Below are 72,089 nucleotides of genomic sequence, written 5' to 3'. Positions count from 1 at the left end.
CTTACCTATGTTCTCATTCCACCTATTGGAAGGTGTACACATTGTTGTATATATTGTATGTATAAAAATATATATATATACATAAAGAATATGTATGTATATAAAGAAGTCTTTTTAATTTATATATTTAATACTACAATACATATATATATATATATATATATATATGCAAGCATTCGTTATTTTTGAACACTGAATATCGAAAATAAAACATAACACCTGTTATTTTATTCCCATATAAAATAAATATAAATCTATTTCCACAAACGGTTACGTAGTGTGCTACGCGCTACGACTTCGTAGCACTCTGCTTTATGAGAGCTTGTATAATATCTCGAACCATTATCTCCGCGGCTCGCCTTAAAGGCAACATGCAACAGCACAATAGTTGTCAGAGAGCAATAAATATAAATTTTCCAGCAATAAAATATTCTGAAGAGTTTAAACAAAAACGTCTAAAGCTTCTACGGAACCCACAGCGCTTGTATTCACAACAATACGAATACATTTTTTTTTAAGTATGCAGTTAGATTAATATGTTTTGTATTTTGTATATTTTATTTTTTTATTGCTCATGCAAATGATTGGGTCGAGAGGTTCTAGAGGAGCAACTACGAGACGGTTAATGCTTCGTAAGTAAGCCCCCGACAAGGTAGACCGATGATATAGTTAAGGTTGCGAGAAGTCGTTCAATGCAGCGCAAGACCAGACGTCGATGTGGTCTGTGGGGGAAGCCTTTGCCTTACAGCAGGGTTTTATTTTCAGAATAATGAAACCATAAACAAATGAAACAAAGATTTATTCTTTGAAATAAACACGATAATGTACATTTATATGTATGTATACATAGTATGCTTCCGGTGTTTCTTCAAATACAGTCTGGTTTTGGATCTTGATTCTTTCGATATGAACTGGACAAGAGAGTTAATTATTATTCTTTTAACACCAATTTTATAACTTTTTCTCTTTATAAATATTCTTTTTGTCAGGATAATACTAAAACCAAGACCTTTTAGATTCCTATTTAATTCTTAATGCAATAATATGTTTTATTCGTTAATCTTATATTAGGATAATCTTCGAGATTTTTGGCGGATAAATTTTGAATATATTATATTTCACTTTCAGCAAAAATAAACCTATAGTTTACAAAGAAAACTCAGGCGATTTTCCACTCACTTGGCTCTAAAAGGATCTGAAAAAGAGTGGCTTAGACTATAGAAAATCATGGAAGATGGACAGTGGAAAAGTAAGACAGCAAAAACCGAACCCAAACGACGAGAGAAAATACAGAGGAATTAGAATAAGGGGATAATGCTGTTTTACTCTCCTTCCAAACCTTTTTTTTAAATATTAAGCTCGAGGACAATCCCAACATTATTAATTACTTCATAGGATTACAGGTTACCTCGAAAGTGCTACGTCTTGGACTATTATACAAGTAAATAGTTCTTTGAAATCCTTGAATTCAGGCCATTACAGATCTTAAAGTGATCTTTAGGATGCCTTGCCTAAGCCGAATTGGATAATCGCTTAGCCTCCGGGAGAGAAGTAACGCTATTATTACAAATCAATATTTGTCTATGTACAAACGTCAACGCGATGTAAAAAACAATCAGCGCCATCTAGTGTAATAGATGTAATTCTTTATTACAAACGTACATTTAGTCTACAGAGATCATTTATAATGTCCGTAATTTATACTATGTAAAATCAGAAATTCACAAAATTTATTAGGATAGACGCCGAATTCGACAGATAAGTAAAAACTCCGTAATAGCACATTACGGGATTACTCGGTCGGGGCGACGAAACGGCGGTCATTATTTAAAACTTTTACAACCGATTTATATCAAGAGTCCTTTTGGCGGAGTCTTCGTGTTCAATTCAAAGATAATCGATATTGTAAAAAGTTTAATCGTCACATGTTACCTCAAAAGTTACTGGTTACGTTGTATTTCATATAATTTTCTTATTCTAATCTAATTTATATAATTGATTGCCTAAAAAAACATCTTACAGACGGTGGTAAGTTGGTCTTCAAAGTCCAAGAAGACAGACAAACAATTTTTGTGATATATATAATTAATTATTAGAACACGTATTACATGCATTAAGAGTATTTTTAAAGAGAAACGTAAACGTCGGTAAATCAGTACCACGTCTATGAGGCTTACTGGCTAGCGCCATCTAGTAGTTTTTTATAGAAATAAGATGGAATATTTATATGTATTTTCCCAAAACTTTCAAAAGTTATTTTTTTTCTTCTTTGCAGCCGTTAGACGTCTATTACGAGATAAAGGATCACTGTGATCACAGCGACTACTTGGAACCATAAATTTGTAGGAGTGGTCGTAGTACTGTAGCTTCTTGTACTTCTGTAGCTTCTTGTTCTTCTGTAGCTTCTTGTTCTTCCGTAGCTTCTTGTTAATGTTGACCGCACCGCGGAGATTCTCAACAGCGCGATGCAAACTTTTGTTGCGTCTACTGTGGCGCCATCTGACATTTATCCATTTCATTGCCGCCGCCGCCGCGATGCGATCGACGGACACGTGGGCTAGAGCTCATTGCTAGGCAACGCGTATTTGAGTGGCGCGCAATATGCACGCCACAACTATATCGTCGGTCCTCCTGATAGGCGATCTGCCCACGCTGGTTCTACCGGCCCGTCGTCATTACTAAAGAACCTTTCAGCCCGAACGGCCGTTGCCTGCATGTGCGATATGCCCCACCACTGCCACTTCAGAAAAGCATTTGTTCTTCTGTGAATCACCTCAGCTTTGATTCTATCACACAGCGAAATTTTGAGCATAGCCCCCTCCATTGCTCTCTGGGTCACTTTGAACTTTTTACGAGGTCCATCGTAATCGACCACGTCTCGAATCCGTATATCATCACTGGCTACACACTTTGGTCAAAGATCTTCATCTTCAGACTCTATGGTATTTTGGATTAGTTGTCTTGGAACTTCCTGAACTCTGCCTATCCATGCAGCGGTGAGCTCAGAAAAATATTTCACTGTCTAACACCATCAGCTTCGAATCATTTACAGTGATTACTTATGTGTTACAAATATCCATAAGGATATTGTAATAATACATTAATTAGTTTAAATTATTCCCAAGGTGTATTGTTACTGGAAAATCTTTTACAATGTTAAAAGTTTTTTTTAAGGGATGAACTTTATAATATTTCTTCAGCATTATTCATACAAGCAGTTGTTGCCTATATGTCCAGGACTGAGAATCGCGCTCGTAGATCGCTCGTTCGATTCCCGTGATACAATCTTATATAATTCACAATTTGTGAATATATTATCTAGCATTGACATAGCTCACAAATAAGTTGCCAGAAGATGGGCAGCAGGGTCTTCTGCGTACCATGATACTAAACAGTGATCGCCAACCCATGGTAAGTAATGCTATTAAAAGGAACAAAACTAAATAGAAGGACTGGAACTAAAAATGAAATAGATGCACATGTAAACGAACTTATCAAATAATAATAGAATATAAGACAAGTCAAGCAATGTATTAAAAAGTTCAAATCCTAACAAATCTGTGATATCAATAAATAAAGATAAAGATTGGAAAATAAAAATTTACCTAGCCACCTAAGAGTAAAAAGATGAGGAAAGGAAGATGATGATAGCAAGAAGGAATGAAAGAACAAAAATTGTAAGATACTGTGAAGGATATCGGAAGGAATAAAAGAAACGGAGAAGTATAAAAGTGAGTGTCGAATACAGATAAAACTCTGAAAAAATTACGTGTAAATAAAGTCCCTGCCCCAAACTAGATAGGAGGTACGAGAGGCTCCCAATAGCGAGGGCCATAAAAAAAACTCGACTGCCAAGCGTGGCAAATCTGGTATGCCCCCCCCTCTACATAAAATTAGGGGGAGGTCTATGCCATACCTATACAAGATATAAAAACGACCTTGTTTAGGTCGAAGGTACAGGCCGCTTTCAACAGGTTCTATTGAATATTATACTAGAGGTCTATGTCTAGCAATGAAGGTCCTAAATTCCTGAAACGATGATTATGATGATGAAAAACCATTGTCACTGTTATTTATTAGAATTACAATCCTTTTACCTTTATTGAGTGATTAACAACAATGTAAAGTCATTTTATTATACTTTACCGTCACATTCCGTTTCATAATTATATTTAGTTGTCAAGTATTCCATTTCATTACGACCGGCTGGTAGAGTTAGCGTGTCACCGCTAATGGAGGCGGTGGTATATCGGGACACGCGAATTTCAAATTAATATCCAACGCCTGAAATATATTCTAATGACTAATTTGATTACTTAAATGTCATTGAACTAAATTTTTACCAACGACTAATATATTTAATGTGGTCGAGTCGTTCAAATAAAAATAATTGTTATTTAATTTACGTAACATGAATTTCATACAGGGTGATTCACTATAGATGCAATAAATATACAGGATTGGATGTATATCTACTTCTGTCAATTAATGTAATGTACAGCGTATTCAAAATTCAACGGTTTCAGAATTAATCCGCCGCATTCTAATAGAGTTTCTCTGTGTTCACTTTATATAGCCTGATTGGAAGTAGTTGTACTAGCTATAAAGCTTGTATTCCTATAAACAAAAACTTTGTATATATATATATATATATATATTTCCATTTGTGAATGTATGAAGTAAGTAAAATGAAAATGAACAGTTTTCTTCTAGACCAACATGTAGTACTAATATAGATCTCGTCATCGTGTAAGATCAGGCGAGATATAGGTCAAATGATTTGACTATAAAAGATTTAAAAAATTGTCCTTTTACGTCATACATTCCTATAGCGAGGCGTAGAGCTTCGCCAAATGGTATGGGATGAGCTGAAATGGAGTATAATACACGTATTTATTTATATTTGTGTGTGTGTATGCGTGTGTGTATATAGCCGCCACACTTTCTTGTGGTTTTATTCCAAGGATTGATGTAATTAAGTGTACAAAGCGTGTTCGTAGAAGACATTGTAATATATTTAGTTATTCATAATATTAAGTAGAAATTCTTACACAGAAAATGAGTAAGTACATACTATAGAAAAATTTAAGGAAATAAAAATAAAAATGGTCAATTCGAAATGTATATTACTAAAATTTCAGAAAATGTGGCCAAGAATGTGAGGCGATAGAAAATGTAAATAATTAAAGGTGGAAGAAAGAGAGAAATAGTGAAGGATGAGAGAGAGAGAGATGATGAAAATAAAAAAGTTATTGAAAAAATGCACTGTAAAATATATCTCTGTCCCAAAAATAAGATAGGGGAACGAGAGGCCCTCCAAATTACAGTAAACAGAAAAGTACTACAAGAAGAAAGTGTGTTAGTAAAATACGTGCATTCGAACACTGACTAATTATTTGAATTTCGAACGCACTATAACGTTTTTAAACGGTTTTATTTAGTTCGACCCGTACGGAACTTATTTGTTTATTTATTTGTATCAAAATTAGAAATTGAAATTTAAGCACCTTCCCGTTGTCAGATTGATCTGAAATTTGGTACACACATTTAATTTAGATGACAATACAATATAATAAAATCAATAACATTCTATCTAAGATGGCCGCCGATACAAAATGGCGGATTACATATTTCCTTAACCCCCACAATATGGGTATCAAATGAAAGGGCTACACTAGTAAAACACGATGATTATGTCAAAATTTAAAATTCAAGATGGACGCCGTTCCAATATGGCGAACTAGGTACATATTTTTCCACAACGACCATAATATGGGTATCAAAAAATCGTTTAACTTAAAAGTTTTGTAAACGTATTTATCTTCTATACAGTCTTATAAAGTTGACAGGAAAGTATTGTAAAATTAAACTGATATAAATTGAATCACGTTAATGCCATCAAGTGATTATGTCTAACATTAATACGGCTCGTGTTCCGATAATCCCATACTAATTACCACTATCGGGCCATTTGGTTTCAAAGCCTCGTTAAAATCGTAAACAGCTGGTCGTATGTTATCCACTTAACAGCATAATCGCATGACGCGTTTTAAACAACCTGCGCTGTACAAAAATACACGGTATTAACATTTTATAAATGCTAAAATTATAATTTGTCGTCTTAACCCTTAGATAATCACTGCAAGGTGTAGGCTATAGGGCAAATAAATACATTAAGATGGATTTTATATATTTTTTTAATATTGTCAAAACTTTTAGATAAGAAAGAAAAGGACCAATATTTAGCCACTTCCGCACATGCAGTGGTAGTCGTGCAATAAAATGCACCGCCCGCCAGCCCGCTGATAAATGCGTATGCGGCAAACAATGCGAATCACACAACCGCCACCGACAAATCACTCAACACGTGTTTCACCCCTCCACGGGGCATCTTCAGGAGTTATGTTACACCGATTAATGCCAAACATAGAGTCTATGTTGCACTGCATGTGCGGAAGTGGCTAAATATTGGTCCTTTTCTTACTTAGGATGGACTTCCGCGAGGTAACGCCTGATTCCATTAAATATTTTAGATAAGGAGTTCAATATAAAGCTTGCTTATATGCCTATATCCATCTGCAATCTATCCCTTTTTTCGATTGTTATTTGAAATAAAATTCACAATGAAGTAAATTGAGTTGTATCTTTATTAAAAAAGTAACGAAGAGAAATATTTATGGAGTTGTTTTAGTTTTATTTCATTAAGTCATCGAATATAATATATTATTCGAGAGTGCAAGAAGATTCACTGTGGTGAGGGAAATGTATCTTGTCTCTTTCTGCTTTGGAATGGTACTTCTCGCGTCTAATACTGGCCAAGTGGTTCATGGAGCCATAAAGCCCAAAGATGGTAGAGCGTGTGGTGCGGAGAGTCACGAAGTAGTACGTTCTTGACCTCTTACTTTGGACCCCGATGCGGTTTCAGCACCGTCACTAATAATGATCCTACCAAAATGTCCGATAGCTGTGCGTGCGCAAGTAAAATGATCTCGTTACTTAGCAGTTTTAAGTCAGACGAGTTGAGTGTAAATACAGTACAGTCAAGATATTAATTAGATGTCTGCATTAACAAATTATTCGTCATTAATGTGTTACAACGTTACACCATTTGAACATCAGTGAGAGTCTAGTCTTGAATAGCATTGAGATCCCGATCCATTATAAATATCGGTTTCTGTAAAGGTCGTGCGGAAAGAAAGATCGTCAGTCCAATTTAACCCATATGCATCCACAACACGTGTCGAACAACCACGAATTTATTTGTCTCATCATCTCATTTCAGCTGCAGAATGGTCACTGTTCGATATACACCACCATCTGTGTCTCCTTTGTGAATATTGTAAGCACACGTTGAATACGAAATACTTTAAAATACAACCTTGCGTAGTTTTAATCATTAATTATACTGAGAGAATACTTTAATAATAATCATCATCACATCAGTCAATAGAAGCCTACTGTATAACATAGGCCTCTCCTGCGTCATGCGTTGCCCGCATCTACCGATGAACCTTTTGGCCCACTGCCTTTTGAGACGAGCAATTCTTCGAGCTAAGTCGGTGATCTTGGTTCTTCGAGCTAAGTCGGTGATCTTGGTTCTTCGAGCTAAGTCGGCCATCTTGATTTTTCGAGCTAAATCGGTGATCTTAGTTCTTCGAGATAAGTCGGTGATCTTGGTTCTTCGAGCTAAGTCGGCCATCTTGATTTTTCGAGCTAAATCGGTGATCTTGGTTCTTCGAGCTAAGTCGGTGATCTTGATTCTTCGAGCTAAGTCGGTGATCTTGGTTCTTCGAGCTAAGTCGGTGATCTTGGTTCTTCGAGCTAAGTCGGCCATCTTGATTTTTCGAGCTAAATCGGTGATCTTAGTTCTTCGAGATAAGTCGGTGATCTTGGTTCTTCGAGATAAATCAGTGATCTTAGTTCTTCGTGCTAAATCGGTGATCTTGGACATTAAATAATTAAACATAACAAAAATGTGGAAGTATTGTAGAGAATAATTTCAGAGCTACCGCGCAGATTTAGTAAGGGGTAGAGTTTAATTCGTTGTTTGTAAGGAATGTGACGTCATCGGATACGAGAGCGCTAATCAAGTTAGTTGAACAGTACAAACATTTGCCTCCAATCGAACATCGCGGCTGACAACTGTACGCGCGGGTGACTTGCAATTAATATTGTCGAACTATCCTCTTGTTTGTACTGGCTTTGTTTACTTTGTTAAATTTTTTTTTTTCTGGATGCTCTGAAATTTTCGTCTAAAATACCACAAGAAGACGAAAGCGTATAACCAGTGTGTCTAGGCAATTGTCACCTGAGATGTAGTCACTAACGAAGAGATTCATTAGAAGGCTCAAGGTCACCAGAAAATTATGGCGACAGCTATGCTCGGAGAAATGAGAAGTGATGAAGATAACTGATAAAGTCAGGGTCGTAGCTTAAAGAATTACTCGTCCTAAATAGTAGTGAACGTGGCTATTGGCGCCCAAAATTTCTCGAGAAACGACCACGAGTCAGCAGACGCGAAGAAGGCGTTCCACTAGGTGGGTCAAGGATATATACAAGGGCGTGGGAATCCACTTGATTCAAGACCGACAGCGACAGTGGGCGCTAACAGCTAACATTAATGAACGAATAAAAATTTTTACCAACCAAGACTCTCAATTAGTTTTCAATAAGTCCTGTAAAAAGAATAGAATGTTTAATACTATTTATTAAAGAAGAAAGATAGAGTTATTACAACATAATATTGTGCAATTGTCGGTAATATTTCTCGAGAAAATTACTTATACACAAACATAGTATGGAAACAGAAAGACAAGTAGCTAATAGAGAACATAGAATAGTATAAATTGTAAGAATATACTCGTACAACAAACTAAAATATAGGGAGGGTTACGACTACAAAAACTCTCTATCTAATTTATAATAAACGGAATCAGATTTTTTCAATAAAATGCTGCAAAACATTGGAATTTATTAATAAAATTCAAAACGAATGTTAAAAATCAATTGACGATACAAGCTAATTATTCAGTAAACGAATATTTAAATCTCAAGTATCCTTGACAGTGATATCGCCTGATCATTTTGATTGCATTCAGGCTATGTCTGATAAATTGTATAACTATAAATTTTTATTTGTTAAACTTTATTAAAAGATGTGTTGGTGTGAAGTTCCTTCCTGCTTCTTCTCCAAAACGTAATAAGATAATAAGTTGACGATCAATAAGACATCTGTTGAAAGTTTCTATGTTGAATAAACTTATTTTATGTTTATCTTATGTTTATATAATATACTTAAAAATGACAGAGCCGCATTCCGAAATAGATTTCAATTTATGTAATAATGCCCACAGAAGTCTGAGTGGGGAACACGAAGCGGGTCGAAGATCGCTGGTAAAAATATGTGTGTAATAATTAACAATAAATGAGCTACATTCATACCTTTAGTACTTTTACATCTATAACCTATTACCGTGGGTAATAAATATCGAGAAAATAAGTTAAAAAAAATAAAAATAAGTTTAATTTTCTACCGAATAAGACCTCACGGTTTTGCGATTTTAGATTTTTAATCTCACAACATACGCTACTTGTAGGAGATTACTTGAATTGTCTAAAATGTTATTGCGGAAATTCGCTTTAAAGTTTTCCGAAAGATGTCATCAGCATTTGGATATGTTCCAACTGGTGACACAATCGCATCTGATTGTGTCAATATTGTAGAAACAATAGCACTACATTGATCTTTATTTAAAGTTTAAGTGGAAATACCTTTCTTTGTTTAAAATTAAGTCAACGAAAATGTATTTAATTTAAAAATCGTTTCAACGTATTTATGAGTTGAATTTAATTTTTGCTTCAAATCGAAAGTTGAGAATAACGTAGTCTAGTTTTATATGGTGCAAACTTAAGTTTATTTTTCATGCCTTACGTCCAGAGTTATTCGAGATGAGCATTAACGACAAAATATACCACTAGTCCAAAAAAGCCCTATATATTATATAACTATGCACAAGTTAAATAATTAATCTTAATTGGTAAGGTTAGGTTAGGTTAATAAACCGTTGAATGGTGCTCCCCTACCATAAACGGGGCCTTCGGAGTCGCGGGAGTTTAGATTGGGGGCCCCAAACTCCCACTAGCTTCGGCGACTCTGAGGCGGACGATGGTTCGACGTGGTCTCGAATCATCGTGATAGCACCACGAGGGTTTTCGGGGGTAGCGTATCCACGCATACCCCGGGACAGGCTATCGAAAAATAGCACGGCGCGAAGGAAGACCGCGTGCCGATCCCTGACTGGGTGATACCGCGGTCCTCTGTTTAGCGCAGAGGGCGACCACCGGAGGGGGGGTTAGTGGGTAGGAATCCCACATACCCCTGTCCTCCCCCCAGAGGCAGGGCATCTTAAATACCGGAAGATTACCTCACCGAAAAAAAAATGACATCATTTCAGCCGATGGAAGCCTTATGCTAAGCATAGACCTCCCCCAAAGTTCACCACGATGACTGGACTAGCACTGCCTGCATCCAGCTACTGCTCGCAACGTTAACTGTGTCTTCGACCCAACTAGTAAAGGACCTGCCCGTGTCGCGTCTACCGGCTCGTGATCACAACACGAGAACCCTTCGGCCCCAACGACCATCGATTGCACGAAAGACGTGCTCCGCCCACTGCCACTTTAGATGCGTAATTCTTCGAGCTACGTCGGTGATCTTGATTCTTCTGCGTATCTCCTCATTTCTGATTCTATCTCGCAGCGAAACTCCATACTATACTATATATAAATCTAAAATGATTGTATTTCTCTAAAGTACGATGCGACGAGTTTTCAGAGTGGCTATGAAAAAAAATTTCTTATTGCAGTAATCTCTAGTGTCGAAATCTTGAAGCAGTAGGTCCTAAACAAGATTCTAAAATATCGTATTAATACTCCTTCAACAGATTCTTGTATGTATCGAATATCAATTTTAAAAAGTATTGATTTCAAAAATGATGCCGACACCTAGTTTCAGCAAGTTTATATGGGATGGCCACTATGCTTTTAGCTCGGTGCGCTTTGGATCATTATCATCATTTGAGTCATATGGCGTCCTCTGCTAGGCATAGGTGCTCTCTATTGATTTTTCTATTTTCTGCGTTTTCTAATAACCTAAATGAGGTAACCTGTACACCTGTCGCCGTACACGTTTGAAATCTCTTCCACCCACACTAAGCGTTTCAATACTACTTTTCTATGTGAGAACAACCTACAGGCGTTACTATTTTCAGTCAACAATAACTAGGGAATCTTTAAGACAAGACAACAATGAATAAGTTTCTTCTGGGCAAGCATGTACTATCATAGACATCGTTGTCGCTTAGCATCAGGCGTGACAGAAGTCAAATGCTTCGCCTTTAAACGATTAAAAAATAATTGTGGATTTGAAACGTATATTTTGTTTACATTGTTTATCAAAATAATTCAAAATGCAACTCAATATATACAATACAAGGTAGCGCAAAAATAATGTCATAAAGTGAACGCGTCATAATTTTTAAAAATGGAATAGAATGTCACTGTGCTCTGACATTTATGATGTAGAAATATAAAGAATTAGTTACCAATATGCGATATAGTATATCTAAAAAAGGCACGTTGATATTATGACATTACTTTTGCACCAACTAGTATAATAGTGTTATCCTCGATACGGCTTATAATACACCAGACGGCCCTAATAGAGATAAAAGCGGTTATTTGGTTTTAGCAGTTCATACTATTTTCCCAAAGCTAATAGTGATACAATCTATGTTTATAATAATAGGTTTTGTCGTCATTGAATGTTATGTTATTAGCCATGTTCAGTAGAGAAATCGTTTTTTAATAAGCCACACGGGACTATTACAATTTGGAGATTTTAACTTTGAACTCTTTATAGGCTTTTATAAATGGCTCCCTTGTTATTCTACAAAATGGTAATGCAATCAATTTAAAAAGTACATGAAATTGTATTGAAATTCCTACAGTGTAACTGTATATTTAAATGATAACATAACTTGAGAATGAATTTCTCTGACTATTGTACAGATTGTAGTGTGCGATATAAAATATTTTAGTGTTATATCCTGCGGCACACTTTTATTGCGACCTTAACAAGGTCCTCTGTTCTTCTTATGGAAGGTTTTACAATACACTTGCCAGTTCGTGGTCTCCGCTTCTGATAACTAAGTTTCAAATATTTTACAAAAGATGGCGTTACTTTATTTATATGATCAGTTAGCGCCGATAGATGGCGCTCGCTGTAGAATACCATACACAATTTGTAGCCAAGTGACAAATTCGCTTTCTGGGTTCGCTTGGGATCACTTTTATTTAAACCAGTGTCGACCAATGCAAGATGAATTAATTTCTTATCCGAAAATATCCTCAATTATCACGTTTTATTGCACTAAAATTTTTAGATATTTGTGTGGGTATGCTTTTGATATACTGAGCTATAGAGAATCAAGGAAAAGTTTCGTGATAATGAAACTAAGTCACAATACTTAGTCGATATGTTTATTTAGTCAATTTTTTCTGTTGGAATGCGGCAGGACAATGACTCCTGGAAGCACAAACTCTACAGGTGTAGATAACAAACAGCAAACGGTTGTATTCTTATTACGTCATTTATTATTTCTGAAAACATTGATATAAAGACTGGCACTAATCGGTGTAACATAACTCCTGAAGATGCCCCGTGGAGGGGTAAAACACGTGTTAAGTAATTTGGTGGTGGCGGTTGTGTGATTCGCATTGTTTGCCGCATACGCATTTATCAGCGGGCTGGCGGGCGGTGCATTTCATTGCTCGACTACCACTGCATGTGCGGAAGTGGCTAAATATTGGACTCTGTGTTTGGCACTAATCGGTGTAACATAACTCCTGAAGATGCCCCGTGGAGGGGTGAAACACGTGTTGAGTAATTTGGTGGTGGTGGTTGTGTGATTCGCATTGTTTGCCGCATACGCATTTATCAGCGGGCTGGCGGGCGGTGCATTTCATTGCACGACTACCACTGCATGTGCGGAAGTGGCTAAATATTGGTCCTTTTCTTACTTAGGATGGACTTCCGCGAGGTAACGCCTGATTCCATTAAATATAAAGATAGATTGCACCATATATTAGATAAAAGTGAATCTGATATATATTCACCCTTTTTAATATTTTACATCTATAACAAGTCATTGAAAGTGAAACAGATATAAGTAAATGATTAACATTGATTAACAAAGTAGCTATGTTTATGCAGGATTGCTAAAATCTGCGATTTTTATTAGATTTTCAAAATACGTTGGCAGATAATTCTGTCCTGTGCTGATTAATTTGCCTTCAGTGGATCTTCCAATCTGTGTCCACGGCGCAGTCGTCCGTCAAGTTTGACAAAAGGAGGGCCCGATAAGAACTTCGACTTGAATTAACTTTTACGGGCTGAACAATTTATCACGCCGCATTTTTCTTATTAATCGAACCGTTATTCAACGTTCGGAAATTTACATTCCTTAAAGAATTTCCTCTCCGGCATTTATTCGTCTACCCGTTGTCTTATAGATGGAATATCTTCCATCTCATCGAATAATTGTCGCTTTCTTGTGACTAAATTTAATAAATCTACTACTAATATATTCTTGTAATTTTTTAACGCTTTCCACTCCTCGTTTTACCACAGAATCGCTTGTTGAAAAATGGTCAGAAACGTACAATTAAAACGCTTGGTACGTCTTCAAGGAAACTCCACTGTTAAGTGTGGTAATGTGCCGATTTTCTATTCGTCCTATATATATATATATATATATATATATATATATATATATATATATATATATATATCACCTATTTAATATATATGTCTTGCCGTTGTCGAGTCTTCTTTATTAATGTCTATTCTACCGCGCGGTGCCCTTTTTATACGTTTACGCACACCTAGCGCCATCTGTCGACACTAGCCGATACTACAAGGTTCCGACATAATTAGCTTTGCAATTATTATAATTGAATTAGTATATGTATTACAACTGTAAGTTAAGTAAAAAAGGTTTTCATTTGGCGACCACGAATAGTAAAAAGGAGTAGGCTCCCCTATACGTGAACCGCTACAGACTTGATATCGCGGGTCATTGCTAGATGGAACAGGCTTGTATCTTGATTTGAGTCTATCTTCTGATTTGCTGACAATGATGATAATTTATTTTGTATTGACTTCAGTATATGGAAAGAAGTCACCTTAAGCAATGAAAATATGCCCTAAATCCACCACGTCTGGATCTAGCTACATATACCTGTTTCCTTACGAGGTTTCTTAAAAAAATACGAATATAATACTAAGTGTGCATTTGCTTGTGCAAGGGTCTAAGTTAAGAATCTGCAGAGTTTACCTACCATTACTTATTTTTTTAAAATTATTGTCTCTTGTTTTATATAGACATCGACAACGTTATAAAGATGTGTATGCATTGATACCAGAGAGAGCCCATCGACGTAACACTTTTTTTTTTATTCGTACCCCCTATCTGGTGTGGGACAGGGACTTTTTATTTACATTAATTTAATTTTTTCGCATACATTTTTTTATTTTCTTTCTCTTCTTTCTTACTTCATAATAACTTCCGTTCATCATATCTTTCTTTCCACAATTTCACTGTCTTTCCCTTTCGCTTTGTATCGCCTTTCATTCGTTCCACATTACTTTTACATTTTCTTATATTCTATATCCCATTTTTTACTTATGTTCTATTATTATTCTGTATCACATTTTTTACTTATATTGTATTATTATTCTATATCACTTTATTACTTTTATTTGTCAGTCTTGTTTGTACTTATTTTATTTTAAAACATTTTACAATTAGCATACAAGCGAAATAACAACGTTTTCGGCAACGTTGTATATATAAGGTGAGTAGGGAATGGCGCCGTAAAATGAAAAATGTTTCAGCTGTTTTAATGTACACAAGCACCCGTGGAATGGATGCGCTGCGCTGTGTTTAATGAGACACAAATATACAGCTCGTTCTCAATTATTTAAACACCGTAAGCGGGTCAGTAGGGCGAGGGCTTTCGATATAAAATAATAACAATTTTAACATTTACATTTATTTATTTATAAGACAATATATTAAGTCATAAATATTTTTAAGATTAACAGAAGAAAAGAAATATGTAGACAAGTCTTCACATAGTTTTGTTGTAGAGTAGTCGTAACCCAATGGTAGAGTAAAGAAGTTTGATTCCCGATGATACAATTTTTTGTCTCAAACCTCACCCAACTAAAAAAGTTACAACAGAGTTTACAGAAGTGCTAATAAATTCCAAAAATAATTTCGCTGAAAATTATATCAAACACAAAACCAGTACAAGGTTACAAAATTGATATGAAATACAATTAAACAAAAGAAATAAGAATCAAAATATTTCGAATTATTGTGTAATATTAGTGTGTGTTATAAAAAATATCAACACCACTATCGGAAATGGTCACGCACGTAGACACCCCATTGCAAGACATAGGTCTCCCCTAAGAATATATGTATAGGGATATACCACGGAAGGATGGAAGGCGCTTTGGCGATCGCAGTGTGGTTTTATGGTATATATTGATACTGCTGCCTATCCTCTGGAAACTTGTGTGTGGGCAGAAGTAATCCCATGTAATGAATTGACAAGGAGAATCTCATGCATCTGTGACCTGGAAGTGAACCAGACTGTGGTGCACCTTATCGCCGGCTGTCCAGTATTTGAAGAGCTCCGCCTTGATGTCAGAAGTATCGCCTCGTTCTTGGACGACGACAACCAGCGCCCGTAATTCTTACAATTAAAAAAAGGTAACGATCAGGTTTTTAGAAAAATGTAGTAACATGTCAAGTAACAAAAGAAATACAAAAAAATACAATTAATATAAAGAGTCTATGATTTAAAAATAATGTGTTATAATTAATGTAATAAACTGTGATCTGTGAATCTAGATCAGAGTACCCCAAACTTTTTTGTGTCGTAGGGCCCTTGCCATGTTTATCCGTGTTGGGTAGACCCCCTACATACCTGATATTGATTTCCTGTAAATTTCTAACTGTAGTGAAGTTTAGAGTTAAAAACTTAAAGAAAAAACACTTGTTAATTTATACATTTATTAATTGAATTTAAATTATAACTACTACAAATAAAATTTTGTATCTGTTATATAAAATATACGTAGCAAACCACAAAGCGAATGCCAACATCCTACAACTTACACAATTTTATAAACATAGATAATATTTTTTTTTACTTCATAGATACTTTAATAAATAATGTAAATGTTTTGATACTATAAGATAGTATGATGTAAGTAAATAGGTACTATCAGTGTAAGTGTTGAGATCCCCTATCGTGGACCCCCAATTTCATTTCATGGACCCCGAATTTTTTTTTCGCTGACGTAGACCCTTTGCAGGATGTCATAGACTCCTAGGGGTCGATATAGACCACTTTGGAAATCACTGATCTAGATGATCAAAGACCAAAAGAAAAGATGATCAAAGATCTGCGAGCGAAAATTGACCGATGTAGCGTAAAGGAATGAATACGAGATAATGTGAAGGACGCAAGAAAATGTAGAAGAACAATTTAAAATCTTACCTTAATTTGTGACGTCTTTGTCTAACAAATAAAAAAATTGAATGCACATACCTACGATTGCAAATCTTAACCCTCTACTTCTGGGCTACCACTTCTCGATGGTTACATTATATTTACATTACGTAATAACATCATTAAAAGTCCCCCAGCCGCCTCTTTGTTTTAAAACAATGACCGAAACGTCGCAGATCATGTCATTATTCCGTTACCGAAATTTAGGACAATAATTAAAAACCGGAGCAAGGAAGAATACTTTAATCACCCCTCCCCCTCAGTTTTCTCTCATTAGCCGTCTACCGCCATTATTTACAGGTTAAGAAAAATAAGATCAGATTTCAACTTGACTTTGTTCTTGAAAGAAAATATTGAAAGTGTCTCGATATTGAAAAAAGATCGAATTCGTTGACAATCTGGCTCTTTTGCTCGTGGATGGCCCGGATTGTTTCGTCGTGGATTAGCTTTCGTACTTCTATAAGTTTATCTATATTTCAATGTATTTGCCTTGATAAACAAAGTTGCGTAGCTTGATGAGATTCTATTTGGGTGAAGAAGTAATGCTTACGTTACATCAAAGAGTATATATAGCAATTTAAACATTATTTTGATTGATTTTTTAAAAAATAGATATGTTTAAATTCATATATTACTATATATACTATACTATACGTGATCTGTTTCTAAATATTATATAATATATTTAGTTGTAGGTATTAGTATATTTACATGAAGTGTTTTTATGCTAGTGATATTATTTTTTTAAACTACTATTCACTTGTTTCAACTACTTTTATTAATTTATCATATATTTACCAAACCTCTAACTGGTAAATAAAGCCTTCGGCATTAAGTTAGTTGATATACATAAATTGTATAAGAAGTGTTTAAATAAATAAATAGCAAAAAAAATCATCACCTTTTTACACCCATGAAATTATATTATCCCAATGATTAAAAGTCCAAAATATATGTTTATTAATTCAACACTTCCCGTATAAATTATTTATAATAATGAAATATATTTATGATAAAGATTTCGAAAGAGCCCAGTTTAAAAGAAACTAGATTTAAATCGAGCTCTCCTAAAATCCTGTGTAATATAATCTTTCGTCGACCGTCATAGTAGTTGTATCTCAGCAAAGCCCACTGTAGGGCAAACGCCCACCTCGCCCACACAAGATATCTACACTGGGGTATATTTTTTTTTGGCCCCGCTATTGGGAGCCTCTCGTACCCCCTATCTTGTGTGGGACAGGTACTAATTAACATTATTTTAATTTTTCACAACCTTTTTTATTTTCTTTCTCTTCATTTATGCATCTTATGATCTTTCATTCGGTATTCGTTCCACATTTCTTTTTTTATTCTCTTTCGCTCTATGACCTTCCATTCCTCTCTCGTTTACATTAGCATTTTAATTATTTTATTTCTGCTTATTTACATTCTTTTTATTTAACATTTATCTCACATTAGTTTTATAATTTTATTTATTTACAATTTACTTACAGTTATTACTGTTATTACATATTTTTTATTTACAATTTTTATTAATCCTATTTAGCTTTTGTTTTTGTAAATTGCTTTTGTAATTATTGCTCTACAAAATGAAAGGAAGTCATCCTTCATCATTTTTTCTCTTATTAGGGAGACTATTGTTTCCTCCCTGATTTTTACGCCAGACCGGCACTCGAAGACGAACACTGGGGTATATTACTATCGCCACGCTCTACCAGCGATTTAGCAATCGCAGAGGGATGTTATATTACGCGGAAGTTGCTGCTGCCCATCCTCTGGAAACTTGATTGTGGCTAGCAGCGGTAATCCTGTGACGAATGAACAGTGTGAATTACATAACATCGTACCTTGAGAATCAAACCCGTGACCCACGATCGCAAGTCTCAGTGAACCGCTGGGCCACCACTGCTCATTGACATTGTTAAATTTAAAATTAAATAACATGTATTATTAATGCAATATGATTAAAAAAAAAACCTACAGCCAACTTAGTCGAGTCTTTTTAATGAACCTTTACATATACGTCCTCAATGTTGAAATTAATTTCGAGTGCTATCTCATTACATCGCCATTCGAATCAATTAAAAATACTCTTTATTCACATAGGCTATTTACTTTTCAATTGTAATATAAAATGTGGGCATTGTTGTCCTTACAGGAAGCTACCACCAGCTCGGAAGACAGTTAAGAAGAGCCGGTGAAAAACTCAACAGTTGCTCTTTACAAATATAGTTTTATGAACAAAACAGTGCGCGACAATAATTAGCTTCTTTAGTGAGCATCAACAACATTTAATTCCACGCATTAACATCAGTATAGTATTCTTGGATAGTGTAATATACTTTTTTCAATAATATGTTATTAATATTTCTCACGTTGCATTTTTTATAGAATAACAGTCATAATCAAAAATATATGTTGTAGAATACCTTTAATGGAATCAGGCGTTACCTTGCGGAAGTCCATCCTAAGTAAGAAAAGGACTAATATTTAGCCACTTCCGCACATGCAGTAGTAGTCGTGCAACAAAGTGCACCGCCCGCCAGCCCGCTGATAAATGCGTATGCGGCAAACATTGCAAATCACACAGCGTAGAATACATTTATTTTAACATAAATTACATTTTCGTTTGTTAAAATAAATTATTTACCAATTTTCCTTGTTTCATTAAACCTTAAGATCGTGGAAAGGCGCATGTCCCATCCAACTGGTCTTATTGCATATGACTGACTAATAAATGAGGCCTGACTGACCTGACTGAGTTTGGCATGACTTCATCATCACCATTTTAACCGTAAAATGTTCACAGCTGGATCGGCTGGAAGCGACTTGCATTAATAAGTATATTTAAATTTAAATTTAAATTGAGCTAGTAAAAAATTTAAAACATCAAATTTATTTTCTTAGCTTAAAAAGATATTTTTATTACGAAACATCTTTTTCCAAATGAGCTGTGCACGCTTCGTTAAGAATTCCACTAAATTAGTAGAAAAAAAAAACAGCGAAATTGTTCTTCATTTTCGAATCTAGTTCACGTCCCGTCGGCTCTGTGACGTCATTTTCTCATTTTAAACCTTCTATGACGTCACGGTATGCTTTATTATAATGCATTGAAACGATGCAGCCAGTCACAATGAATACGCATACACACTTTTTATTTATTTATTCATGTTATTATCCGCTATGAGAGGAATACCATGAGAGCCTAGTTTGATAAAAACTAGAATCAAAATAAGCTTCTCTCTAATGGCAACATGGGTTGCAAATGCGTCTTTTATCAATTTATCAAAACCATGCGATTACTTCTTTTTTTACCGCAGTTTCAATGACCAATCGCTTCAACATCTGATGGATAAGCTGGAGCTCCCAACCCATCATCATAGATGATGGAAAGAAGGAATGAAAGAACAAAATGAAGGAAAAAAGGTAAGAACAAAACAAATTGAGGAGATTGAAAGTGAGTGAAGAATAAAGATAAAAATTTAAAAAACTTATTTGTAAACAAAGACCCTGATCCCAACAAATTAGTGGTAAGAGAGGTCTCCAATAGCGGGGACCATTAAAAAAACCCATCATCATAACGACACGAGCAGAATTTACTCGCCTGCCATCCACCGGAACATCATTAATCTTTAAATTAACACAACTAACAATTATTCTATAAGCTTCTAGAATTTATTTCTCGCTAGACATATTTACTGGAATATTTCAAGGTTTTATAAGAACGCTCTAGCCTTTTTTTTTCAAAGATTCTAGGCTACTTTGAAACAAAATGATGTTATGTAGTAATGTGGAAACTAAATTCTTTAAAAAGAGACTTTAATTGTATGTCAAATGAATAATTGCACAATACAGAATAATGAAGAAAAACGGAAGTAAAAACAGAAGACAAAAAAAATAAATATGTATACGCGATTCAATTCTGTGTTCGCTAAATCAGAACACATAGGCATTAATTTTAATGGTCTACGTATAAGATCAATATTACACTAACTTATATTTTACTTAGTTTTAACTCAAGCGTACTTTATGCTGTCTTTTTCTGTAAAAGAATCGAATCGAATAAGCGAATATTCTCTCTGCGTTTCTCTATAGCACGAGTAGGATATCGGCCTACTGGCATCTTTACACGATGGAATTCCCTTGTAGGCGTACTAAGATTTTCAATTTTACGTTTCTGATCCGTGCAAGGCCAGTTTGGAACAATGGTTCACCAATAAGATGATGATTTCTTCTTCTATTCTTTCCTGCAACTGGTATTCTGTTCTTACCGCGTCAAATACTGGACAGCCGGTGATCAGATGCACCAGGATCACTGGTGCACAAGGGACTCTTTTTAAGTTTAAACCTATGCAGGTACACCCCCCAAAAGGTGTACAAACTACTTAGTTAATGTCGTACGCCGTATCCAAGCAGTCCTATCTGAAAACTTGGCGAAGGCCTCTGTCCAGTAAGTAATAACATATTAAGGCTAAGATGATAAAAACCTTCACCTGGATCTTCGACGACAAGCATCGGTGACAATCAATGCTAAGCCCCTGGCACAGTGTACGAGAGACAGCGAGTATTCGCTGATGTTCAAATCCCTGACCAGCTTGATGAAAGAAAAGACTCAGTCACCCTGAAAAGGTGGAAGACCAGGATGAGAGACGGCAACAAGATACGCCACGTGACGCGGTAGGCGTGGCTTGTTCATTACAGCGGCGAGATGGGCAAATATATTGTTAAAAGTATCAAAGTTAACAAACAACAAATCTAGTTCACGGACCCTTCCGCTCCGTGAACTCAGTACCGATGAAGGTGTAAAAGCCTTAGGGATAACAGCATTAACATCGTAGAACAATAGATAGAAAACAACACTCCGATAGCATGGCCTCACACGAATGCTAAAATAATTAACAATACAAGCACATAATTAGAAATTTTGAAACGAAACGTTCGTATGATGAAATGGCTCTTAAATCATTTTATATGTGCTTCTCCTACTTCATGGCACACAGTATTATAAAACACTTAATTTTATTTAATTGTAGACACCAGAAATAAATAGTTCATACGGTATTAAACAAAGACTCTTTCACGTAATCAAACAGTATTAAGGCTTGTCCTTCTATATGGAAGCCTGTGTGAAGCAGAGAACGTTCTAGAGCCAGATATGATGATGCTAATAATGACATATATTATTGTATTGTTGCCCATGGAATATGCCGATGAAAAAGGGTGAATATTAAAATATGAACTTTTAGTATTTGTGATATTAAGATTGTGTATGAATTTTCACTGGGGATTAAACCTTTCTCTTTTACCTCTTAAAGTTAAAGTCAAAATGTATTTATTATATCATTATAATCTTTAATTGTCAACTTGAAATTAGTTTTATGTTAGTCTGTGAGGCGTCCTGAGAGGAAATAACAAGAGACTCAGTGAGATTTGTAATTGTTTATCGATGATTGTTTATACAAAAATTATTTAAAATTGGAACATTTGATGTTTGGACCATATTTATCGTGAACATCATACTCTCACAGTCAATTTTAAGCCCTTTGTTGATATTAATCAAATTAAATTAATTAATTATATTTAATTGTAGCTTTGTACCTCTAACTATTGAATTAATGTAAGGATTCTTGGTAGGAATCGACGAATCAATTATAATTGATTATAATTAAATATTCCTTTTGATGTCATGTTCACGAGGAGGCTTCATGTTAAGAACTCTTTGCGTGTATTGGTATAATATTAATAATATATACTTTATTTCACACTATGTCATATACTATATGTAGTTTAGTATATATATTCTAGTCAAAAAAGGTGTTTAATCATTCTATAGTACATCCTATCCAAAAAGTATTTATTTATATTATATGCTTGTGATAATATAGTTAAAAAGTTTTTTTCATGATTTTAATATACAATCTGTTCCTGTGGACTTTATACTGCCAAAAGCTATATACATGTGTATTGTAATAGAGTTTCAGAGTGGTCCCTTTAAATAGGTTTGTTAGAAATGAAAGCTTTGAAGATATTTACTGATATGTACATTTATACATATAATCACACATTTATAGTTTTTACACCTAAAAACAAACTTATATTAGAGTTAGTAATAATTAAGAATAAAGTCTAAAAATACCCATTACTGAAAGAAAATTATGAAAAAGTGATAAAAAAAATAAAAACGTAAATGTGAAATGTAAAATTGCGTAAAGTGTGACGAAGGATGTAAGATGAAGTATAAATAGACAATGTGAAGGAAGAAAGCGGAAAATATAAAAGAAATTGTGAATAATGAGAGAGTGAGAAGAATCCTTTGTAATAAATACACAAAGTGTAAATCATATTAGATTGTGGAACGGAATAGAACCTGCCACCTAGGATTGTAGTCTCAATTTTCTACCGCTGAGCTACCAATAACTTTGCGTTATTTGCTTATAGGTAAAAAAAAATCAGACATGACTTTTGTTATATTTTATTATAACATATTTCTTTAATCGTGACTATATATGTTTAGTTGTTAAAAAAAATTTACGAAGGCTACAATGTTATGACGTAACTTAACTACTATAATAAACCTCCTAAATACCAGATTTTTTAAAATATATTTAAAACCCCACAGAGTTGAACAGATTTTTCTATTATTAGGATCTATATTCACCAGACATTTGCGCCCACGACTTTGTTTTATGTTTACGTTTAACATTTACAATTTTTAGCTTACATTTTTACATGTCGCAAAGTTTATTAAACTAAGTTATTCTAGTCTCTTAAACTATTTCTTAACTTAAACATAAAAATATTTAAAAATATATTTTCGACACACCCTAACAATGTCTAAACTATTTCCTAACTTAAACTTGATTTTAAACTTTAATTTTTTTTTCAACAACCCCCTATGAATTTCCAGTTTTTAACATTACAATCGTGATCAAACTTAACAGCAACTGAAGTTGGTTAGATAGCATATTGAACAACAGCCTTTACGCGTTCCATTCGAAACGCAATACTTGAGGTGACAAGACAAAATGTGATAATTTACTCTTGGAAAAGAGATTCGCTTACTTTTAACTGTTCATATTAAATATGTTTTTGTAATTATTACAGTTAAACAAGCTGGAGTTAAAAAATATGATCGGAACAAGAAATTCGTTGTTCATTTGTCACCGAATTCATTTCAGTTAGGCGCGTAAAAGGTGCGGAGTACATTAATATTCATTTGCAGTAAAACACTTATTGCTTTTATGATTGATGCCTCCCAGGATTGCTTATCCCGGTTGAATCATTAATCAAACTCAATATTACCGTCTCCCAAGATCTTACTGATGGGGAAGTAAACATAGTTTATTGAACCTAAAAATGGTTCAAGCCTTAAGTCTGGTCAGTAGTGATTTACTAGTACGGTATTTATCCTAAGTAAAACCTTTTTGTATAATCTCCTCGTATTTTTGTATTTTAATTATATCTATATACTATTAAATTGATATATGTACTCATTGTTATCAAAGTTAAAAAGTAATAACAAGTCTAGCCATAAGTTCTGTTACAAAGAAAATATCTATATTATTTAGAGAGAAAAAAATATGTTAACGCACTAAACTAGTTATTCAAAGTATCTAGGGTATACAATACGATTTTTGTTCGGTATAAAAAATCGGTATTCTTGCAAAAATACCGGTAATTTGGTATTACATTAGTTGATAAAAATTGAAATTATGCACAATATAAATCTAATTTAATTCGTACGAAAATTCAGTCCTCGCTTGATAATGAAACGATTGATTTGTTATATTTTTTAAGAGCACACTTTAATAAACAAATTTCTAGTTATTGATATTATTTCATAGATACTTTCAATTTAATTATATTTTTTGGTTCTTTAATTATAAAATGCCATACGAGCCTATTATTTGTAAAATTTAACATACAATTTAATATGTACTTTTTTGTTACTTCCACGCTTTTTGTACCTGTCTACCTCCTTCTCTCTATGTAATAGAATAAATAATATCTACTCATTTCGGGGCAATATTTATTGTATTTAATATATTATTTGTTAACAAGTCAATATAACATCTGAAGTAAGTAAAAACATTACTAGTATTTTTTTTTAAATAAAACCGGTTTTCATAAAGATTTTCCGATATTACAAATTTCAAATACCGGTATTCAGATTTTAGTTCGGTATTGTAAGCCTTAAAAGTGTCCACCCTTAGCTTTAACGCAAGCTTTTAAACTGTCGGGACATGCGTCGATGGATTTACAAACGGTTCCATCGGAAACTCGGTCACTGCCGCCTTCAAAAATTTCTTGAGCGACTTAATATTTAAGATTTCGACATATTCTGGACTTGACAGCATTAAGGGCCTGGTTTGTCGTGGTCATCAACTGACATGGTTTCAGTTTTCCTTTTGGACGGTACGATACAGAAACATTCGGGTAATCCCTAGCTTTTTCAATGTATCAAAAATGTCGGCTTGCTCCTTACCTACTTAGTACAGTGCAATTACTGTATTCCACTTTAGCGCCCCAATCCATTTTCGAAAGTTTCTTAACAAAAAACATACAGTAATGGCGAAGAATACTATTTTTTAATTGTAGAGGCAAGTGTTCGAAATTCAAATTAAAGTTTTTTTTTATATGTATGTAAACAGACAGTAACAGAATTTAAGGCTAGACTAGGTACATTGAAAATGATTATTTTTCAGAAAAGAGAACAAGGGTTTATTTAATTTAAGCGTGTATAAATAGATCTTCACCCTTTAGTAAAGGCAGTCCATTTGTAACAGCATTATAGTTCAATCTCTGATCAGTCTTAGTTAGAATTTTACGCCTGAATCTTACTTCACAATAGATATCACATTTATTGCGACGCTGTACGGTTTTCATTTTCAGGACCTATTTCTGCCCTCCGAACATTTTACACTTACACTGTGGGTTTGAAGGTTCTGTTCTAACAGAGGGCATATAGCCTAGACCTCCATAGGTAACAAGGCTCGATGATTCCCTCGAGAGCCTTCGATGACACTGATCACGTGAGCGCTGTCTTCCTCATCAAATCGAACTTCATTCTAATCATCCTACTGCATGTGTAAGTCTTTGGATTCGCTTTGTTGTAATTATAAATGAACATAATATGTAGGAAGGATGTATTTTGTCTTCATCTAATTATTGCTTGAAACAATTGCAGGTGATCTATTAAAATATATTTTTTATATTGCGGTATGATAAACATAAATGTTTAAAATATATTATATTTAAAAAAAATCTTCTTTTCAGGTGATGGACGCCACCCGCGAGACATAGACCTGGTCCAAAGTTGAACACAATGACCGGTCTTCAGGTCCACGTTCAAGACCAGCGACTTCAGGCAACCAGAACTATGTCGTTAGTCTACCTAGTGGGGACTTACCCATGGTGCGTTCTTTAAGCGACAACCTTTTTGGCCTGAAAAGAAATCCGTTGCACGAGCGTACTGCCATAGACGAATAAATCTTCTAGCTACATTAGTAATCTTTGTTGAAGGTTAAAAAAAATTTTTTTTTTCAACATTGGAACTTAACAAAACTCCTATTGATCGTCAACTTTCTTTTATCTTCTTTATTTTTGGATCTACTCTGCTACAAGGGTTACAGTTGTGGTGAAGAAGCAAACAGAAACTCTACAACAACACATCCTTTAATAGTTTAACAATGCAGATGAATACATATGTACTTTATAAGATGTAACCTAAATGAAATTAATATAATCAGGCGACATGATTACCAAGGATTCTTGTGAATTAAATATTGGTTTATTGTATAATAAGCCTTTACTTTTACTATGCTTTTTGAATTTACAAATGGTATTCTAATAAAAGTTTGCGGAATTTATATAAATATAAATATCTATATACATATATATATATATATATATATATACATAGAGTTGTGTGTGTATAGTATTATATGCATCTATATGTATGTACATCCAAAGGTTGTCTGGTCGAGATCCCCTCGGGCGATAAAACCACCTCTTGTACCTTATAAATATATATTATTGTATCTAAGATGTTTAATGGAATCAGGCGCTATCTTGCGGAAGTCCATCCTAAGTAAGAAAACCCCTCCACGGGGCATCTTCATGAGTTATGCAGAGTCTGAACTCTGTGTTTGGTACTAGTCGGTGTAACATAGTTCCTGAAGATGCCCCGTGGAGGGGTGAAACATGTGTTGAGTGATTTGACGGTGGCAGTTGTGTAATTCGCATTGTTTGCAGCATATGCATTTATCAGCGGGCTGGCGGGCGGTGCACTTTGTTGCACGACTACCACTGCATGTACGGAAGTGGTTAAATATTGTTACTTTTCTTACTTATCTAAGATGTACAATAAAGTATAAAAACAAATAATCCATAAATTACAAAACTGAAAGCATGGAAATACGTATTAGTTAAACTAAGCATATATCTAGTTTCGTATCAACCGTTAACTAAGACAAACTAATGAAGATATTTTGTCAACTTAGTTTAATATAGTATATGATATACATATAACTTAATTAGATAACGGTTCCTATCCGCATTACGACCAATATTTAATAGGATATACCGCCTGAGCGCACATCAAAGCGAATTAAATTCACTAATCCGTGTAACAACCAAAGACCCATATGTTGTATTGATACGGATACATATGCACATTTTACAAGTGTATTTCATATATACACTCCCTAGGAAATTTCGTGAATAAAATGAAGGCTTACCTAGTGATACACGGGATAATTAAAAAAAACAATTAGAATTTTTTTAATTTCTTATAGGCTCTGTTAAGCACATTCGAAACATGAATCCCATTTTAAACTATACTACTCTCAAGTTGACTCTATCGAGTAGAACCTGTAGTAATTTAGTCCTGAGATAGAGTATATAAAGAGTGTATATATTGAAAATATAAAACCTGAAAAACTCATTTACCCGAAACGTAACATCGCTGCACCACACATAGTAGAGAGAACGTGAGAAAAAAAATATAGTCATGATCGTCGTCGTTGATTCTGTATGAGTAGTGGCAATCCTATAAAATTAATGCACGGGTGTGAATTATATATCACTGTATCTCAGGAACCGAACCCGCGTCCTATGATCGTAAGTAAAAGCTGGGCTAGCGTTGAAATATAGAAGAGTTTTATATATTGATTTTCAACGCAAAGAATACCCGTTTCGTATATAGTATTATTTTCTGGTATGTAAATGCGCAGGCAACGAAATTATTTGTTACTAAAAAAATTTGAGTATGGTGGCGCAAAAGTAATGTCATTATGTGAACGTGCTTTAATTTTTACAAATGGCGTCAAATGTCACCGTGTTTTGACATTTATGATGTAGATGTAAAAAATGAAACGAAACATATTTCAAGAACGTGTAATTGTTGTTACTGCTTACTTGCAAATCATCAGTCTATAGTTGTAAGGCAACGAGAATATCATCGTGTTCCATGTACTAGAATAGTCAAACATTTAGCCGAGCGCCCTTTTCCATACTGGGTCCACTAGATATGTCAACTTAAAAGCTCACATTAGGGAAGATATCGCCAATTTATTGTCAGATGTTTTGGGAGTAAAAATTTAAATTGCTGTAATACAATTCCATAAAGTAGACTCTGTGTTTGGCACTAATCGGTGTAACATAACTCCTGAAGATGCCCCGTGGAGGGGTGAAACACGTTGAGTAATTTGGCGGTGGCGGTTGTGTGATTTGCATTGTTTTCCGCATACGCATTTATCAGCGGGCTGGCGGGCGGTGCATTTTATTGCACGACTACGACTGCATGTGCGGAAGTGGCTAAATATTGGTCCTTTTCTTGCTTAGGATGAACTTCCGCGAGGTAACGCCTGATTGAACGCCCATTAAAAATTTCCATAAAGTAATTTGGAAGATGGCCACTTGAGCGATATAACGTCTTCAATTTTACTTTTTCAAATAAACTTTTTTCGACAGCAATCAACTATATGAAAAATTATAATATAAATAAATACTCTGTCCACCAATAATTGAGGTTGAACAAGAGGAATCAAAACGGGGCCATACAAAAAATACAGTATATCTAATCAACTATATATGAAGAAGTTCTAGAACAAAGAAGTAGAGAAGAATATAACATATTTAGAAAGATCCTCGGTAACACAGAATCTATTGCTAATTCTAATATCTACATTACTATACGAGCTGTATTGCACTGTTAAAGGCAAAATTTGTTCGCAGCGGCCAATTCAAAGATAGCGGCATGAAGTAATTTGCAGCTTGTAAATCGCACGTCAATCATTCAACAGCTAGGCTCTTTCCATTAGCGGACTACACACCAAAGTTATTAGCCGCCCGATAAATGGGCCGATAGCGGAAATAATGAGGAGATTGACTGACAGTTACATGAACGCATTTGGTTTTTTTTTTATTGAATATACTAAACACCTCGTATTTTTTTTGAAAGAATGCCGAAATTGAGACTTTAGTAGCACAGCCAAATATCATTGGCGAATATAAAGCTCAACGAATCCGCTGGCTTGGTCACTTGGAGCGAATGGGATCGGATCGGAGCGTGAAGGTAGCGTACCTGGAAAAACCGAGGGGTCGAAGACCAGTGGGTAGACCCAGGTATCGCTGGATCGATCGCGTTGAGGCAGACTTGCATGAATTGAATGTCAGCCAATGGCAGACGATGGCGCAAGATAGAGGAAAGTGGAAGTCTCTCGCTTCGGAGGCCAAGACCCACTTTGGGTCACTGAGCTAGCGGAGTAGTAAAAGTAGTAGTATACTAAACACCTCGCTTCTATATATCTATCCAGAGACCCATCATCCGTATTATTTCGTTAAAACATATTTATATATTTTATTTATGTATATCTTTACTCTTTGGTGTACATTAAAATGAAATGAAATAAAATACGAAAAAGTTGAAGTACATAGAACTTACTTATTGAAAAAGATGTTTTGTTTCAGACGATCACTAAAGCGAGTAAGGGATTGGAAATCAGATGTATATGATGTACTTAAATACAGATAAAATACAATTTACTAATGTTATAATAAGCCTATACTATGAGCTAGATACGGCGTGGACCGATGTCATAATTAAGGTTGCAGGAACTCACTGGATACAGGCAGCGCAAATCCGATCACGGTTGCAATTTTTTGAGGAAGCCGATGTTTTATTATGGGCGTCTATCCGCCGGTATGATAAGGAGGATATATATATATATATAGTCATTGGCTGTCAAGTATTGGACGCGAAAACAGCGGAGTACCAGTTTTGGTTCCGAAATAGGATTGAGGAGAAAACCATGTTACTAGTGAGCTACAAGGAAAGTTGTCAGATCTTTCTAGACTTCTATAAGAAGGTTATAGGACCTACAATAAGATCCAATAACAAAATAAGGAAAGAAAAAAGATAATAAACTGTGGTAATTTAAATGTCGACTAAAAATAAAGTGTGGTATATATAAAAAGGAAACAAAATTATATTAAAATGAAACTAAAGCAAATATGGCCGAAAGGTTCCCGAGCGGCAACTACTGGCCGGTAGACGCGAGGGTAGGCTTCGGGAGTCTAAATGGAGTGGTAAGCCTATGCCCAGCAGTGGGCATCGATCGACTGATAAGAAGAAGAATAACAACACAAATTAATGTAAAACACAAAAATTAACAGAAAAAGAAAATTTAAACGTGCAAAGAAAGCGATGTACAAAAGCAAAGGTAAGAAAAGGAATGCAAGATATTGTAAAGAGAAAAAAAGAGAAACGAAGGGAAGATATTAAGAAGGATGAGAACCATAATAATAATAATATATAATTAATAGAATCAGGTGTTACCTTGCGGAAGTCCATCCTAAGTAAGAAAAGTACCAATATTTAGCCACTTCCGCACACGCAGTGGTAGTCGTGCAATAAAGTGCACAGCCCGCCAGCCCGCTGATAAATGCGTATGCGGCAAACAATGCGAATCACATAACCGCCACCGCCAAATTACTCAACACGTGTTTCACTCCTCCACGGGGCATCTTCAGGAGTTATGTTACACCGATTAGTGTCAAACACTGAGTATAGTAGTAATGAAAAATTATTAATTTTATTAATAGTTCCTGCTTTACGGCGAATTAAAAAAATCAAAAAGTACGAAGTCTTTCGAAGCTGCTTACATCATAGATACATCTCTATCATTACTATCGTCTATGGTAGAGCTCCTGTATAGAGTTAGTGTCTGTAATGCCTGTAAGCAAGCGCTAAAGCCTCTTTAATTTCCACACACGAAGCATAGAAACTGTTAACTATGGAAGTAAAAAAAAATAACGTTTACATTAATATGTTAAAGGCAGCCGTGCTCGAGGACGCCTCGCGTTTGAAATGGCGGTGCTGTAACTCATTTAGGTTACGCGGCAAAGAATTCCTAATGAGCTTTCCGTGTAAGCTCATGGCTCGGCTTCGTTGCGGTTTCAATGCCGGAGCTTCTTTGTCGAGTTGTTCAGTGTCGTAGAGGACGAAAGTGCCTGTTAATGGTAGGAAAGAAAAGCATGCGATTCAGGCTCCTGGATTCAGTTCAACGAATTCGTATTGAAATAAAATGAGCTTTTATTTAAACTTAAGAGGTTTTAATTAACATGCGTTAGTGTACATTTATGGTTAATGTAGTTTGTAAAGACTGCATTTTTTATGAAAATGACATTTTAATGGAATTTCATATCAAAAGATTAGATGGTGAATTTAAAATTCGAATACTAGCCCTTAACGTTCTGCGACACATTAAATATCACAAGCCGTCCCAATATATATTCGATAAGACGGCCTTTACCGATGACCATCTGTCACAGGTCTGACCCAAGTCCGTCTATCTGTCTGTCCACCTCGTACGAAGATATCACACGCTGCCCTTTCCAGTCCGCGGTCTCGACTCCCTAACGACCATCTGTTCTGCGCGCTGTCATTTAAACCTACCAATCTGAACTATGTCGGTTACTTTCGTTCGTGTAAGGATATCCTCATTCCTAAATAGATTTCGTATACCCGGGTATAGTACATTGCTTAGGTCGTTGAGCTTGAAGCGGCCTCAATCAGCTACATTCGCTTAGTATCGACCTCGCTAGCTAACGTACGGTTTGGAGCGAATAAAAAAATTTCCCAAAACTGTTTGATCGGATAACAGCCGCACCCATAACGCCCGCTCACCGCACGAAAAAACGCGTGTGATGCTATCTAAACTAAAAGACCACTTTTCACAGTCCGCAACGCAAACGGCGTCGGCCGCCCGACACCGTTGTCGCTAGCAGCGTGTGCGATCTGAGGTAGGATCAGCATCCTTTCTTAGATTACCGAGTGGTCCATGCTGTCCTCCAACTATACTCTTCATTCATTACACCTTACATTGACACGATCAGGTAAGCATCGTTTCACCTCCGTCGGAGTATCATATGCAGGCTTTGTAACACGATGCCTTAATTTTTAAGTATATGTCACAGACCCTTCCGCTCTGTGAACTCTTGTCCGACGAAGATGTAAAGCTTTAGGATTAACAGCACTAACTTCTATCGAAACAATACAACAATACTGTTTGAAGAAGATTAACTCTGCTCTCGGATATAAAGAAGACTTCTCTGCTAAAGTGATGATCCCGACGTGATTTAGGGATTTGAACACCTTCCTTTATCTGTTTTAAATGGTAAAGCGAGGTCGATACCGAGAACGTAGCCGGCTGGTGTTGTTACAAGCTTATGCGACTTTGTCAGTGAGATGGGAAGTCAGATAAGCGCGTTTTTTGGATTATCATTGTTCAACTTGTGTTTGACGTCGACCATATACCTTCATTACCGCGGCAGCCTTATTACTATTACCTCGTACGTCATAAAGAAGCAGTTCAGTGTCCAATAAACCTTTAAGTTGATCAACTTCATTTATACTTATCATCTCAATTACAGTTCGTAGCTAAAACACAAGAAAGACTTTCCTCCTCGACCAATCGTCTGCTTAGATGCCCCTCCCATAGTACCGACTTCACTCACTTCTTCGCAATACAATCTATTCTTCTCTGGAACGCGATCCCCTTCGATATCAGGATGATCAGGAATCGTGCATTCAAAGCGAAGGTTCGAAAGCTATCGCTCGACAAGCTGAAGAATATCATCATCACAATTGGATTTTATTATTATATTTATTTTTCGTTATAGTAATTTTCCTTCTCATACACATCTACCTTTTCATCTTTTATGATATTTACTTATTTTATCTATCCTACATTTATTTATTTCTGCAACGCCTAAATGGTTGTCTGGCATAAAAATTCTTTAGAATTAAGTTCGTTGTTATATAGATACATACTCGTACATTGTACAAGAAAAGTTTAAAAAGAGTGATCACATGTGATTTCTTTTCAAAAACAGCTACTATACAAAATTGAACCCTAACAATGTTAACAGTAATTACAAATATCAGAGCAGTACTCTATTCTAGTATTACTAAACAAAAAAAGTAAAAAAATATTCCAATAAGAGCATTTATAACTATTACTAATATAACAAAACATTCAAAGCAAGACAACGCCTGTCTCGATAAGTACATTTTTTTTTATGGCTCTCACTATTGGGGTCTCTCGTGCCCCTAACTTTTTGGGATTAGGGACTTTATTGTTCAATAATTTTTTTTTCAGTCTTTTCTTTATTTATCACTCTCTTTCACACTACACAATGTCTTTCATTCTTTACTTTTGTCCTTCACAATATCTGTCGATTTGCTCTTTTATACCTTCTTTTTTTCCTTGCCTTTCTTCCATCATCTTCTTACTCTAAGGTGGCTAGGTACATTTTATTTATTTTTATTCTTAAATTTTATCTTACATTTAATTTATCTTTATTTACACATTTATTTTACTTTCTTAATTCTTTATTACACATTTCTTTTTCTATTTCTTATTATTAGTTAACAATTTATTTTGTGCAGAGTTTATTAAGTACCTTATTCTATACAGTTTTATTTCTTTCAACCGTATCACTCGCCACCCCACGAGCGAGCGAAAGATAGGAATGATGGGCGAAGGTTGTCGTCGCCCATCATAACGGCGATGCTCTCTATGTCTATCTTAACTTTGTTCCAGTCTCTAGGGCACTGCGCATCCGTGCATGTGCGGGACAGTAGGCCACAAGGTGGGCCACGGTATGCGATAAGTACATTACGTGTATATGAGTAGTATTTTATACAGGTTTGCTGAGTTAAATAATCAATCGATTAATTCTAATTCATAGAAATTATCAGGTGTCCCGTATTCTATCAAACGATTTCGTGCGAAAATATAAAAGAAATCATTTCGTTCTCACATCCGGAACGTGAACCGGATGCCGGTCACGAACACGTGTTACGGGCTATTTCTTTTAATACCCCCCACGAGTGTTCGAATACCCGCCTCCTTTTTGTACAACTTGTTACTTTATCTGAGAACTCTTGCCTTTTTGATAATATATATATATATATATATATGCGGTACTTGTTTTACACGTTTTCGCTTTTACACGGTTTTCCAAATAAGTTTTTTTTTTGTTGAGTGATGAAAGTGAATTCGAACCTTCGAATCCGAAGAAAATAATGAGAGTAATTTCTTTTTTGTTCTTCTCTTTAATGTATTGTAATTAAATAAAAAAAACAGTGTTTCCATTATATATATATATTAATTATTTTAACTTCTCAATGCATTTTTTCTTTTTTTTTAATATTGAAAAAAACATAACTGTTAAATACCAAAATCATGCGTTTTCTGCAAGTTTTTCGATTTACACGGTTTTGAGTTGAAAATTTTTAATTTTCGATTTACACGTTTTTCGTGTAAATCGGGGGATAGGTGTATATATATATATATATATATATATATATATATATATATATATATATATATATATATATATATATATGTATGTACATAAATCCACAGACATTAACGTCCGTGCCTTTGTTTTCACAATTATTTATTGCTCCAGTTTTCGCAAGTTACATTGTTTACTAAATCTCTTAAACTATTTCCTAACTTAAATCGCAAATTATTTAAAACTAAATTGTAGTTATTCGTTGGTGTTCTTCACGACTCCCTAACAATTCTAAGTATTTAAAATTACGTTTCGTGCGACCACTTTCATGTCCTTACTCCAATTTGGCATCCTCAGGTTGTGCGGCGGTTGCCGTATTCGCTACATCGATGATTCTTGTCATGTTAGTAATGTAAACTTTGCAATTTTCAATATTTGATAAATTTCACATAATCTCTTTAACAAAACAAAAATATCTTTGTTTGTACCATGAAATAATTTTGTTTTCAAAAATACATACTCGTATGATTAATTATACAACCTTTGTTAAAAGGTTTCTGCCGTTAAACATAAATTTTTAACTTAATGCACAAATGAATAAGTTTTTTTTTTGCCCCCGCTATTGGGGGCCTAACGTTTTGGGATTAGGGACTTTATTGTTCAATCATTTTTTCAGTCTTTTCTTTATTTATCTCTCTCTTTCACGCGTTACAATATCTTTCATTCTTTACTTTTGTCCTTCGCAATATCTTTCGTTTTGCTCTTTTATACCTTCTTTCTTTCCTCGCCTTTCTTCCATCATCTTCTTACTCTAAGGTGGCTAGGTACATTTAATTTATTTTTATTCTCTAATTTTATCTTACATTTAATTTATCTTTATTACACATTTCTTTTTCTATTTCTTATTATTAGTTAACAATTTATTTTGTGCAGAGTTTATTAAGTACCTTATTCTATACAGTTTTATTTCTTTCAACCGTGTCACTCGCCACCCCACGATTTTAGGGGAACAAAGATAGGAATTATGGGCGAAGGTTGTCGTCGCCCATCATAAGGGCGATGCTCTCTATGTCTATCTTTAGCTTTGTTTCAGTCTCTAGGGCACTGCGCATCTGTGCATGTGCGCAAATGGATAAGTTAGTTACGTAGTGCTGCAATAGAAACGACTACGGTATAACCTTCTCATATGGTTTTACAAATTCTGATGATGTTCACAGCTGGACAGACCTCTCGCATAGACCTCTAAGACCCATAGGAATTTTCTTGTTTCATAATGTACTCAGGTAATGTCTTTTAATGATCACGCAATACATCTTTGGAGTTAACACAACATTTTTTTTGATTTTATAGCTATGGACCTCTAGTTCAATCACAATCATGAATGGACAGGGTGTTTAATTACATTATATTTTTTTCATGTAATTTTATCACTTTCTATATTTATCTCTTGTCCTTCTCAACATTTTTCATTCTTCCCTCTAATTTCCATCCATACATCGCATCATTTCCCTCGCCGTTCCTCCAGGGTTCCAAGTTATACGTATTATGTATCATAAGTTTACCAATTTATTTACTAGTTTTGTCTTTACTATTATGCAATTATTTACATATTTTCTAGCGTGTACAATAAAGAATTTTAAATAGATAGGTAATTCTAAGAAGACGAAAGACTGAAAAACTTACTTAAGATGGAACTTTAAGAATAAGAAGAATTACTTTTTCTTACCATATTATTGTTTTTGGGTAGAATATATCAATTGTCAGCGAATAAGCTATATATTCCTCACTTAAAAGCTTTCACATCTATAACCAATCATCCTGTATGTGGTAACGTGAGTGATTCCGCTCAGCTGTGATGCGATTACCTGAATAAGCGGATTTGCAGTAAGCAAGTATAAGCGAGGCTTCCGTATCTAATTGGCTTGCTGCCGATTACCAGTTGATAATGTAGATCATATTGTATATATTAAAATGAGAAGCATTAATGACGATATGGAATATCTTCTTTTATTATTTTGTTGTTCTTAAGGGATTCGAAATTTAAAATTTGAACACGCTATTTTTAAAAGATAGGAATAATCTTTGTAAAATTCTTTAAGATATAAACATTTAGTTACTACTGAATCCCATCACACGAGCACTAGTACTAATTGACGAATGTCATACTACTAAACCTTTTGTTATAGACATATTTCAATTTCAAGACTCGATCGCACTACTATACTACTGTATTTATTCGGTACACAAATTTCTTGTATATTATAAATTAATAAAAGTAAATCTGTATTCATAAAGAAATCGTCCCTTTATATAATAAAAACTTAAAATCGGCTTTATCAATTCTAAATATTTAATGAAATCAGACGTTACCTTGCGGAAGTCCATCCTAAGTAAGAAAAGGACCAATATTTAGCCACTTCCGCACATGCAGTGGTAGTCGTGCGACAAAGTGCACCGCCCGCCAGCCCGCTGATAAATGCGTATGCGGAAAACAATGCGAATTATACAATCGCCACCGCCAAACCGCGGTGCGGAAGTGGCTAAATATTGGAACTTTTCTTACTTATCAATTCTATTTTTTTATATTCTAGTTAAAGCAAGAGACGGATTAATATATACCATTTGGGCGGTGCAGTAGTAAGTTAATGAAGGTTGTTGAAAAAGTATATACCAAAGAGGAAATAAATAAATACATTTAAAAAACTTTTAAGTTAAACGGTTTTTTGATACCTATATTGTGGTGGTTGTGGAAAAATATGTACCTAGTCCGCCATATTGGAACGGCGTCCATCTTGAATTATAAATTTTGACATCATCATCGTATTTTACTAGTGTAGCCCTTTTCATTTGATACCCATATTGTTGAGGTTAAGGAAAAATACGTAATCCGCCATTTTGTATCGGCGGCCATCTTAGATTTATAATGTTATTGATTTTATTATATTGTATTGTCATCTAAATTAAATGTGTGTACCAAATTTCAGATCAATCTGACAACGGGAAGGTGCTTAAATTTCAATTTCTAATTTTGATCCCAATAAATTCCGTACGAGTCAAACTAAATAAAACCGTTTAAAAATAGGCAAAAAATATCTGAAATAGTTAATTGCACTTCACTTCTTTTTTTTCTTCTTTATCTGTTTCAATCAGCAAGTGTCCACTGCGGAGCATAGGTCTCCCGTACAGATCGCTACGATGACAGATCCTACCCTGCCCGCCTCCAGCGACATCCCGTGAACTTAACTATGTCGTCGATCCATTTTAGGGTGTTTCCCACGCCATATCTACCTGCTCGTGATCGACATCCAAGAACCTTCAGCTCCAACAGCCATCGGTTTCACGAGCGAGGTGCCCCGCCTACTGTCATTTCACACGAGCGATTCTTTGAGCTACGTCGGTGATCTTGGTTTTTTTGCGGAACCCCTTATTTCTGATTCTATCTCGCAGAACTCTATTTCAGCAGAAATCTATTTATAGTATACTATTTCTATCATTCCTATTTATATAACACTAACTTACTCAACGACGTCTGATGATATGGCATCGGCCGACACCGTGGTTCCGCTAGGTAAACGAAACCTCGTGGTAAAGTCCCAGGTCAGTACATCCTTCACTACTTGTACTACAAAAACTAGAAGAGGCGGTATGAGGCTTTTGTCGTTAATTATCAAGGATATTTTGTTATTGATAAATAAAGTAATTAGTTTGAAAACGTTTGGTTTATATATATTTTCTTAATTAGACTGCGACGCAGCAGTCACTTTTGACAATAAAGTCTGCGGGGCTAAGTCACTTGCCGTCCAAAGATAAAACATAACTCGGTGATCGGATAAAACAGTCCGCCGGAGAAACATTAATTATGATTTGGTGTAAAATATTTATTGCTTCCATGATTGATGTCTCCACAGATTTCTTGTTCGTGGATCTTTATTTCGCATCAATCATAATGACTTATATTAAATTGTGAAACAGACTTTGTTACGGGTGTAATATATTTTTAAATGTATTATAAAAAATTTACATTCTTTATAGCATTTTGTTATTGTTTCAATAAGTTTTTAAAAGTGAATATATCTTTCATACAGAGTGATCAGTGATAAAGTAAATAATTTCTTTTTAATAAATAATAGCTCGGAACGCGAAATAGTGATAGAAAAGAAGATAAAGAAAGACTCGAAGGTGGAGTTGAACGTGCCAAATGTTTGTGAAACCAGATGTGTCAGTAACTGTTTTTTTTTAATTAATGCAATACATCGTCGCAAACATAAAATGCCACCAATGATTGATTGATGGTCGGTTGAGACGGCAGCAAAGAGAAACAAACAACTTGAGAAGTTAGTTTATTTGGAAGTATCAAAAATCTTTAGAATAAATATACAATCTTACAATTGTAGTTGTTTAAATCTTTAAAGGTAGAATGTATAGTTCAATTGCTGAAAATATTTATGGTACAAGCTTTTTTAAAAAGGTAGTTGTTTCAGCCAGGTATAAGCCTTCCAGATCTATTTTTCCTGATGAGTTGAACTCTGGAGCCTTTAAGAGTAGAGTGAACAGGTTTCTTTTGGATGGTCGTGTACCACCTTCGTCTTCATCTACACTTTACATCTGGTAAAATGAAAGACAAACGTCTATTCCATTACAACTATATAAAAAAGTGTTTTCAACATTTTGACCTTTAGTTATTAAAGTTATTGTTAACTACTTGTAGCATTATATTTATACAGGTTTATTGAAAAAGTGTTTGATTGTTTATTTTTATGCTGACTGGTAGCTTTTAAGCCTGTGTCTGTATATAATTGATTTTAGAGAAATTCTTGTTGAAAATAAATCATATAATTGATGTCTTAACAATATAACGAATGCAACATCGACAAATGAAGCGACGACAAAGTTATAAAGTGACGGAGCTGAAATGATGAAATCATTCAAGCAATTACAAACAGTTAGTCAAGGGGAGGGTCCACGAACTTCAGCGATGGAAGCTATTAGGGGGGCGTAACGTAATAAAGAATTTTGGGAAGTTATTAAAGAACTTTGTAATAAAGCCATTGATAAGTTTTCCCATCGAGCCCTCGAATTTATTTTTTCATAAAGTGTACGAACAGAATGGACATCTTATAAAAACTTTTATTATATAAATATGATATGAGATACATTATAATATAAACTTTAAATAGTAATTTAACTTTTTTTTTACAATGGTCCCCGCTGTTGGGGACCTCTCGTTCCCCTATCTCGTGTGGGACAGGCACTTTTTAATTCTAGTAATTTATTCATATTTTTATTATTATCATTCTTCTCTTTCATGTATCATCTTATCTGTCGTACTGTTTCTTTCATTCTACAATTTTCCCAGTCTTTCTCTTTCATTCCATTAGCCATACATCCATCCCCAACCACTACATTCTAGGTTTCCTTACTATTTTATTTTGCAGCATTACATTTTTTGTTCAAATATTTAACACGTATTTTCTTTATAATTATCATCTTATATTATTCTGTTTCTTACATTATTTTTGGTACTACTATATTTCTTTATTTTATTGTTTGTTTTATTTTTACCTATTGCATTTGTCACCACCTTCCTGCAGTAGCTGAGGAAGCACTTTCGACTTTCCTCTATCTTTTTGCCCATCCGGCATTCGGAATCTGGGCGCAGTCTTCCGAACGCCGGACAGTGGGCCACAAGGTGGACCACGGTCTGGCCCACGCCCGGTTCACAGAAGCACAAGGGGGTCCTCTTTGAGCTTGAACCTGTGAAGGTACTCAGAGAACCCCCCGTGACCCGTGAAGAGCTGGGCCAAGACCGTATCCATCTCGACGAGTAATTTAACTTTAAATTATATACCGATAACTTGTCCGTTGAAATTATATTTTATTTATAATAATATTTTCTATATTTACAATGACGTCTGTGGTGTTTTTACAAGGCACCGGAAAAAACTGACTGTACCTGACTGCAAAAAGTCTCTAAATAACCAACTCAAACAGCAGTTATAAACCTATTTCCATTATTTCACACCTTTAATAAATATCAAGCACATCATCATGTGTTCTTTCCAACTATTGTTATTTATTATCTTGAGTAGATTGTAAAAAATACTTACCGCATTATAATTTTGACCGATAAAAAGTGCGTAGGTCAAAGTTTAGTTTTTATATGAACACATGATTTAAATCAAAGACATAACAATGTTGATAACTTATCATGGTATTGTCGATGTATGTAATTACTTGGATTCATTTATTTGATCACATCATATATTAAATAAAAATATGTTCTTTTGTTTGATTTCGTAAATGTGATCATTCAGAATTCCAGAATCCAGAAGACATCGTAAAAACTACTAATGATTTAGAATTATTATGTGATTATATAGCTTAAGAATGAATTGCTCTATTTACGTTATTAAAGGAAATTTATGAAGGGGATCATAAAAATAAACTAGACCGAGATTGTTGTGATGAAATACGGACCTAAGACTTGGTCACTTAAGACGGGCCTCCTAAGAAGGATCTAGGTAACGCACAGAGCAATGGAGAAGGCTATGCTCGAATCAGAAATGAGAAGATCCATAGAAGAACCAAAATCACCGAAGTTTGTCCAAAGAATTGCTCATCTGAATTGGCAGTGGGTGGGGAACAGCACTCGTGCAAGCGATGGCCACTGGGGCCATGAGTCCTTGAGAGCTGGTGGACGCGGCGGTGAGCCCCACGCTAGGTGGATCGACGGCATCGTTGAGATCGCGGGAAGCTGGCAGTGCAAGACCGGTCAACGTGACAATCTCTGACAACGACAAAACAAAAAATGAAGGTCAATGCCTTGCAGTGGGCGTTCATTGGCTAAAAAGAAGAAGAGATTGACAAAGACGCGTTTTGAATTCGTCCATTCAATTTATAATTAAGTCCTTCTTAATTCAAATTGGTTTGTTATAAAATTCTTCTCGTGAAATACAGAAGTGATATAGATACCCCCCCAGTAGAGGACTGATATTTACGATCTAAGATTACAAGTTCGATTCCCGTGATATAATCTTATGTAACTTTGTACATTAATTATGAAGGATACTGGCCACTGGTCCTAAAAAAGATTCCAGATGATGAACAGCGGGGTCCTTTGCGTATCATACTACCAGACTGCAATGGTCAACCCGCCTGCCAGGCGTAGTGTTTATGGTATATCATAGATATCTATGTTGGAAGTAATAAATATTGAAACAATATTACAAAAATGTTTTAATTGGCCAGTTTGTTAAACATTTTAAATAAAAGAGAAACATTGTACACAGCTGTAGGCCAAAATAAAAAAAGAGAGACATTTTTGATTGTTCATATGAAAATATACGTCAAACGGTTTTAAAATTAAATAAATTTTGAATCTTTAAACATACGATATCGTTAGACGAAGGTAGATAAACTATAACACCTGTGAAATAGGTCTCGAACCTTCGATTAGCCACGCAGTGCCACTGTCCGCAATCTCGAACACGTCCACTGCCGCTTTACCAACTGCTTCCGTTTTCTGCCAAAGACATTGTTTCATGAATGACTCTACATCTTTTTCCATTTCCGGAACCCTCAACTTGACGTCAGCACATAGAGGTGTTTCGGTGAAGCCCGGACAAATAGCTACGACTCTCACACCGAATTTAGAATAGTTGTATTCATGCCCCAGAGATCGCGTGAAACCCATCACAGCGAACTTCGAAGTAAGATACGCCGGCGCGAATGGATTAACTCTAAAGCCGAAAATCGATGCCAGGTTCAAAATCGTGCCTCCTCTTCCGAAGCGGTCCTTTCTCATGTGATCCCAAAACTTCAAAGACCACTCTACTACTGCAGTTGCATTTACGTCGATCGTCCTCTTCGGCGTTATTTCATCGACCACACCTGCACTGTTAACTAAAACATCCACTGTCTTGAAATCATTCACAATTTTTTCATAAATCACGTCCAAATCTTTTGTTACGTCACACTTGTAAAAAATCACTTTGTTTTTACCATATTTAGCGTTTATTTTCTCTTCAACTTGTTTACCTGATGTCTCGTCAATATCCAAAATGATAATTGCTTTAACATTTTTTTGAAGAAAATTTTCAACGATGGAGAGGCCAATGCCAGAAACTCCTCCAGTGATCACCACAGTCTTGTTCTGTAGTTCTCTTTCCATGTTACAACTTGTAATGCGTGTGTGTTGGTGGTTATCGGTGATCGTACTGAATTTCGTCGATACACTATCGAAGCAAATTATCTGAAAGTATTTAGATAAAAATTAGTTAACAATAATCTTAGTCAATATCTTAACTTTTTATTTTCGCATAGTGTTCTCTGATGAAAGTTATGGTAACAGAACACTTTCAGTAAAAAGTAAAAATGTTATTATGAAATGAAGTGAAACCCTGCGTTAGCATTCTGTCCTTTCCGTTTCGTTATACCCAATCTTGAGATGTTGTAGAAATTTGATTACTAAATAATACATTGCTTTCTTAGGACAGAAAACTATGTCTAATCTAAATGTTATATTGTTAAAAATAGCTTAGGCAAACATTCAAAATTTGAAACATGGATGAACGAAAAAGTTTTCGTAATTTTTATTTTTTTGCTACGTTTTTACTGCTGAAAATCTCATGACTAGTTAAAACTCTGGATCGTTTTGAATTTGTGAATTAAAATATATCATTACGTATCACCTAAGAGAAGCAATAACCATTGCCAACAGCAAAAAAATCAATCAAGTTTTCTTTTGTTTAATGAATATATATCATCAACACTATCTCAATGGTTCAATGCATGTATATGTCTCCAGACAATTTTTTTGTAATTTTTTTTAACAATTTCGATACCAAGAAAGGGAATTGAATTAGAACTATATGAATATTTTTTATAACAATTTTATTATAAATTCTAAATAACAGAGTAATGTACAATGGCTGTTACCTTAAACAACAGTATGAAGAATTTGTAAACAGATTTGTTAGACGAAGATGGAATTCAATTAAACGTATATAGAACCTGGGAAATGGGTCTCGAATTTTCGATTTCCCACGCAGTGCCACTGTCCGCTGTCTCGAACACGTCCATTGCTGCTTTACCAACTGCTTCCGGTTTCTGCCAAGGATTTTGTCTCATGAATAACTGCAGATCTTTTTCCATTTCCGGAACTCTCAACTTCACGTCGGCACATAGTGGTGTTTCGGTGAAGCCCGGACAAATAGCTACGACCCTCACACCGAATTTAGAATAGTTGTATTCGTGGCCCAGTGATCGCGTGAAACCCATCACAGCGAACTTCGAAGCCTGGTACACTGGCGAAAAGGGGTTGATTTTGAAACCGGAGATCGATGCCAGGTTCATAATTGTCCCTCCTCTTCCGAATCGGTCCTTTCTCATGTGATCCCAAAACTTGAAAGACCACTCTACTACTGCAGTTACATTTAAGTCGATCGTCCTCTTTGGCGTTATTTCATCGGCCACACCTGCACTGTTAACCAGAACATCCACTGTCTTGAAATCGTTCATAATTTTTTCATAAATCACATCCAGGTCTTTTGTTACGTCACACTTGTAAAAAATTACTTTGTTTTTACCATATTCAGCGTTCATTTTCTCTTGAACTTGTTTACCCGATGTCTCGTCGATGTCCAAAATAATAATTGCTTTAACATTTTTTTCAAGAAAAGTTTCAACGATGGAGAGGCCAATGCCGGAAACTCCTCCAGTGATCACCACAGTCTTGTTCTGTAGATCTCTTTCCATGTTACAACTTGTAATACGTGTGTGTTGGTCGTTATAGGCGATTGTACTGAATTTGAATGAATAACAAATGCACAAGCTAGCGCGCTGAAAATTATCAAAAATATTTTGATAAAAATAATGTAAACAACAATTCTACTCAATTCTTAGGTAATTTAAAATTAAAATTACTCTTGATTTGCGCAAAGTGCTCTTTGATGAAGAAAAAAGAATATTCTCTATAAAAAGTGAGAATATAATTTAGAAAAAAGCGCAGTTACAATGCAGGACTCGGAATTACTAAAGGGAATATATTGTCCCGGTGAACCAGCTGCTCTGGACGTATCCAATAAAGGACCTTACGGAATCCTCTCTGAATCTGTGCGTGCGCGTGCCTCTATGGGTGAGAGATAGACAGAGAAGTGGGAGGAAATCTTACAGCGACTCGTATCATCGGAGCTGCTTATCCAGGGGCACGTTAGTAAGAGAAATAAATAGGATCTCCTGAGTACTGCATGTGCAGATCCTGTAACACGCTCAATTAAACTTCAATGTCAACCATTGCTGAAACGCAATCCGGGCGCATTGCCTCACCTGTCATTAAAGTTTTCTGTTTTCATTCGCCGACGCGTGCTGCCTTCACAAAAGCTTTCCAAAAGCGTCGATGACGGCCCCAGCGTGTGGTCCAAGCGGACAAAGTATTTACATCAAGTTTAATTTATGACCTAATTGATGATGCTAGAGAAATAATTTTAACCACTGGTACCATTTTTTAAATGTTGCAACCTTCTTAATTGTAAATTAGTTTTTTGCTAAATGACAGACACCCACTTTAAGGTGGGCGACTTCCCGTAACTTTACTATGTTTCCAGGAAACAAGGGAGGGGGGGGGGGTATTACAGTGTCGCGTCTACCAGTTCGTGGTCGCTTCTCAAAAACCTTTCGGCTCCAAAGATGGTCGGTCCACTTCAGATCAATAATTTTTCGAGTATTTCAGTAGGTACCTACATAGTACGAATGCGTAGGTACGATTCAGATATGAGGAGAACCGTAGAAGAACCTTCTTCTCCCCATTTCTGATTGGTTTTCTAGAGCGAAAGTGAAGCTCTGAGAATAGACCTCTCCATTGCTGTCTGGGTGACTTGGAGCCTTCTTATAAGGTCCACGGTACCACGTCCCTCACTTCTCAATGTTCTCCATCTAGACCACCAGATATTATAGCATTTTGATCAAGATGTTTTAGAGCTTCCCTGAAATCTACTCATCGGAGTTGAATTGGAGGTGTAGTCAAATATTATAAATAAATAATACAAAACTGAAAATAATATTTTAACATTTTTATTACTAAAAATACAAATAAAATGTATTATTCTTTAAAGAATATTAGGTGTATTTGCCGAAAAAATCCTGTTAATCAGATATTTGAATAAAGAAAAAAAGGTTTATATAACACGTGATATCACAAAACACTGTCTGTTTGTTTATTTATAGATCTGACGCAAGACTGACAATACGTCACATAGATAGTGTGCGACAGAGATAACGCTACACGAAGCCGAAATTAGCCGATTATCTCTTACCATAGGTCGATGTGAAATATTTATCGCTTATATATATACGTTTAAGTGGTATATTGCAGTTTTTCATCATTATGCATTTAAGGTTTAAAATATAATCAGAAGTTAGCAACTGTATACAGTAATACCCCGCTTTACGCGAGGGATACGTTCCAAAAATAATCGCGTTAACTTAAATTCGCGTATAACGAGGTTTATGATTAAACATAGTCAAAAATTATTACAAAAAAATACAAATCATTTTAATCAATCACTTTATTTCTAGGAACACTTTATGCAACACATACTCTTATTTTTTACGGAAAAATACATCTATTGTCTTTTGGGTAACGTTTTGTTTACGTTCTTGTAAAATACGTTCATAACACCCAACACTGTTTTTAATTGTTTGACAGATGGTCAAGACACCATAGAGAAGTTAATGACTACATTATATTTATACGCACTCTTTCGCTTAAGTCGAGGCATTTGAGCGCGAAATTTGCAATTCGCGTTATAGTGAAACCGCGTATAACGGGGTCGCGTAAAGCGGGGTATTACTGTACCGTACTTAAATTTATAAATGTTACATTTAACCAAATAAATATTTGTATTTTTCCACGATTAATACACTCTTAGAAGTCGTCATATTTATTTTTCTTTAAACTTGGGCCGCATATGATCGTCGACCGTCGTATTATGTGCATGCGCTTGTCAGTGGTGTTGCTATGTAATTAATAAACAAAAATGATCTCTTGTCAGCACACAAGAGGCTGCGACGTCGGAGCGCTTCAATGTTGCGCCGTGTGCACAACCGATACGATTTGATTGACATCTGGAAATTTTTAATAATGCCACTGTAACAAAAGAACAGACAGACTGATGTTTAGTCTGAAAATAGACATAGATTCATTAATTTACCCTCTAGAGGTAATAATATATACATATGTAAACGCACTTTACAGTTATTTTTTATTTATTTAAACTTTTTTCACACCATAGACAATTACTAAATAAAAGAAACAATTCCTATATAGGTACAAGAGGCGGTTTTATCACTTGAGGTGATCTCTACCAGACAACTTTTGCATAGAGCTAAGAGATATGAAGAAGGCGGTTTAGGGTGTACATACATACAAATACGTACATTATTAGACATACATACAAACAATCTTATGTAAATATAAACACAAAAACATACATACAGTTTTAAACAATTTGCGGTTTTGCGACAACATTTTAATATAGAAAATAGTATGAACTAATGATAATGTCATAGACAATTTTTTGGTAAGTAAGAAAAAGACCAATATTTAGCCACTTCCGCATATGCAGTGGTAGTCGTGCAACAAAGTGCACCGCCCGCCAGCCCGCTGATAAATGCGCATGTAATGTGACGTAATGCCTTTTAATTAATTATGAATGTAGTACTAAATACATTCAAGTTAACTATTTGGTTCCTTTTTCTACATTTTTCTGTTATTTCAACATAATATTTTATATACTTTTCACTTGTTTACTTATCTCTGATAAGTTCTTCAAACACGTTAGTTTTAACCTTTTTATCAATTTAATTCACCAGATCACTACTGTTGTGTAGTTTAATTTTAAATTTTTTTTTAAATCATCAGTGTTTTTCTTTTTTTACCACAACAAATAGCATTGACTTGCGTCTAAAGCGCTACGGAGAAATTCATAAAAAAGTCTGATATTGCGATGTAGCCCGAGGCATGTCCCACTAATAACATCTGATGTTCTTTCGATATTGCAAAAGTAATAGAGATGAGTTTTATCCTGCTTGCGACCGCGCAAATAATCGGAGCCGAAGCGAAACACAAGAGAAAGCAGCCTCTCAACTCGATGCGCTTCTTACGAAATCGACTCGCTTTGTCAGCGAAGTTATTTTCAATGTGACGAATTGAGACCGTCCAGTTCGCGGGGCAAGTGACGTCTGTACTTCCCTCTCGATTTGGTTCCCGCCTTCTCTCGGCTCAGTAGCCGAGGCCTGATGTCTAAACTAATTATAAACGGAAGTATTGCAGCAACTTTAACTTGTAAAGAATACGTTTAATATTTGATTCACTTCAATTCGGAACAGATTTGTCAGGGCTCTTGACCAAAATTATGATTTCTAATCACACGCACGACGCACTACATGTAATTCAAATAAAAGGTTTTTGCTTAATTTTAAAAAATAAAATAATAATGAGATAACATACAAAGGATATATAACTTGACACGGTGTTTTAGAAGAAAAAGCTCGTTATTCCGGTGGCAAATTGCTCTGAAAGCGTCTCTGAGCTTTGGAAACATGAGAGCAACATTCAAATTTATATTCAGTACTTTAATCATAACTTCGCACTTACCTCATAAAGAACCTTTGGGAGTCTCATTATGTTTATGCAAAAAGGTTGTATATAAGGAAGAAATGTAAAGATTCAGTGTCAGGTTCGATGGGTTTTAATTAATTTAGTTTTTATTATTTAGTAGTTAATTTTGGAACATGACAAATATATCGTGTCATGGTCAAATCTTCTTAATTGATGTCGATTTTACAGCGCGGTGCCCATTTTGTTTACGAACAACTAGCGCCATCTGTTGACGCCATCCGAAACTACAGAATTCTGCCACATATACGTCAGAGAAATAGCTTCGATAAATTTTAATAGAGTGATATTAGATATTATGACATAATTGTCTAATAATCTGTGTGCTAATATTTTGTTTTTCGGTTTAGAGGATGCCTTAGCCGACTATTGCTAGGACCACTGTTACAATAATTAGTTGTACATTGTATCATAATATAAACGTATACAGTGTGGAGGTGTGTATTTCTTGAGGTATTGGGTAACCGGCGCCCGTCGACCTGCGAACACTCGGAACCAAGTCGAGCGATTCTGAAATAATGACCCCGAAAGTCGGGCGCGTACAATGCGTCGCGAAGCGGAGAATTTTAGGCAGAAATAACAATTTCTTTAATATTTTCAATGTGTACTTATATTATATTTGTGTAAAATTATATTAATTAATCTGTTTCAATATACAGTTTAAATATTATCTTCATTACTTGTTACTTTAAATAATCTACAAAATACAAGTAATTCTTGTACACTAATAGTCAGTGTAAACTTTTTCTCTTTACTGATAATATTATTCCAAATGAACAATAGTCACCGATATTTAATGGAATCAGGCGGCGTTACCTTGCAGAAGTCCATCCTAAGTAATAAAAGGACCAATATTTAGCCACTTCCGCACATGCAGTGGTAGTCGTGCAACAAAGTGCACCGCCTGCCAGCCCGCTGATAAATGCGTATGCGGCAAACAATGCGAATTACACAACTGCCACCGTTAACTCACTGTTTCACCCCTCCACGGGACATCTTCAGGAGTTATGTTACACCGATTAGTGAAAAACATAGAGTGCTTATTAATAATATATAAATATTAATTAATAGCCAAGACCACGTCTAGTTCGCGGACCCTTCCGCTTCGTTACCTCAGAACCGATGAAAAAAAGCCTTAAGGCTAATAGCATTAACATCTTCAGAAACAATACAATACAGCGACCACGGCGAGGTTTGGTCCTCTCGGGCACTTTTGAACGCTAAGCGGATATTATCGACGAATGACAGCCTAAGCCGCGGTCCTTTTGTCGGGGTCCTAGAAACTAGTCCCTCTATGAAACGTTTACTGAAGCGATCTAGGAGTTCGGTAACCTCCCAACCGGTAAATAGTAGTATGTAATGGCTACAACTAAGGTTTCCCCGTGAGCTCTTTAGCTTCACTACCTTAAAAGAGGTTCTAGGTGTCATCTCTCTCCTGCCACCTCAAGCCCGCAAATCTAAAAATGTCATTTAGGCAACAGTAATAGTCTGGTCCAAAAAATATCTCTTTATATATATATATATATATATATATATATATATATATATATATATATATATATATATATATACATATATATATATATATATATACATATATATATATTACAACAATTGTAATTTTTAAGCAATCAACGGAAAAGGATCTGCGTACGTCCGACGATCACAAGGCACATTAAGTGTGAGGAAAGCGGAAAATAAACCGGCGCGACGGAGATTACAATTGGATTACCCGCGCGCACTTTGTCAACATCGTGCGGGAATGTAGCGCCTATGTACACACGCATATATACATACATTTACACACGACATGCAGAAAGTAAGGAAAAAATTAATTTAAATTTACAATTCAAATCTTTATTCAAGTCGACATTTCTATGCACTTTAAATGGTTGATCACAATGACTCCTAATGCTGATCTAATAATAACAGTTGCTCTTTTTAAATGAAATGTAACAATGTAATATTTTAGTAATTTTGTATTAATATCAACTATGCGATTGAGTCAACAAACCAAACTCCATACATAAGACTTGTATAATAAAATACTTTTAATTCTACTTTAGCCACTTCCGCACATGCAGTGGTAGTCGTGCAACAAAATGCACCGCCCGCCAGCCCGCTGATAAATGCGTATGCGGCAAACAATGCGAATCACACAACCGCTACTGCCAAATTACTGAACACGTGTTTTACCCCTCCACGTGGCATCTTCAGGAGTTATGTTACACCGATTAGTGCCAAACACAGAGAAAATGGTTAAGATATTTTGTTGAACTTTTAGTGTTGTAGACGGAAAAAATTAAATTTTATTTTAGTGCCTTTTATAAGTTTAATAGACAAAATAGCAGGTATAAGCTTGGCGCTCCAGAGATAGCGGTAGTGCGTTTAGCAGAGGGAATGCTGCTTGTCACAAACTTTATTATATATGCACTTAGATCTTAGAAGGATTCAACTTTTTTCAAACGTGTCTGTTTTTGTTGCCTCCCTGACTCTCCTACTATGTGTGAGGAGGGATCTTGCTAACCATAATTTTAAATTTATCTTTTCATACTTACCACACATCCTTCATAATGTCTACCATTCGTTCTACTTTCTCTACTTCACATTATCTTTTCTTCCTTCCCATTCTTTTCCATACATACATCGCCTCACTTTCATCGCCTTATCTCTTGGATACTATATTTCTACATTCACATCAATTTCTTGCCTCTGTTTTAATTTTTAATCGGTTTAATATTAGTTCTTTATTTCTTATTCTATTTATTACAGGCTATATTACAATTAAAATTTGTCACGATTTTAAAAAAATATAACAGATTGAGAATTTTGTATCACATTCATTTGTACGTATCATTTATTACCTTTTATAATTGTTCTTATAATTTTTTTACAGAAATATAAAAAAACTGGTGATCATTACTTACCAAAAAGGCAATGTTGTCGGCTTCTTTTCTCTCTGTCAGCTGAGACTGGAGTCCCATTCTTAACAACCCAAGGATAGCTGAGGATAACATACACCACAGTTTGGTCCACTAGAAGTCACAGATGCAAGAGGAATTCTCATTCATAATCCAACAGTAGAAATATACAGCAGTATATATGCGAGATAGAAAATCATTTTTCCAATTTAAACTTTCCTTTTAACACAAAACGTCTAAACTACGGCGTTACGTATTTATATTCTCCGTAATAAATATTCCTTCGAATGGAACAACTACTCGCATTTTAATATTTACATTTAAATGTCAAACCCTTGTAAAGTTATTCGGAGTTGAATTTATGAGACAGGACTGTTTATTTCGGACCCCGGCTTAGGAACAGTGATACTATATTTAAAATACTCCTCGCATAGCACGAGGCACTGCGGCGGAAATATACTAAATGGTGTGACTGTGAAGCGTTTATAACAAGAGGTAACTTGAAAATTTTAAAAAAATTACTCTCGAATTTAAAATGTATGACGTATCCTTCCTTTCCTTGTCCTTTTTAGCTGATGGACGCCCTCTACAAGGTATAGACCTCTCTAAAGATCGCCAGAATGACCGGTCCTACGATTCCCGTATCTAGCGAGTACCCGCGACCTTATTTCGTCAGTCTACCTAGTGAGGGGCTTACCCACACGTCTACCTGCTCGTGGTCGTCACTCAAAAACCTTTCGGCCCCATCGACCAAGGGTTGCACAAGCGAGGTGCTCCGACGACTGCCACTTCATACCAGCAATTCTTTCAGCTTCGTCAGTGATCTTGATTTTTCTGCAGATCTCCTGATATCATGTTCGATTCCGCAACGAAATTTCGGGCACAGCCCTCTCCATAAGGCTCTTGTTAGTGACCAAGTCTGGAATACTTATGTCATCACCTTGGTTTGATTATATGACGTCATACTATACTAAATATTTTACTTTTGAAATATGAGAGATGAAGAAAGTTAAGAGAAGTAATGTTTTCTTTTTCGTTCTTTGGCCTTGGCAAAACATTTATGATAAGAAAATTTCAAAGGCCTTTAAATCTCTTGGAATTTTGATATTATCAAGGCTTTTCATACGCATAGATTTAGTGGCTCGATCGATTAAACCATGGTAAAGCTAAGGAATCCCCGAATAGTGAGCCAATAACTCTACTCGTTTGTTCCGCATAATATGACCAAGGTATTGTAAGATAAGACATTTTCCGAGAGACAATTCTAAACCTTCAGCTTCTGAGGACTCGAGAAGTTAATGCAGTACTGAGTCCACGATATCCGCAATATTCTCCTTCGCTTTTCTTCTCTGCCTTTACTACCCTCTACGTATCTGAGTTGGAAAACAAGACTAGAAACAATGCGAGTCTCTGATGCTTTTGTTTTCTTGCGATGTTATGTCTTTTTTATTTATTACACCGGGCAAGAACCCCACCCTCTTAGGTGGACTGGTTACCTATTTAAGGTTGCAGGAGTTCGCTGGACGCGGGCCGCGCAATAACATCATGGCCATCTATGGCGTGAGGCCTGGGCCTTGCAGAGGGCGTCCATCAGCCGAAAAGAAACAGAAGAAGAAATCGAAGATCCTGACGTAACTGTTGACTACATTGTTATGCTTGGTAAAGAGCGTCCATCGGCTGAAATGACAATGAAATGTTCAAGTAGTACAAAAATCAATGGCGTCATCATAATTCAATAATCGATGTACACCAACCTGGAAAATAATGACTTGGTGAGTTTAATCTATTTCAGTAAACAGCTGTGTACTATTTTATGGGCTCTCTTATAATTACATATATATCTTCCATTTTGCGTTGGGATGTTAAAGTAAAAATAATGATTTTTATGTTTATTCCTATACAAAATTGTGTGCTCATTTCAAGAAACATCAAAACACGCTTCGAGATAGAGAGAAAATATATAAACAAATTTCAATACGAAAACATTTCACATTCGAACAGAATAAAAATACACTAAAGTTAACATTGGAACTAACATAGCAAAAGCTTACGACTGATATCCGAATAAATTGAAGTGTCATTTAAATTTCAAAAGTTGAGAATAAGTAGGATAAATTTTGGACAGTTACAAGAATATCCAATAAGTAAAAGGTTTTTTCACAACAACGTTACGTTATATGGAAATGTATACGGTATTATATGGTATTTTATGTCTTTAAAATGGTATTGTGATGTGAAAAAACGTTTATTGAATAATTAACATAATTTGTGCCCGGAAAATGAATAATGCGCCTACGAGCGGTTGCGCATCGATCCCTAGTTCAAATCCGACTCCCCGAGAACTGCAACGGCCGCGGGCGCACGTGCTGCGCCTTGGCTACCTGTCAAGGCGCAAGCAAGAGCGCGTATAGTGCACGCCGTGCGAGTGAGCGAGACGAGTGGGCGAGACGAGCAAACTTTTGAGCGTTGTGACGACGTCCGCGGGAACTTTCACATATGGCGGCTTTTTATGTAGCAATATTATTACAGTATTAGATTTTACACACATCATCAGCTCTTAGAATATATTATTGAAGGTTGAAAACATTAATAATTAATTTGTGTGTGTAAACAATATGTGTGTAATTCATACGGTAAGCCTGAAATAGGTCGGTGAAAATGATCGCATTAGAGTTAAAACTAATTAGTATTTGCCTATAAATTCTTCTGCGAAGAAGTTCAAAGGGACCAAGGGAAGCTAAGTTCAGAACATAACGAACTAAGATGAAGTACAGCTCAACCACTCAAGTTAAGATTGGCAGAGGACACAAAAAAAAATCCATTTTTTTCAGACGTTAGCGTCCGCGCCTTTGTTTTTACAGTAACTGTTAAGTTCACTTTCCTACATGTCAGTGTTTATTAACTTAAATTAGTCTAGTCTCTTCTTAAACTATTATCTAACTTAATTCTTAACCTTGTAGCATTCACATTCCGTATAGCTAGCCACTACAGCCTCGATACTTTTATGTTAAATTATTCATGTTTGAATTCCAATTTAAACGCTAATTTGAATTCGGACGCTTTCAGTGATACTGTTTTGAATTAATTTAAGTTTTTTGTTAATATAATTAGAATAATATATAATTAGAAGAAATTTATCTTTTCCTTATAGTCCTTTATAATTGGGTGAGAAAGTAAAGACGATGACTACCTTTTATACAATCTTTGCCTCTGAAGAATAAAACTGTGTTAATAAGGTAACACCAGGATAAGAAAGGAAGGTTCGTCATCTTAACGAAATTAACAATCGCACATGAGATAAAAAGAAAGAATGAAGAAAATTTTAAATTACTGGCAATGCTCTATGAACATAATTAATTTTAAAATCTAGGTTTACACTTTCCATACATTCTCATTAACGTTTCAAATGGAACAGGATGGTAAATCGCAGCTGGCAAACATAGGCTGGATCGTGATTAATATCGAAGCATTTATTCACAATAAATTGCAAACGTTCGGAAATTATTGATACGGCCCCAGTGCAAACACGACCAGCGAGCCCGCATTAGATGGTGTTGCATGTGCTAATATTCAATAAAACGTAAAACCGCCTCATATAACTAAACATTCATTACACGTGAAATTTTAGCATCTAATTAGTTATAATATTGACTGCCTATATTCAAACCTAGTTTTGATTTAACACTCTAAGATGAAATATGTATACAATTTAAATATCGTGATTAATGCAGTTATATGAATAATTAGTGTGTAAATAAAAAAATAGAGGACTGTCAATCTTTCATGTGACAATACGTGAAAAGTATAATATAATCTGTATTATTATTATTACAACTGAAGTATGTAACACAAAGGAGACCGCCAGGAACAAAGGACGCATTTTTGACAGTCGGGGCTGACGGCGAGACATCGTAGAGGTGCAAGTGGAGTATTTATGGCAATAGAGTTATTTGGGCTCTATGCGTGAGATGAAGTAGCGCGAACAACAATATGGGACTCCCCACTTTGCAACGAACCTTCTAGAAATTATCTGCCTGCGGTATTTCACGAAAGGTCTCGAGAAAGAGCTGGACTTTCATCTGACATCTTGATAACAATACGAAGTGATAACAGTGAATTTTGTTTAAGGGACAGATGTGCTAGGAGACGTAAATAAAGCCAGCTCCATCGATTGCCCATCTAAATAGTTCTAATGATTTTTTTTAATAAATCAACGCTTAACATCGATACTTACTTAAACTTAAATGGTAGCTAAAAGTGAAATGTAGAGAACATCGCCTTAATGATGGGCGACGACAATCTTCGCCCATCTCTCCTGTCCTTTGCTCGCAGGGTGGCAGGCAAAGCAATTGATAAGAATAAAACCGAGTAGGTACAGAAACAAGAAATGAAATAAAAAAGCATGTAAACGTTTTTAATAAAATAAATAGAAATGTATGACAAATTATATATAGAATTTTTATATATTAATAATGATAAAAATAAAATGTAAGAACAAAATAAATAAATAAAAAAAAAATGTACCTAACCACCTTAGAGTAAGAAGATGATGGAAGAAAGGCGAGGAAAGAAAGAAGGTATAAAAGAGCAAAACGAAAGATATTGTGAAGGACGAAAGTAAAGAATGGAAGAAATTGTGACGCGTGAAAGAGAGTGATTATTAAAGATAATACAAAAAAAATTATTGAATAATAAAGTCCCAGATTCCAATAAGTTAGGGGTGCAGGAGGCCCCCCAATAGCGGGGGCCAAAAAAAAAACTTAAATGGTATTAGTCATTTTATTTGGTATAGATATAAGAGCGTGTAGAATGCGTGGTATTTTACATCTTAACTGATGCGGGTCTCTATTTTTTAGAGGAGAGGTGTCTCCACTTCTGACTTGCAATATATTGTCAATTCGACTTGGCTCCGCGTACCGCAAATATTAAAAAATTTTAACAGCATCTATGGTCGTATTTGGATGTTGATAAAAACATATTAAAATACCTAACATTAATTTAATTCTACTAGTTAAAATCCAAGGTTAGATAGCCTTATAATGTAAAATATCATCGCCAAACTACTCAACACGTGTTTCACCCCTCCACGGGGCATCTTCAGGAGTTATGTTGCACAGATTAGTGCCAAACACAGAGTAATTGGCTCTGGCGGTGGCAGTTGTGTGATTCGCATTGTTTGCCGCATACGCATTTATCAGCGGGCTGGCGGGCGGTGTATTTTATTGCATGACTACCACTGCATGTGCGGAAGTGGCTAAATATTGGTCCTTTTCTTACTATTTAATTTATGTCTATATAAATATGAGAAATTGGAGTGTATATGTGTAATATTAAATTAATTGATTTTTACAACATTTAAATATATACCAAATATACATTTTTTTCTCTTTGTTTGTTTGTTCAGATTAATCTTTGAAATGGCTGGACCGATTTTAACGAGACTTATGCTAAAAGGTAGCTGAAGTGATAAGGAGTAACTTAGGCTACTAAGAAATGTACAAAATAAGTTATTAAAATTATTAAACGAATAAAAACTTAAATGTTTATTTTGTTAAATTTCACGCAGATGAGATCGCAGCCACATCTAGTTGTAAACATCACGAAACTGATGACACTTTAATAACCACTTTATAGTGTAGATAGATGAGTATAAAATCAAAAGCACTTATAAACTATGATCATCTGGTTGGGCTTGCTGGAATGAAACTAGAATTTCGATCGTTAAATGAAGTTATAACCAACGAACTGAATATTCCGACAGGCCCACTAGAGTGCACCTGCCAGCAAACAGCAACCCGAAATAAAAAAGTGTAGAGCACTCGATAAGCATAATTATCTAAAGTCATCGAACCAAAAATTTTGATAAAATCAACTTATATTTGTTTAATAATAGCCACACGGATTAACTTTGTACTATGAAGACTAATAAATCGCAATCTAATAATTAATATGTAATATTATGATCAAAAAGTAAGATAACTTTTGTTATATAAATGTAAGTTCTTTATTAAATCATCCAAATCAATTTTATCACCTTCAAAGTGATCCGTTCGATTCAATGCACTTTTTTCCAGTGGTCAAAGCATTCGGAATAGTATTTTTCCTGTATAGCCTTCAAGACGTCGACTAGAATTTTATCTCCTCATTCGTGCGAAAATGACGTCCCCGCATTAGCCTTTTGAGTTTGTTCAATAGCCAGAAGTAGTACAGAGCTAAATCAGGCGATTACGGTGGCCGCGGAAGAAGAAACGAGTTTTTTATGATTTTTTTATAAATTAAGCTATTTTGGTAACTATCGTGACTTGATATTAAACCTTTTGACAAACAGGCTTTAATGTGGACAGTCCTACCAACTTACGGGAAAAAACCTGCCTTCCTCAAGCTAGGAAGTTATTATCACAATTTTACCTTACTTATAGATCATAAATACATTTAAAAAACTTTTAAGTTAAACGGTTTTTTATTACCCATATTGTGGTGGTTGTGGAAAATATGTACCTAGTCCACCATATTGGAACGGCGTCCATCTTGAATTTTAAATTTTGACATAATCATCGTGTTTTACTAGTGTTTCATTTGATACCCATATTGAGGGGGTTAAGGAAAAATACGTAATCCGCCATTTTTTATCTTATTATATTGTATTGTCATCTAAATTAAATGTGTGTACCAAATTTCAGATCAATCTGACAACGAGAAGGTGCTTAAATTTCAATTTCTAATTTTGATCCAAATAAATTCCGTACGGGTCGAACTAAATAAAACCGTTTAAAAATAGTATTATAAAGTAATTATTTCATATAAAGTCTTTATAAAAAAAACATCAATTACGTTTAAATTTATATTTTTATTACGTACACTGCAAGAATTGAACGTTAATATATATTATTCATTATATTTTATGATACACAATGTATAGTTTTTATTACAATATAACCAGAAATTTAATGAAATTAATAATATAAAAGTTAGTAAATTCTTTATGGGTACGCATGTACGCATATATAATAAAGTTTCAAAAGATATCTTAGATCATTCGTTTATTATCCTTACATCTAGAATTAAAATTAATTTATTACATAAATCTTATAGTAGCACTCTAAAAGTTAGATTAATCGAAATGGAAATTGGTTTGTTGAATCATTTACATGATTGATATAATGTTGTATATATGACAAGTTTTATTTAGAAGAGCAACTGTTGAATTTCTGGCCGGCTCTTCTCAACAGATCAGCGTTCAGAGCAGGTATTACCTTATAGCTTATAATTATAGATGATTTAAAAGCGCATGTATATACCTACTTTAATAAAAATAATTTAAATTATGATTTTAAATGTATGGTCGCTGGTGTGGGCCGTTTTAATTCTCTATTATATTTGTGCGACTTATCAACACTGCCGGATAAGTCTCATATACTATGTCAGTATTTCCCAACAAGGGGGTCCATAATTCTATTGTTAAGGGAGACAATCCTAAAGTGGACTCGTCACGAGTTTAACCCTTTTCACTTTAATATTAAAAATAGATATTTCACGTAGGGGGGCGTAAGAATTTTATAAGGTGGCGCATGGTACATTAAAGTATGAAAAATATTAATTCTATATAGTGCATGTAACGTATGTTACCTTTATTGTGTTTTACATTCACTAATAAACCTCTCACCTCTGCTATACTCTTTTAACCAAACACACATGGGATATTAATTAGTAAGTAAGCACTAAGTAAAAAATTTCATTAATCGGTGTAACATAACTCCTGAAGATGCCCCGTGGAGGGGTGAAACACGTGTTGAGTAATTTGGCGGTGGCGGTTGTGTGATTCGCATTGTTTGCCGCATACGCATTTATCAGCGGACTGGCGGGCGGTGCACTTTGTTGCACGACTACCACTGCATGTGCGGAAGTGACTAATAGATAACGCCTGATTCCATTAAATAAAAAAATTATTTAAATTGTAATTAAACATATTGTAATAAGTAGGATAAAATATATGGTAACTAATGAATATATGTAAATAATAAAATGTAAAGCTGCATATAACTGAGATTTTAAGAAAATTGTAAATAAAGATACCTAGAATTTAGTGGTTGATGATGGATGTATGGAGAATACGAGTAGAATGAAAGAGAAAGACTGAAAAAATTGTGGAATGAAAGAAATAGACAGACAGATTAAGTGATGAATGAAAGAAGAGAAAGATAATAAAAAAACGTAAAAAATCAATAAAGAAAATAAACGACCCTGTCCTTCTGAAAGATATGAGTACGATAGGCCCCCAATAACAGCGCCATAAAAGAAAAAAACCAAACACATGTATACGTACTCACATCCACACCCATACAAAAAGAAAGACAAGTACATAGTGCATTTTTTGGAAAAATAACGCATAGAAAATTTTGATAGACATGTTTGACTGTAAGCACACTGATCTCTTCAATACAGTTATGTAAGTCTAGTACCAAGTTTCATGAATGAACTATACATTTTAACAATCTAAATTATATGCCTTAAGAATGACTAAAAGTCATTAACTAGATAATGATACTCGTAATGTACATAGATTTGTAATCATTAAATAATATAATTCGTTTTAATTATTATCGATGATCTATTCTATTGCCTCGCATTTTGTTTCGTTTCGGGTGGGAATCTTCTTTTGAAGGGTGGACAGAGTATGTAAAATTTCTATCCAATAAAACTACTTGGTGATTTGTGAGGAACTGGCCGAGGGTATGCTTTTTTCACACTATTCAGTCAGCGCTATGGATCGAGGCGGAATCAATCGATCTTCCGCTTCAGAGTCGTTGAAAGTGGGAGTTCAGGGCACCTTCTTCTGAACTATCCTTCTCACAGAAGGAAGCTACAGCCCTTCACAGCGATGACCTCCCCAGCATCGCCAACTGTGGGCAACGAAAGATTCTGTCCCATTTTGTTACCCAGGACCCATCGCTCCAATTACTACCCCGGGCTTAAAATAAAAACAGCATCACATAAAAATTTTAATGCAACAACAATTTTTAAATCAACGTAATATAAATGTAATTATATTTAAAGAAAAATTTTCAGTGCCGCGTTAAAATGAAAGCTCCTTCATTAAAATTGAAGTTATTTGAAAAGCCATTTGAAGTTGCAATTTTCTTAGAGTGTGCAATTAAAAAGAATCTTGAAATGAAATTACACAATAAAAATTAAAGGAATTGAAACTTGGAGGGAAATATTACTTTCTAGACGAAGAGCGGAGAGGCGAATGTGTCTCAGTTAATTAAAGTGTTGGCGAGTTTATTGCGCACTAGGATTATCCCGCGGCTTCAATCAACGAAAACGTTTTTAATTATTTTTAGAATACCTTTTCTGGTATCATCCCCTCTAACTTATTTCTATTTGTTGATTGCGATCTGTCTCCAAAGTTTCCAACCGTTAGGTGACACCAATGGGGATAGTAGTAGTAGTAGTAGTAGGACACCTGCATGAGGTCAGGGTCCTGTTTACAATAGATCTTGCCTCCACTCTCTCCTACAGCAGTACTCTTTATGCACTACCTGATTCTACAAAGGTGATGGAGTTATAAGGATCACTCACTTTCCCCTTCACCAAAAACACACTAACGATTCAATCCTTGCCCTGAGACCAGGTAAACTGGCTCCCGTATTATCCAGATATAATACCAGACCTACTTACACCCTCACTTCCCGATTCCCATCACGGGATCTAGTCCAAACTACACCCTGCTACGAGAGGCATTGTCGAACATTCAAAATACCGTAAAACGAACGTAATTTTGTTTTAGCTCGGGAGGTGGCCACTTGTTCGATATTTTTTTTTAATTATGTCATCGATCTTCAACAGGAAAAATCTTTGTTTTAATTTATGAATGAATATAACCATTTCAAATTATGACATTATTTTTGCACCACTTGTTGTAAAGGAGTATATCAAAGCGGATCCTTTTAAAAATCCAAGTAATTAGAAAAACAGAGGTTCATTCATGTTCAGCAACGTAACTACAATCATCAAGTGATAATTAAACACCAGGACTCGGTAAAGCCTCCGTCGATTGGGACATTTGTGTGAGCACATCACATAAAGCAACACAGAGTACGATTATCCATCTCAATTTAGAAAAGTTCCGAGTGTTCCACGCAATGAGACCGCCTCCGTTGCGCGGATATAGCCTCGCTAAAAGGTTTGTAACATTAGTCCTTATCACAGTAGAGTAGCTCGCCTCAGACCGTGTGCGTGTGGAGAAAGTTAACAAAACCTTATTCTTTAATATTTCATGTGAATTCACAGAGTGTACAGGAAAACAATCGAATCTTCTCTGAAAAATAACTATTTAATAGATATCATGATCATCACCATAATTTGGGCGTCCACTGGTGGACTTAGGCTCGGTCCCACTATAAACTTAAAATAAGCCCGAATAGAAGCAGCCGGAATCGTTTATCCTACGCCGTGCTTGCCGATGCGCAGTGTCCGTTCCTTAAGGCCCTAACAGCCTGGCTAGCCCAGTGCTATTTTTACTTGCCTTATAACTTCAAAAATTTACAAAATTCTGCTGTAAAATAATAAAGAAAGTAGTAGATAAAAATCAAACTAAATTGAGTTGAGTAATAAAAGAATTGTATTATTAGAAACAATAATAAAAGAAATATGAGAAAAAAAATTAAAATTGTGAAATAATCGTAACACTAAAAGAATGCAGCGAAGATATAAATACAAAAAGAATACAGAGAGATATAGTAAAAGAACTTGAGGATGACGAATGGGAATGCTAAGAAAAAAATTGTAATTATTTGATAAAAATTAAGATAGCGGAACGAGAGGCCTTCAAAAAGGTGCCATTATAAAAAAAACTTGAAAGTAAGAAAGAAACGTATACCTAGCAGTATTTTGTCTCTGCTTGAGGAAAATTTCGTATACAGTACAGTGAGATACCAAGTTTCAAAATAATAATCATAATTTAAACATCCCATAACCTTATATATCAGAAACATTTTGTATCTTTGCTAAAAGAAAACTATAAAACGAAGACAAAAAAAGCTAAAAACAAGTTTTATTGTATTTCATCTCCAGTTGCCTGTCCTTACCATCAGTTCGATCTCGGCCCACGTACCGTGAATTTCACATTTTAAAATAACCACAGATTACAATCTTAACAGTTTATTATTTCTTTTAACTGTTATAACATGCTTAATTTTAAAATTAAATAATTTATGCACATGTATATTTTATTAAAATTCTATATCTCTCTTTTTTGTCAACGGCTTGGAAAAATATCGGTAAATGTGCACCCTTATACAGAATGTGTGACCTCCACAATTCATATGTTAGTGATATTGATATATTCTCGAGCTCTCTCGTATCTTTTAAAAAACAATTTCGTTCGAAATTATTGAGTACATACAATGCAATTTAAACCATAATATAAATATAATATAAATAAATAAACAAGCATAATATAAATGTATAAACCATAGTCTTTGATCCCTGTTTAGTAATGTTTTTATTCTTATTTGTTTTTTCATTGTTTGGCTATAAATCATTATATGTTCTCAGTGAGATAGTTATAAGGTAACAATTGTAACTAATTTTATATTTCTAAGCTTCTAAGTTTGTACTTTCTCACTGCCTTTTGTTACTGTCTATCTCCAATAAAGTAAATAAGTAAATAAAAATTATCTGCTGATAACTTCTATAGCAATTATTCTATATTGCATGAAGCCAACCATTGTTAACTCGGAATGACCTAAAATTTATTATTTCTCAGCGAATAGCTTGTGCCCGAGCGAAATAAGTAATTAAGGTTGTCGTTCTCAGAGGTAATTATTTTGTCCTCTCGAATATTAACACGGCCGCGTCCTGCGACACGGCGGCGCGAATTATGATCCTGGCAGTAAACACGACCGACATCCTTCAGTTAATTATAAATAATTCATTCGTATAATTTTTATAAGTCAAAAGACGGTATGTATTCGATATTTAAAGTTTTTTTTTTAATTTAATTTACTACAACGTTGTATGTAAAATCGTTAGCGCAATATTCTGTTTAAAATGATATGGTATTTTAAAATATTATTCAAGATTATAATACAAATGTCTGTGACATCAGTATCAGGAAAGTTTTTAGAAATCGTTTTAATTTATGAAACTCGTCTTATCGTGTTTTTGTCGCTAGCTGTTTTCACATTGCGCTAATTTTGTGAGGTTATTATTGCTTAAACTGAACCTTGGTGTGAACAGTGATCTCGGGAAGGCATTTCGGTGATCCTAGATGGGTAGTCTTGATGGGCGCTACCCTTGTACAACGAAGTAGTACATGAGTAGTACTCTTACAGACACACCCTGAACAGAGGACTATCTGTACTTCTATAGTATGCAAAAATCCAAAACCTGACCAACAAGACGCAGTCGAAGACTAACACAAGCTATCTTGTACAGAAGCGCCGGCAGCTTATGGCAGACATTGTTTAGATGGTCGGAATTCCGCATGGCTCGTCCTTTGCTCATTGTCTTGATTCTCTTCTAACTCTATCTCTATCTTTATCTTTATAACCAATCAGTCCGTATGTTGTACTTGTGTACAGAGGCGCTACATTCCCGCACGATGTTGACAAAGTGCGCGCGGGTAATCCAAATGTAATCTCCGTCGCGCCGGTTCATTTTCCGCTTTCCTCACACTTAATGTGCCTTGTGATCATCGGACGTACGCAGATCCTTTTTCGTTGATTGCTTAAAAATTACAATTGTTTTGTCATTTGTTATCTCTTTACGAATGAGAGTATTTATGTACATAAACATTTTTCTATTTTATACACATATCTGGACAACTTGCAAAAGGTATAAAATGCGTTTCTCCATGGTATACGTTATCTTATTTTCAGCCGATGGACGCCCCCTGCAAGACATAGGCCTCCCCCAAAATATTTAATGGAATCAGGCGTTATTTTGCGGAAGTCCATCCTAAGTAAGAAAAGCACCAATATTTAGCTACTAATATTTAGCCACACACGGCAAACAATGCAAATCATACAACCGCCACCGCCAAATTACTCAACACGTATTTCACCCCTCCACGGGGCATCTTCAGGAGTTATGTTACACCGATTAGTGCCAAACAGTCAGGCTCTGTGTTTGGCACTAATCGGTTGTTAGCCGCATACGCATTTATCAGCGGGCTGGCGGGCGGTGCACTTTGTTGCACGACTACCAATGCATGTGCGGAAGTGGCTAAATACTAGTCCTTTTCTCCCCCAAAATTCTCCACGACGACCGGTCCTGCACTGCCCTCGCCCAGCGACATCCTGCGACCTTAACTATGTCGTCGATTCGCCTAGTGTGGGGCCCACGGCCACATCTACCGGCACGTGGTCGTCACAACCTTCCGGTCCCAACCGAGATCGGTGTCACAAGCGGTGTGTCCCATTCACTGCCCCTTCAAACAAGTATTTCTTCAAGCTACGTCGGAAAACTTGGTTCTTATGCGGATCTCCTGCTTTCTGATTCGATCTCGCAGCAAAACTGATCATTTATTACTCCCAAGGTGACCTTGAGCCTACTTTTGAGGCCCGTCGTAAGTAACCACGTCATGAATCCGTATTTTATTTAATCGTTTCTAATAAATCGTATTACTGTGTCAAGGTTTTTTAATGATCTAAAAAGCTTGGGAATTAATTTCGCAATTTGTTATATCCTTAATATCGTTGATATTTGTGAAAGTCAACATAAAAAATATCCATCTTTGTTTAGGCGTTTTATTTTAATAAATGGATGTCAGTCTATATATATAACAGGTGGCGTTAAAGTAATCTAATGTGTACTTGCCTTAATTTTTACAAATGGCGACAAATATTACAATGCTTTGACATTTACAATATAAATATAAAAATAAGTTACAATAAGCGAAAGATTATATTCATATATATTTCTAAACATTAATGCACATTCAAATGATGGCATTGCTTTTACACAAACCTATGAACCTAAGAACATAGAATTAGGAAAATAATAAATATAGTAAGTAAATATGTAAAAAAATCAAATTGAAAAAAAAATACCTTATATAAATAAAGTATATGTTACTTAATGGAGAAAAGGGGTATGAAGGTGTGAAAAGAAAATAAAATAAAAAAACACGGCTTAGTTACTGTGTTAGTGTTTACACTACTTAGTTTAGGAAGTGTTTGGAGAGTACGTGGCATTGACCTCAGAGCTCAATTTGTCTAATTTCAGCCCAAAAACGCCCACAGCAAGGCATAGGTCTACCATAAAGGAAGTATGGGGAGATTCACCATAATCGCCACTCAGGTGGGTTGGCGATTGCACTGTAGTATTATTGTACGCGGAAGACACTGGTGCCAGTTCTCTGGAAACTAGTTTGTGAATAGTGGCAACTGCAACTATGGCATGATTCACACTTTGTTACTTTGTAGTAAGCAAAGTCTGAATTGCACAATATAGTATCTAAGAATCGAACAAGTGATATACGATCTTAAGCCGCAACCTTTACCGCTGGACTACCACATGACAGTCCGAGGAGGCTTATTAACCTACAGCCTGCATCCAGAAGATGGTAGCAATTGTAACTCCTTTATTTAAGCATAATAATGTATTAAAATGAATGATTTACCGCTGAATATAAGACGTGCTAACTCACTACCTATTTTCAAGAAAAAGGTTAAGAACCATTTAGTACACTTATAATTATCTATCTCTTAGTTCATTTGTTTTTCTTCTTGCTTCTTTCTGAGGCAAGTGCGATCGAACCAATACTGATCGAAGTCAGATGTTTTTATTTATTATTGTATTATATATATAATATGTATTAAACCTTTTTTATTATAAGTATATATGTTATATATACCAAATACCATTGGCGAATATAAAGCTCAACTAATCCGCTGGCTTGGTCACTTGGAGCGAATGGGATCGGATCGGAGCGTGAAGGTAGCGTACCTGGAAAAACCGAGGGGTCGAAGACCAGTGGGTAGACCCAGGTATCGCTGGATCGATCGCGTTGAGGCAGAATTGCGCGAATTGAATGTCAGCCAATGGCAGACGATGGCGCAAGATAGAGGAAAGTGGAAGTCTCTCGCTTAGGAGGCCAAGACCCACTTTGGGTCACTGAGCTAGCGGAGTAGTAGTAGTATATATGTTATATACGTATGTATGTATGTTTAGGTATATATGTCTATGTATGTTTAAGTATATTTATGTTCATTTGTTTGTGAATATGTATTTTTTTGTACAAGTGAACTACCCTTTATAAGTTCTTTTATCTTTTCCTTACTATGGTTGTCTGTAAGAGATTGCCTTGTGTGATAAGACCGACCATTGTACTTTTCTGTATATTATTGTATCTGTATATTATGTATCTTATCGTGTACAATAAAGAATATTAAATGAATAAATAAATAAAGTCTAACAATTAAAAATATTATGTGAATATATACTTATTATACAAAATTTGTAATTTAAAATAGTATATTAACACTGGTCTATACATATCGAATACTTATCAAATACACTGTAATATAATATAAACGTATACTGTGTGGAGGTGTGTATTTCTTGAGATATTGGGCAACCGGTGCTCGTCGACCTTCGAGCACTTGGAACCAAGTCGAGCGATTCTGAAATAATGACCCGAGAGTCGAGCGTACAATACGACGCGAAACGAAGAATTTTAGGCAGAAAACAGATGATGATGTCTTTAATTATGTAAGTAAACAATTATAATGGCAAGGTATTGGTTCATTAGTAACTTTGTTTTTATTTATTTTAGTTGATATTTACATTTATATTATTTTTGAAAAATCGATTTTGCTATGGATAAAGTGTTTATGATACGATTAGGAGCTGTTCGCTAGATTTATAATATGAGATCTATAGACTCTTTTAAAGAAAAGCTGAAGTTGCTCGTTTAAAGTGACAGTGGGTGGGGTACATCGCTAGCGCTATCAAGGGCTGTTGAGGCCGGAATACTCCCACTACGCTGAATGCAGCCCAGGACTGGACATCGTGGCGATCTTTAGGCTGATGTGACGACGATGATATTTATTAAATTAAAATATTAATTTTGAAACAAAGCACGAGTTACAGAACCCTCTGTGCAGAAAGTGCCGTGAACACGCGTGACCTTGAAGTTATTTATAAATTTTTGTGTACGGTTCTCGGAAATTCGAACCTAGTACTATCTCGAACTTACTAGAGCATTATCCGTAGTATAAATAGGTGTACTTCCCATGACGACAGGTAGTGTTGTTTTTCGAGTTATAAAATTAATATCTACGATCGGTGATACAAAGTGACTATTTGGTTAGTTGTTTGAACAGTAATTTCTTGAGCGATTTGGAAGCGTAGTTTGGACAAAACGAAAGTATACTTTGTGTTAATGTAGGGTGACCATCTGATTTGTGAATAAAAGACTCCTTGTGAACCAGTGGTGTTTCATTCTGAGTCAGAACCCATAGTACATAAAAATATAAATATTAAATAATTATTAACGGAACAGAGGGTAATCCTTTGAACGTACGGGTATGTCAAGAAGTTCATGGTCATCGTGTTTATCTGATATATTTTTTATGTTCTAAACACGTGCGAAATTAAAAAGCCTCTAATAAAATCTATTCATTTTTTAAAAGCAGCGAACCTGACGCGAAATCGTTAAATCTTTTCTTTATCTGATATACAACCTTTTTGCATTAACGTAATGAGACCCGAAAATGTGCTTTATGAGGTAAGTGCGAAGTTATGATTAAAGTACTGAATATAAATTTGAATGTTGCTCTGATGTTTTCAAAGCTCAGAGACGCTTTCAGAGCAATTTGCCACCGGAATAACGAGCTTTTTCTTCTAAAACACCGCGTCGGAAATAAGTTATATATCCTTTGTATGTTATCTCATTATCATTTTATTTTACAAAATTTAGCAAGAAGCTTTTATTTGAATTACATGTCGTGCATCGTGCGTGCGATTAGAAATCATAATTTTTAGTCAAAAACCTTAACACATCTGTTCCGAATTGAAGTAAATCATATATTAAACATTCTTTACACGTTAAAGTTGCTGCAATAGTTCCATTTATAATTAGTTCATACATCAGGCCTCGGCTACTGAGCCGAGAGAAGGCGGGAACCAAATCGAGAGGAAGTACAGACGTCACTTGCCCCGCGAACTGGACGGTTACAATTCGTCACATTAAAAATAACTTCGCTGACAAAGCGAGTCGATTTCGTAAGAAGCGCATCGAGTTGAGAGGCTGCGTTCTCTTTTGCTTTGGCTCCGATTATTTGCGCAGTCGCAGGCAGGATAAAACTCATCTCTATTACTTTTGCAATATCGAAAGGATGTTATTAGAGGGACATGCCTCGGGCTACATCGCAATATCAGACTTTTTTATGAATCTCTCCGCTGCGCTTTAGACGCAAGTCAATGCTATTTGTTGCGGTAAAAAAATAACACTGGTGATTTAAAAAAAAAAACTTTATATTTAAACTACATAACAGTAGTGATCTGGTGATTAAAATTGATAGAAAGGTTAAAACTAAAGATAATGTTTAATTAATTTTTAATTTAACAATTATTCAATCAATTCAAAAATTACATCAACCGAATAAATGTAATAATCATTCTAGAGTATATATGATAGTTTTAAGTTAATATTATAGCCTTGCACTAATTTTTTTTTATCACTGGAAACCTGTTTTTACTTCTTATAATGTCTTCTGAAAACAAGACACGTTTGGATCCCACATTTAATTAGAAAGACATCATTATAAAACCTTCTTTGATACTATCTGTTAAAGTGGATTCTTAAGAAAGAACAAACATGAATGTACTTTATACGCATTCGAATTCTAACTTAAGTTACCACTTTGTTTTCAAATTATTGGAGTTTCTTTCCGCTTATTGGAAATTTATATTGGATACTTTGGACGTCCTATGGCGGCCATGTTGAAATATTTCTTGCTATATATCCACCATGTGTTATTAGTACACGCTTATTATGTTTACAGATTAAAAATTCAATGCAATAATACGTTGGTTGAAGCGAAATATTTCACCATAAACTTTTACGAAAATTAAGGTAAGTAGCAATAACTTTTTAGGACCCTTTAAAAGCGTGTTTCACGAAAATTGAATAAAAGCCCCGATAATCACACTTATCTCCCGCGTCGTATATTCCCCTGTCTGGCCCCGTTATGGGAATACAGAAGTTTATGGGCACTGGAGGTACATCGACAGTTATATCGCGTTGAAGATGCCAAGTAATGAAACAACAAAATGTATAAAAAGAAACTATAGGTATGCTTTTATATCGTTTCGAAAGAAATTATCACAGTATGCACAATATGATTTAAACTATATTTTCTATTAACTAGCTATGCCCGCGAATTCGCCCGCTTGGAATTAAATTAAAAAATTATTTAGTTTATGCAGTTTTTTTTTAAATAAAAGTTATCTAAGTTACTCCGTATTATATCTGGCAACCGCCAGTCATTTCAAAATTGGTCCAGCCATTTCAGAGATTAGCCGGAAGAAAGAGACGGACAAAATTTTAAAAATATAATTTTGGCATATGCACCGCATACATATTCAGACATAAATAGTAAAATGCGATTATTATAATAATACAAACAGACATACAAATTTTATTTATTTGTCTAGATTTGTTAGGGATTTCATCCTTAGACATATTCTATAATTTATGTGTCGTCGTTTCGGCCCACTGTTTGACACAGGCCTCCCCCAAAGATATCAGTATATATATATGTATATGTACATATACATATACATATATATATACATATATATATATATATGTATATATATATATTATAACGTTTTATTAACGATCTCAAGATAAAAAATGCTCCAATAAAACGTTAAAATATTTTTGCAATTCATTTTATGAATGTCGGTTGTGTAATCGCTTAGAATTATTTATCGTATTCTAATTTAATGACATACAGATAATTAATTACGCATTGGCTCGACTAGTGAGTCGATAAGACTTAGTACGATAACTCATCACCGCGGGTGCACACGCATCGCAAATCACTAACGAAAGATGGAAAGAGATCTACAGAACAAGACTGTGGTCATCACTGGAGGAGTTTCCGGCATCGGCCTCTCCATCGTTGAAAACTTTCTGGAAAAAAATGTTAAAGCAATTATCATTTTGGACATCGATGAGACATCAGGCAAGCAAGTTAAAGAGAAAATGAACGCTAAATTTGGTAAAAACAAAGTTGTATTTTACAAGTGTGACGTAACAAAAGACTTGAATGTGATTTATGAAAAAATTGTGAACGATTTCGAGACAGTTGATGTTCTGGTTAACAATGCTGGTGTAGCTGATGAAAAAGCATATAAGAAAACAATTGACGTAAATATAACCGCGGTTGTTGAGTGGTCTTTGAAGTTTTGGGATCATATGAGGAAGGACAGATCCGGGAGAGGAGGAACCATTTTGAACGTGGCATCGATCTACGGCTTTAGAGTTGACCCGTATGTTCCAGTCTACCAGGCTTCAAAATTCGCTGTAATGGGTTTCACAAAATCATTGGGCCATGAATATAACTATTCCAAATTCGGTGTGAGGGTCGTTGCTATTTGTCCCGGCTTCACTGAAACGTCTTTGCCGACAAATGCTAATTTGAGGGTTGATGAGATGTTAAAAGATTTGCAGGTGTTTTTGGAAACAGATATTTGGCAGAAACCAGAAGCGGTTGGTAAAGCAGCAGTGGAAGTGTTCGAGGTTGCAGATAGTGGCACTGCTTGGTTAATCGAACATTCGCAACCTATTTCACAGGTGTTATAAATATTTTATTGAAATACAGAATAACTTGAAAAAGACGTGCATGGCGTGCATCTTTAATTAGTTTTTGGTTAATTACTAAATTATACTTTATTACTAAATTCTTGCAGCACATTAAAAATCTAATTTACGTAAATCATCTTTCTTTATTATTAACTAATTAAATCAGTAGAAAAGATCACCTAATTTAACTGAAATACGTTTGTTTTATTTAGCACTACGACAGGTGCATTAATTTTGACTGAATAAAGTCTCAAGAAAGCTAGTATTAATGAGAATAATTAGTAAACATAAAATGTTACGATAATTATTGAACCATTGCGAAGAGAAAGCGTATTCATGTAACAACTTTACAATGCGAAAAATGCTGCGAAAAGGAAAATATACTTGATTGCCTGCTTTCACACATGAAATGCCCTCTTTCGAAATTTATTCTTTCATTCGCTATCCCCAGACATATACCCACACAATTAACAGAAATGACTATGCACACTGCAATCATCTATTAATTTTCTGGTTTTATTTTCTTGGTTTAATGCTAATTTGCGTTTAAGGTGTACTAAGTATGATTCGCGAACATTACTGTCGTCGCTTAAACTCAATCTCAACTTTACAAAAAGCTAAGACCTTCTAGTTAGATGTTTGTTATAATAAAATTGCTTTTTTCTGTTCTCTGCATGTATAAATCTGTAAGTTTTAAATTAAAATAAATTATCATAGATGATAGATCGGTATGTATTAGTTTCTATAGTTAAAAATCATTTGCAATTTTCTTACTAGTTTTGCCTATAAATTTTCATGAAATTTAGTAAAGAAGAAAGTATTGTAAGATAATAAAAATGGTGCTAACTAAAAATTGTATAAAAAATTATGAATTAATGAAAATAAATTTAACAAAAACAAGTGAATACTGTGATATAAAAATTTACCTGTGATACAAACTGTGATCTGAGAGTGAAGATGAAGGAAGGAAGGTGATGAAAGGCAGATGATATATAAGATATGGAAAGAGAATTACTGAGAAGGATGAAAGAATAGCACGAAATATATTGATAATATGTAAGATTACTGTCGCATACATGTATGTGTAGAGGGAACGAGAGAGCCATATAAAAAAACCTTTTACCCAAATAGACCACAAACTATACTATATTTCAAAAGGTTTTCAAGTTTCAAGTTCGAAATAAAATTTCTCTGACTGCTTTATTTGGGATATTTG

General features: G+C 35.0%; 3 protein-coding genes across 3 annotated transcripts; 1 reads left to right on the top strand and 2 right to left on the bottom strand.

The window, feature by feature from the left end:
• Positions 1–41,788: 41,788 nt before the first annotated feature.
• On the bottom strand, positions 41,789–42,703 carry LOC137932211 (alcohol dehydrogenase 2-like). The gene has a single exon (XM_068775812.1). It carries the CDS (start codon positions 42,623–42,625, stop codon positions 41,873–41,875), a length of 753 nt encoding a protein of 250 aa, XP_068631913.1. The 5' UTR covers positions 42,626–42,703; the 3' UTR covers positions 41,789–41,872.
• A 689-nt stretch (positions 42,704–43,392) lies between these two features.
• Positions 43,393–44,242, bottom strand: LOC137932305 (alcohol dehydrogenase-like). The gene has a single exon (XM_068775911.1). The coding sequence runs from the start codon at positions 44,209–44,211 to the stop codon at positions 43,447–43,449; it is 765 nt and encodes a 254-aa protein (XP_068632012.1). The 5' UTR covers positions 44,212–44,242; the 3' UTR covers positions 43,393–43,446.
• Positions 44,243–70,082: 25,840 nt separating this feature from the next.
• LOC137932283 (alcohol dehydrogenase-like) lies at positions 70,083–70,906 on the top strand. The gene has a single exon (XM_068775890.1). It carries the CDS (start codon positions 70,121–70,123, stop codon positions 70,871–70,873), a length of 753 nt encoding a protein of 250 aa, XP_068631991.1. The 5' UTR covers positions 70,083–70,120; the 3' UTR covers positions 70,874–70,906.
• The last annotated feature ends 1,183 nt before the right edge of the window (positions 70,907–72,089 follow it).

This window comes from Battus philenor, unplaced genomic scaffold (genome assembly GCF_028537555.1).
Source record: "Battus philenor isolate CCGP_79_NKW_IND1 unplaced genomic scaffold, ilBatPhil1.0.hap1 SCAF_9, whole genome shotgun sequence".
NCBI classification, from domain to species: domain Eukaryota; kingdom Metazoa; phylum Arthropoda; class Insecta; order Lepidoptera; family Papilionidae; genus Battus; species Battus philenor.
Note: the sequence above shows the minus strand (reverse complement) of the source record. Positions and strands in the feature narration are given on the sequence as shown.

What these genes read in the sequence shown, in the direction of transcription:
- LOC137932305 (XM_068775911.1), bottom strand. Translation starts at nt 44,211, where the DNA reads ATGGAAAGAGATCTACAGAACAAGACTGTGGTGATCACTGGAGGAGTT.
- LOC137932211 (XM_068775812.1), bottom strand. Translation starts at nt 42,625, where the DNA reads ATGGAAAGAGAACTACAGAACAAGACTGTGGTGATCACTGGAGGAGTT.
- LOC137932283 (XM_068775890.1), top strand. Translation starts at nt 70,121, where the DNA reads ATGGAAAGAGATCTACAGAACAAGACTGTGGTCATCACTGGAGGAGTT.